Source organism: Mytilus californianus, unplaced genomic scaffold (genome assembly GCF_021869535.1).
Source record: "Mytilus californianus isolate M0D057914Y unplaced genomic scaffold, xbMytCali1.0.p SCAF_2, whole genome shotgun sequence".
NCBI lineage: Eukaryota > Metazoa > Mollusca > Bivalvia > Mytilida > Mytilidae > Mytilus > Mytilus californianus.
Genome location: NW_026262668.1, coordinates 10,841,906 through 10,902,853, shown reverse-complemented (window position 1 = coordinate 10,902,853; position 60,948 = coordinate 10,841,906). Strand labels below are relative to the sequence as shown.

Genomic DNA, 60,948 nt, shown 5'->3' with positions numbered 1-60,948 from the left:
CTCTTGAATTTTGAGAAGTCAAAATAGGATGAACGGATCTATAAAACCCGAAGGCAAATATAATACAAGCCCAAACGAAAAAATATAAACAAGTCTAAATTGAAAACAACGTTCAAACCTATGATTGCGTTGGATAAAAACCGCAATTTTTATACGTGTGCATGCAAAACAAATTTCTTATTAGAGGGGTCTAAATACAGCACGAACAACATTTTCCAAAAGACCAAAAAAGTGAAAAAGTATATTTTAACAAAACGCATTTGACTAACAGGTCGAACAACAAATGTTCTTAAACCCTGCTGACTGCCATTGGCGATTGCCAAATAAGCGGATCACCGATGTAATAAATGGATCTTAATTATAAATTAAAAATCAAATACTAGACAGAAAACAATAAACTTGCGGAAAAGATGGTATACCGCAAACAAAAGGTGCAAAGGTTTTTGTACACCATATCCGGATTTCGACAATTAATGTCTCTTCAGTGATGTTAGGAATCGAAACGGTATTTGGAAAGCCATACAATTTACCTCAATTTGGGATAGACTCTTGAATTTTGAGAAGTCAAAATAGGATGAACGGATCTATAAAACCCGAAGGCAAATATAATACAAGCCCAAACGAAAAAATATAAACAAGTCTAAATTGAAAACAACGTTCAAACCTATGATTGCGTTGGATAAAAACCGCAATTTTTATACGTGTGCATGCAAAACAAATTTCTTATTAGAGGGGTCTAAATACAGCACGAACAACATTTTCCAAAAGACCAAAAAAGTGAAAAAGTATATTTTAACAAAACGCATTTGACTAACAGGTCGAACAACAAATGTTCTTAAACCCTGCTGACTGCCATTGGCGATTGCCAAATAAACGGATCACCGATGTAATAAATGGATTTAATTATAAATTAAAAATCAAATACTAGACAGAAAACAATAAACTTGCGGAAAAGATGGTATACCGCAAACAAAAGGTGCAAAGGTTTTTGTACACCATATCCGGATTTCGACAATTAATGTCTCTTCAGTGATGTTAGGAATCGAAACGGTATTTAGAAAGCCATACAATTTACCTCAATTTGGGATAGACTCTTGAATTTTGAGGAGTCAAAATAGGATGAACGGATCATATATATATCTGTAACAATTACATCTTCATGCCTTATATATCATGTACTGTATTACGACGCTAGATTAAAACTGACGAGGAAAGGTAACACCCGGCCACCGAAAGCTTTATTATTGTGAAGCCTAGGTGGTCGTGTGGTCTAGCGCGTCGGATACAGTGCAGGCGATTTGGTGTCACGATATCTCAGTAGCATGAGTTCGAATACCGGCGAGGGAAGAACAAAAAATTTGCGAAAGCAAATTTACGGATCTAACATTGTTGGGCTGATGTTTAGACGAGTTGTATATGCAGAATGTACACAGCCATGTATCACCATCACTGCTGGTGATCCGATGGATAAATCCGTTGTAGAGTTGTCACTGGTTCAGACGTACTTATAAATATAATTATTTCTGTGACTGTATCTTGCATTAATTTGTAGGATCCTTTACAATAGATATTTCAGCTGATCTGTAACAATTACATCTTCATGCTTTATATGTCATGTACTGTATTACGACGCTAGATTAAAACTGACGAGGAAAGGTAACACTCAGCCATCGAAAGCTTTATTATTGTGAAGCCTAGGTGGTCGTGTGGTCTAGCGCGTCGGATACAGTGCAGGCGATTTGGTTTCACGATATCTCAGTAGCATGAGTTCGAATTCCGGCGAGGGAAGAACAAAAAATTTGCGAAAGCAAATTTACAGATCTAACATTGTTGGGCTGATGTTTAGACGAGTTGTATATATATATAAAAAGTCTAAATTGAAAACAACGTTCAAACCTATGATTGCGTTGGATAAAAACCGCAATTTTTATACGTGTGCATGCAAAACAAATTTCTTGGTAGAGGGGTCTAAATACAGCACAAACAACAATTTCCAAAAGAAAAAAAAAAGTGAAAAAGTCTATTTTAACAAAACGCATTTGACTAACAGGTCGAACAACTGATGTTCTTAAACCCTGCTGACTGCCATTGGCGATTGCAAAATAAATTGATCACCAGATCTAACAAAATGGATCTTAATATTAATTAAATACCAAACAGAAAACAATAAACTTGTGGAAAAGATGGTATACCACAAACATGAGGTGCAAAAATTTGTACACCATATCCGGATTTCGACAATAAATGTCTCTTCAGTGATGTTAGGAATCGAAACGGTATTTGGAAGGCCATATGATTTACCTCAATTTAGGATAGACTCTTGAATTTTAAAGAGTCGAAATAGGATGAATGGATTATATAAACCCGAAGGAAAATATAATACAAGCCCAAACGAAAAAATATAAAAAGTCTAAATTGAAAACAACGTTCAAACCTATGATTGCGTTGGATAAAAACCGCAATTTTTATACGTGTGCATGCAAAACAAATTTCTTGGTAGAGGGGTCTAAATACAGCACAAACAACAATTTCCAAAAGACAAAAAAAAAAAGTGAAAAAATCTTTTTTAACAAAACGCATTTGACTAACAGGTCGAACAACTGATGTTCTTAAACCCTGCTTACTGCCATTGGCGATTGCAATAACATAAGAACATCAGATCTAACATTGTTGGTGCTGTATTTAGACCCCTATACCAAGAAATTTGTTTTGCATGCACACGTATAAAAATTGCGGTTTTTATTCAACGCAATCATAGGTTTGAACGTTGTTTTCAATTTAGACTTTTTATATTTCTTCGTTTGGGCTTGTATTATATTTTCCTTCGGGTTTATATGATCCGTTCATCCTATTTCGACTCTTTAAAATTCAAGAATCTATCCTAAATTGAGGTAAATCATATGGCCTTCCAAATACCGTTTCGATTCCTAACATCACTGAAGAGACATTTATTGTCGAAATCCGGATATGGTGTACAAATTTTTGCACCTCATGTTTGTGGTATACCATCTTTTCCACAAGTTTATTGTTTTCTGTTTGGTATTTAATTAATAATAAGATCCATTTTGTTAGATCTGGTGATCAATTTATTTTGCAATCGCCAATGGCAGTCACCAGGGTTTAAGAACATCAGTTGTTCGACCTGTTTGTCAAATGCGTTTTGTTAAAATAGACTTTTTCACTTTTTTTTGGTCTTTTGGAAATTATATATATATATATATATTTATGAATATCTCTTTTCTAAACTGTTTGAATAAGGTATCAGTGGCAAGGTTTTCCATGTATACATATGTTAGGTATTCAGTTAAACTAGATTCTGGACTAACTGATCCCATACTCTCAAATGTTGGTGTAAAACAAGAGTGTATACTGAGTCCCCTTTTTTCAATTTAATTATGAATGACTTTCCAGGATACCTTGATGAGAAATGTGAGCCAGTAAATATAGAGAATACAGCTTTAAATTGTTTAATGTATGCAGATGACATGTTATTAATGTCTCAAACCAAAGAAGGGCTACAAAACTGTTTATCCTCCTTGGAACTTTATTGTAAAAAATGATGTAATATTGATATTTTCCCTCCGTATTGTGTCAAAGGCTTTTCTAAAGTCAACAAAACAACAATATAAATATGTTTTTGCCCTTAACATCTTATCCACAATAGATTTTAACGTATACACATGATCAATTATTCTGTTAGCTTTTCTAAAGCCTATTTGATTTTTACATAGTATGTTGTTCTCAGTTACAAATAAATCTAATCTGTTGCATAAGATCTTTACAACCAACTTACTTAGACAACTAGAGATTGCTATACTTCTGTAGTTACTTGGATCTCTAACGTCTCCTGTTTTAAAAAGAGGTTTAATCATACTTTCTGTCCAACGACTAGGAAATAAAGTTGATTTCAAAATGACATTGAAAAGTTTGCAAATACAATTCAACATATTCACACTAGAATGTTTAAGCATCTCATTACTTATCAAAACCTACAGTTGTGTTATTCTTTAAACTTTTTATAGCTTTAAACACTTCTTGCATATTTATATCATAATCAAGTGAAGCATTATTCCTAGTAAAGTCACAACTTGAAGGAAAATCATCCTGTTCATGACTACAATCTACATTCAAAACTTTATCAAAATAATTATACCATTCATCAGAGGGAATATTAGAACTCTGATCACTGGTGTCCTTGTCAGAATATTTAAATTTATTAGTAATATCCCAATAAGCCTTAGGATTTTTGTCTTCTAATTCCAGTGGGGAGTCAAGCATCTTTGCTTTATACTGTCGTGTTTTTTTGGTACTAGTTTTTTAACTGCTTTTTTAGTCTATAGTAATTATTAAACATTTCTTCAAACGAGAAGACTGGATTAAAGTGCGATACATTGACTCGTACTCACTGTCAAACCCTAAACTTTATTTCTTTCGTTTACGTTTTTTAGCTTTAAACCTGTTCCCCTTGGGAAGATTTAAATGACTTCTTATCTAATTGAGAATGTTATGAAAAATATCTGTTAAATCATCAGTGGCTTCATCAATCCCATTTCTTTGTAATAGTATGTCTTTACCTAAGAGTAGTTGTACATTAGATTAAACTTCCTTTGATAACATTATGTCTGCATAACATTTTTGAGGTATTGGTCTCCCAACTTTTTGTTGTACTTGGGAATAACGTAAAGATAAACATACATCTATAGGACAGTGATCAGTGTGGACAGTTAAATCCTTAACAGTAAAAAAACATACATTTTTTAGCATATTATTACTAACAATACAATAATCAACAACAGCACTACCATTATATTGATGGGAAGTGGGTTTACTAATGTATCACCTAAAGTTCGTCCATTTAGAATTTTGCTTCTAGATGATATGGAAATCTTTAATAGGCGTTTTCCGTATTCACCAGTCTTAGTATTCTTTTTAGTAGAGTATCTCCTATAATGTATAATATCTGCCATATATGAATTAGGAAGTATATCTTATAACCTTTTAACATGATCTGATGAAAAAAAATCCAAATTATTTTCATTAACATGGGCATTAAGGTCCTCCATAATGATAGTCTCCCCTAAATTTGTAAATTTACTCATTTCTCGTTCTATCTTCTCTAGTGTGGATGAATCACTTTTTAGAGATTTAGAGTAGCTAGACTGTATTGGTGAATTGTAAGCAAAACAAACAAATATATCTGATGAATATGAAAAAAATGTTATTACTTAGTTTTGCCCACCAAAATTCAGAGCAATCATTTTTTATAAATGTAATTCCTATACTTACATTTGGTCTGGCATATAGAGCAATTCCTCCATAAATAGCTTTACCTTTCCTGGGGCGAGTGACCTTTTTCAATAAGGTATAACCTTTCAAATATACATTATCTTCCTTATCAACCTTTGTTTCTATTAGTCAACTAATATCAGAATTTATATTTTCGCAAAAATCAGGATAATTAAGTTTGCAATATCTATTCCCATCTTTCCTGTAAAACAAACCATGAACATTCCAAGAACTAATTGTTAATTTGTTTTGTTAACATTCTTTGAATTATAAGGGATTCAACAGAAACCTTCAGAGTTGAAAACAAAATTTTCGAAAAATTATAGAATTATAACTTGACCATGTTGAAAAGTTATTTAAATGTTGGATTTTTTTTTAATCTTTTTTAATGTAACTTTTCAAATTTTGAGAAAAGATATGACTAGCAAAATTTAAATCAATTGACTAAATAATAATGAAAACAAAACAGAAAGATAAAAATAAAATATAGCTTAGATAAGATAAACAATAACAGTAGAGTCATTAAGTATGTCTGGTATATTTAAATATGGTGAGACTAGTTAATTCTTGAACATTTGAAGGGCTGCAACAGTGTTTACAACCCTTTCAATCATTTTCATATCCTTGTTATCTACAAATCTGTGGTTAACATTGTAATTTCTCATATTGTGCTTGTTCATTTGATCTTTTGCTTAGCCATCATAGAAACCATGGTTTTGGTAGTTTTTGCCACCGTTGATATTATTTGTTGGTACTTTGTTGTTCTTTTTGTATGAAGGCCACTTTCCATTTAGCACATAACTTAGGGTCTTTTTCAAATTTCCTGCCAAGACTCTCGTTCCCTCATTAATGTTAATGTGAAGACCATCTTTGTCATATAGATTTAACTTGACATTATATGATGTGTCATCAAGAAAAAAATTTAGGGTTGTCATATCATTTAACATTTTTGTTGTCTCTTAATTTTGAGTACAATGTTTCATTGAACTGGCAAATATTCCTAGTAAGCCTAGTTATCCTACATGGTAAAAGTGATGAGATAATTATTCTTGCGTCGAGTCTTTCGAGATTTTCAATGATTTCAACATATTTATCCACAGCGGAATACACAACATCAGGTGACTGTCGTAGATCATTTGTTCCTTCATTACAAATTACAACATGGTCAGTCAGATCTTCATACTGTTGAATATACCCTTCAAGGTCTGCTAATGTGGTGGTTCTTTTAGCCAGACCCTCCAACTGAAAAGATGATGTCAACCGCTTGATATGAATGAACTTTGGGACTGAACTGTGATGAAAGATAACCCGTTTTTTTTACTGGGTTTTGCTTAAGGATGGAACATTGAGCAAATGACAATTCTTTCTCCTTAATCATTATATCCTTTCATGTTGAACTCTTTGTATTGAGATGCAAATTTGACTGGTGTTAAAAACAGAAGTATTTGAACACGACTCATTTTTGGACTGTTCTCCCTTCACCGCTGACCATTGACCTCCTTATATATCTTCTTTCACTGTTAGAAGCCTATCATGTAATTTCTCAATGGTGGCATCTTTTTCCTGGAGTTTAGCATGATTTTCATGCAGAAGAATTTCTAGTTCAGTTTGTTTTTCAGTGAGAACTATAATCTCATTCTGTAGCTGTTCCTCCGCTGCATGAAACACATGTTTTGCTTGAATACTATTCCTCTCCAATTCTTTTGCTTTACTCAGGAGTTGACATTTTTCTATTTCAAAGTTTTTAATTATCTTCTTTTTATCAATATCAGATTCATGCATCTTTTCACGTTGCATCTTTAGTTCTCTTGTATGAATTTGTTTAAGTGTTTTTATGGACTCGGGGAGATGTTTCAACTTTATTCATTAATTTCATTACGTCTTCCACGATATCACATCTTAACCCTTGGAGATTCTTACTGAGTAATATTTCAAAGTTTTTTTTATAGATGAATGTGCATTAATATTTCAGATGACATACTAATCGTGCTGTCTTCTAAGATTGACAACCTTTGCTGAATTTAAGGGGATTCTGAACTTGAGTGTGATTCATCTGACACACTATTGTTTGTTTCTGTATTGATTGTGGTATTTTCATTCTTTGACTGCACTGATGTGATTGGTAAATTTTCCTGAGTTTTAGGTTTGATCTTATCTTGTTGTTGTAGGATTTCTGAGTTTGTAGATAGGATTTGATTGAATTCATTGACATGTGCACTTTTTGGAATAGTATGTTGATTTGTGCAAGACTTATTATCTACTCCGTTTTCAAATTCAAGACTTTTTGGGGTGGTCATTTCAGCACTTGATGACAAGTTTCCAACTGTTTGTAAAGTTTACTGATATTCGTTTGAGCACCACTGCTTTAAGGATTTCCCTTGAATCATTATTTTACCTGTGGTGGTCAGATTCACAATAACTTTGTACATTAATGTATCCCCTTCATAATCCCCAACGCTTTCGGAAGAATGTACTTCAAACTCTGTTCTCTCAATTGTACCTTGTGTGGTAGAGTCATGCCATTCAACTCTCACCGAGGGGTTATTCTTGTTACCCATTATGAGCACCTGTCCTAAGGCGTGAAGCCAGAAATGCATTCTTTCACGAGATGTGATAAATACGGTACAGTATGCGGCTTCTCGATATATAGTTAAGTCTATGTTTTCAAATGGTATTAATATTTTATTGTTTGTCTTTTGCTCCTTCTTATAAGGTGCTGATGGTAAGGTATATAGATTTTTTTAATTCAGATAACAGTTACCGGTTTTCATAATTCACCGCCATTTTCTTTGTTTACACTGTGGAATATATAGCTATTTAAAGATAGCTTGTTATCTACTGATTAATCTCATCAATGATGTTCGACTCTTGTAAGTTGTAATATTTTCGATTAAATTGCATGAAGTTTGTTTCTGTTGATTATCCCTTGTAATGTTTGCTTAATGAAGCACTATTATATGTAAAGTTTCTGTTTATAAAAATAACGTGCTGCCGATGTGCTCACCTGAAGTCATCCTCCGGATGTATAAGGTGATATGTATAAGATGACCAGAGGTAACCAAAATCCATTTCGCTACTTTATTATTTTTCTTTCCTGTTTGACACTGTCATTACAATGTCTATTAACATAGTTTAATCATTAACATTAAGGGAAACTCATATTCATATAGTAGATGCCAACAATAATAAGGAGTTTTATCCTGTAAGAACTGATCTTAGCTTACTTTCACTTTCAACCGGAAATAATGCATTATTTTTTGTCGCGTAGAGACTTGTTTTTAACCGTTTCTGTTAGTGTTTCCTTTCAGCGTAACTATTATCCTTGTGCCAGTATCACTTCCGTTGTTAAATTGATACAGAAATTGTTGTCAGTTCTCAGTAATTTCACCATGACGAACTGGAAAGAAAAGATCATAGTAATCACAGGTATGTGTTATCTAATATCAATAGTACAGTCAGTGCAAAACAATAGAACCAAACTCAAAAACTAAACAAAACACACATAAACAAAATAAATCAACCCTCCCATCTCATCGGAAAAAAAAACCGAAAAAAAACTTTTTCAAGATAAAAATAGGGATGTTGTTTTAATTGATGATTGATTGTTGGTGTTTAACGCCACTTTCATTACTATAATGGTTCGAACTCGCAACCTCATAGTTGACAGGCTATTGATACATTAGATGGACTACTTTTTCTCTTGATAAAATTTTATTAAAATGTGTACAATATGAATTCACCAGACAGTACCTGATGTCACAAACAAATAGTTACATGTAGTCAATTAAAACAGTATCAAAAGCAATTGAATCAATTCAACAAAATTTTAAAGAGGTAGGGCCATTTTCCCGTGAGTTTTTTTCATTGGATTAGCTAGGTAAATCATGATTTTAAATAACCCGATAAATTCTTATTATAGTATATTAAAACACGTCACATCATCTATTTTCATACCTTGAACAGGTAATCCTACAATAATCAAGGCCAAGACTATTGTTTTTGTTTTGTTATCAAAAACGTTATTTTGTTTGTAAATGCCCCTGAGGAGCATTAAAATATGAATTATCAACTAATAGATATTCAAAATTAGTTTTGTATTTAAAAAAACATGGTGCTTCAGTTAGCGTGTTAATGTTGGTAGGTGATTTGTAGCGTACATGTATTTCACAACTTTTTTTAACTTAAAACTAACAAAATATTAAACAAGAATGTATCCGTAGTACACGGATGCCCCACTCGTACTATCATTTTCTATGTTAAGTGAACTATGAAATTGGGATAAAAACTGTAATTTAGCATTGAAACGAGAAGGATCATATCATAGGGATCATGTGTACTAAGTTTCAAGTTGGTTGGACTTCGAATTCATCAAAAATTACCTTGACCAAACTCTTTAACCTGAAACGGGACAGACGGACGAACGAAGGGACGGATGGAAGGACGGACAAACGAACGAACGGACGGACGCACATACCGAAAAACTAAATACCCCTGAGTTACACCTAAAAAGGGGGTTAAATATAAATACAAGAAACATTTAATAATTTAATTATCTGATATAAATCTGCTAATCTAATTCAAGATCGGTCTCTGTTTTAATGCCAAGAAGCCAAAAAATATCGGACGCATTTAACTGGGATGTTGTTTTCCTCAATATGGATGTATCCATATCTATACACTGTTCCAGGTTTTAAGGTTTACCGTCTATTTAAACCGGATAACAGCTTACACCAGTTGGTACTAGAACGGCTTGCGTAACAAACACATGTAATCTGGTATTTTCTGCATGTCATTGTACCAAATGGATCGACCCTTTGTTGTGATACAGATTCAACACTTTCTTGATGTTATACCTACAGTCACGATTGGTAGTGTAATTGATTTTTTCTGTGATGTTGTTTCATTTCCTGATGACTTAGGTTCCGGTGTAGGGACGGTGGTACAATGTAACAATACCAGTACTAGTATCTACACAGTTGGTGGATTGGCGATAAAATAACTGTCTGCATTTGTTAAATATCATACCATTTTCTAAAACGTTCAAGATTTAGAAAAAAATATTTTTGTTGTTTTAAAATTTTTCTGCTTAGGCCTTTTTTTTGTTATGTGTATAACACACACAACATTTGGGCTTCATTGCTATATAATCAATTCTCGTGTTATTGGTTATGTACAAGCACCTACTTCAGTGTGACTCTTTGAATTAAAGAAACATCCGAAAAAATGTGATAGAAACATAACATTTTAATATTTCAAACATAAAAAATGAGAAAAATTAGCGTGAGATTTGAACCCCATCTTAAAAACAATCCATTACTTACAGTTTTAAGCGCTACCGACGGAGACACGGCGACTCTTGCCAACAAAGTCGATATTAAGCACCTATATAGGTAAAATTTAGTGATGTTCAACTTTTCATTAAAAAAGTTGTTTTTTAGGTATTAAGGACACACTAAACCAATTTCATTTTTGAGGGGAAAAGTTGTATAAATTACAACAACAACAAAAAACATAACTTTGTTTTGGTTTGAAATGTCCTGCAAGGGGGATTCCCTGTTTTTCCAACCAAAAAACACGGTAAATTCTGCATATTTGACTTTTATCCCTATTTGGAGGTTAAATTAACTATTTTCCAGACATAAGATAATACATAAAAATCGAGATATTGACCAAAAAACATTTTTATTTCATGTTTTTATCGTAAATTTTATTCTTTCAGCACTTTTTGAAATTGGCCTTTCTGTGAAAAAAATTCAGCGGAAATTGGCCCTACCTCTTTGTTAATTCTATTACATATCAACTAGTATAGTCTTAAACTATTGCCATATTTATGCATGGTTATCTATTACTTTAATAACAGGATTGTCTGATATAAAATATTTTTCTAATAAAAAAATCTCTGATGAACTACTTAGACCACTGTGCCACTGTGGGTCCCTTTTAAAAAGAGGCGAAAGATACCAGAGGGATATTCAAACTCATAAGTCGAAAAACAAACTGAAAATGCCAAGGAAAATAACAAAACACATGTGTTTAAATGATGTTTTAAACGGAAGCAGTTACGGAGCATAGTTGGCACATATGTCTTGGGCATCACTTGAAACAGCAAGTAACTGTGAGCAGTTGAAGGCGACAATTATTGAACAAATCTTGATTCAGTTACTTAAAAATAGGGAGATTTGATATGATTGTCAATGCGACAGTTATCCACCAAAGACCAAACGTGCAGTTTGTAGTTAGTACCGCCAAAGTACCAGCCGCGCTACTTTTGAAGACATCATCGCCATTTTTTGTCATCTAATGAGTATCATTTTAAGAAATCACGACGAAAACCTCTACAAAGATCCCTAATTTTCGGTGGTTGAGTTGTATATACCTAGCGGCATAGATGCCACCACATTCTCGTTAAATACAGTTTTCACTTTCGTCTCTGTAATTTCTTTTTCAGTCTGCACGAAAACGGCCAGATTAATGTATGAAGGTCCATTATAAAATTGGTGATTTTATTCCGATTAGACGAAAATCGTTGTGAATATAGTTAATTGTTGGGTCTGACCTTTCACGGTCAACTTTTATATAGTCTTCTTCTCTGAAATAACTAGGCCAAATCTTTAAATCGTCAAAGCACTAGGATTTCTTTTGTTGTGCTGATCGATTAGACTTTATGATGACTGTATTACTGCATAGGTCTCCATCGATTCTTAACAGAAATGACATTTTCACTTGCTTTTCTGAGACTAACCATTTTTGAACAAACTCTGTTCAACTGATGTTTATAGTTTGTTCTGATGTCTTGCTGTTGTGCCACTGTCCAAGGTTGGGGGTGTTTTTGGGCGCCCGCCACTGCATGTAACACCGCCACAATCTGTGTGTGTCTGTTCCAAGTCAGTTGGCTGTAATTTAGTGGTTTTCTTTTGTTGCTGTATATATTTGTTTTTCGTTTATTGCTTTCTACAAATTTCAGGCCGTTAGTTTTCTTTTATAGCTTGCTATGCGGTATAGGGTTTTGCTCATTGTTGTAGGCCGTACGGTGACCTATATTTGATAACTGCTGCGTCAATTATTTAATCTCTGATGGAAAGTTGTCTCATTTGCAAGCATACCATAACTTTTTTATTTTTCTATTGAATAATGAAATTTTAGAAGCTCCTTCATAAAATGTCTTTATTTTAAGTTGTCGTTCATATCGGTTGAAAACATGTCTGCAAGAGGAAACCTGTGGCGGAACCAGAGGAGAATCCCTTCTATTTTTCTTCTAAAAATTTCGAACTTGGACTGAAGCCCACCACAACTCCCTTCCCCAGGTTGTACCCTATATAACCCTATTTTTAAATGGTAGCAGGATATCTTCCATCAAGATGTAGTGAAAATAAGATATGTGTAATTTTTTTTCTTTAGCAAATTTCAAAGGTATGGTTAATCTTTTACATCTAAATATACGGAGATAATGGTTTACCTCAATAAGACCAACAACCCAATGGCATAAAGAACAAAATGCGTCTATAAGTTGTAAATGAATAAAAATAAATTTGTGGTCTACGTGAATAAATTCAGCAAAGTCTATCTGGATGTTTTATCAAATAAGAAGATTCTTTTTTGGTGTATGCCGAATATGGCCAGTAGTACCAATTAGGTAATAATACGAAATCAAAGCCTTGAATAGCCCAAACAATCCTTAGTCTTTCCGTACATTGTACCTTTATCCTTCCTGGTAAAAGTCAATATATTTTTTTTTCAAGTAACTTGAAAGGTGGATTAAATGATAGTGAAAACAAATGCAAGAATTGTAATGTCATCCTGGTCTTGAGATTTCCGGAATGTACTTACTTTCGTTAAGATGTCTGTCCCTGGCCGCTACTTCACTTAACAATACCAATTTTGTAATGCTATCAGCAATTAGCATTAACCTTTTCCACAGATTTGTTGAATCGTATCTTTATGCATGCTTAACATCACCATTCTTAATCTGCAGCTTTATATTTTCGACTGGCATAGCGCTGTAGTAACCTTATTCATTAACTTATAGTGTCAGAAAACAAAAATGGTTCTATGCATTGCAAACAACAAATACGGTACAGTATGCGGCTTCTCGATATATAGTTAAGTCTATGTTTTCAAATGGTATTAATATTTTATTGTTTGTCTTTTGCTCCTTCTTATAAGGTGCTGATGGTAAGGTATATAGATTTTTTTAATTCAGATAACAGTTACCGGTTTTCATAATTCACCGCCATTTTCTTTGTTTACACTGTGGAATATATAGCTATTTAAAGATAGCTTGTTATCTACTGATTAATCTCATCAATGATGTTCGACTCTTGTAAGTTGTAATATTTTCGATTAAATTGCATGAAGTTTGTTTCTGTTGATTATCCCTTGTAATGTTTGCTTAATGAAGCACTATTATATGTAAAGTTTCTGTTTATAAAAATAACGTGCTGCCGATGTGCTCACCTGAAGTCATCCTCCGGATGTATAAGGTGATATGTATAAGATGACCAGAGGTAACCAAAATCCATTTCGCTACTTTATTATTTTTCTTTCCTTTTTGACACTGTCATTACAATGTCTATTAACATAGTTTAATCATTAACATTAAGGGAAACTCATATTCATATAGTAGATGCCAACAATAATAAGGAGTTTTATCCTGTAAGAACTGATCTTAGCTTACTTTCACTTTCAACCGGAAATAATGCATTATTTTTTGTCGCGTAAAGACTTGTTTTTAACCGTTTCTGTTAGTGTTTCCTTTCAGCGTAACTATTATCCTTGTGCCAGTATCACTTCCGTTGTTAAATTGATACAGAACTTGTTGTCAGTTCTCAGTAATTTCACCATGACGAACTGGAAAGAAAAGATCATAGTAATCACAGGTATGTGTTATCTAATATCAATAGTACAGTCAGTGCAAAACAATAGAACCAAACTCAAAAACTAAACAAAACACACATAAACAAAATAAATCAACCCTCCCATCTCATCGGAAAAAAAAACCGAAAAAAAACTTTTTCAAGATAAAAATAGGGATGTTGTTTTAATTGATGATTGATTGTTGGTGTTTAACGCCACTTTCATTACTATAATGGTTCGAACTCGCAACCTCATAGTTGACAGGCTATTGATACATTAGATGGACTACTTTTTCTCTTGATAAAATTTTATTAAAATGTGTACAATATGAATTCACCAGACAGTACCTGATGTCACAAACAAATAGTTACATGTAGTCAATTAAAACAGTATCAAAAGCAATTGAATCAATTCAACAAAATTTTAAAGAGGTAGGGCCATTTTCCCGTGAGTTTTTTTCATTGGATTAGCTAGGTAAATCATGATTTTAAATAACCCGATAAATTCTTATTATAGTATATTAAAACACGTCACATCATCTATTTTCATACCTTGAACAGGTAATCCTACAATAATCAAGGCCAAGACTATTGTTTTTGTTTTGTTATCAAAAACGTTATTTTGTTTGTAAATGCCCCTGAGGAGCATTAAAATATGAATTATCAACTAATAGATATTCAAAATTAGTTTTGTATTTAAAAAAACATGGTGCTTCAGTTAGCGTGTTAATGTTGGTAGGTGATTTGTAGCGTACATGTATTTCACAACTTTTTTTAACTTAAAACTAACAAAATATTAAACAAGAATGTATCCGTAGTACACGGATGCCCCACTCGTACTATCATTTTCTATGTTAAGTGAACTATGAAATTGGGATAAAAACTGTAATTTAGCATTGAAACGAGAAGGATCATATCATAGGGATCATGTGTACTAAGTTTCAAGTTGGTTGGACTTCGAATTCATCAAAAATTACCTTGACCAAACTCTTTAACCTGAAACGGGACAGACGGACGAACGAAGGGACGGATGGAAGGACGGACAAACGAACGAACGGACGGACGCACATACCGAAAAACTAAATACCCCTGAGTTACACCTAAAAAGGGGGTTAAATATAAATACAAGAAACATTTAATAATTTAATTATCTGATATAAATCTGCTAATCTAATTCAAGATCGGTCTCTGTTTTAATGCCAAGAAGCCAAAAAATATCGGACGCATTTAACTGGGATGTTGTTTTCCTCAATATGGATGTATCCATATCTATACACTGTTCCAGGTTTTAAGGTTTACCGTCTATTTAAACCGGATAACAGCTTACACCAGTTGGTACTAGAACGGCTTGCGTAACAAACACATGTAATCTGGTATTTTCTGCATGTCATTGTACCAAATGGATCGACCCTTTGTTGTGATACAGATTCAACACTTTCTTGATGTTTTACCTACAGTCACGATTGGTAGTGTAATTGATTTTTTCTGTGATGTTGTTTCATTTCCTGATGACTTAGGTTCCGGTGTAGGGACGGTGGTACAATGTAACAATACCAGTACTAGTATCTACACAGTTGGTGGATTGGCGATAAAATAACTGTCTGCATTTGTTAAATATCATACCATTTTCTAAAACGTTCAAGATTTAGAAAAAAATATTTTTGTTGTTTTAAAATTTTTCTGCTTAGGCCTTTTTTTTTGTTATGTGTATAACACACACAACATTTGGGCTTCATTGCTATATAATCAATTCTCGTGTTATTGGTTATGTACAAGCACCTACTTCAGTGTGACTCTTTGAATTAAAGAAACATCCGAAAAATGTGATAGAAACATAACATTTTAATATTTCAAACATAAAAAATGAGAAAAATTAGCGTGAGATTTGAACCCCATCTTAAAAACAATCCATTACTTACAGTTTTAAGCGCTACCGACGGAGACACGGCGACTCTTGCCAACAAAGTCGATATTAAGCACCTATATAGGTAAAATTTAGTGATGTTCAACTTTTCATTAAAAAAGTTGTTTTTTAGGTATTAAGGACACACTAAACCAATTTCATTTTTGAGGGGAAAAGTTGTATAAATTACAACAACAACAAAAAACATAACTTTGTTTTGGTTTGAAATGTCCTGCAAGGGGGATTCCCTGTTTTTCCAACCAAAAAAACACGGTAAATTCTGCATATTTGACTTTTATCCCTATTTGGAGGTTAAATTAACTATTTTCCAGACATAAGATAATACATAAAAATCGAGATATTGACCAAAAAACATTTTTATTTCATGTTTTTATCGTAAATTTTATTCTTTCAGCACTTTTTGAAATTGGCCTTTCTGTGAAAAAAATTCAGCGGAAATTGGCCCTACCTCTTTGTTAATTCTATTACATATCAACTAGTATAGTCTTAAACTATTGCCATATTTATGCATGGTTATCTATTACTTTAATAACAGGATTGTCTGATATAAAATATTTTTCTAATAAAAAAATCTCTGATGAACTACTTAGACCACTGTGCCACTGTGGGTCCCTTTTAAAAAGAGGCGAAAGATACCAGAGGGATATTCAAACTCATAAGTCGAAAACAAACTGAAAATGCCAAGGAAAATAACAAAACACATGTGTTTAAATGATGTTTTAAACGGAAGCAGTTACGGAGCATAGTTGGCACATATGTCTTGGGCATCACTTGAAACAGCAAGTAACTGTGAGCAGTTGAAGGCGACAATTATTGAACAAATCTTGATTCAGTTACTTAAAAATAGGGAGATTTGATATGATTGTCAATGCGACAGTTATCCACCAAAGACCAAACGTGCAGTTTGTAGTTAGTACCGCCAAAGTACCAGCCGCGCTACTTTTGAAGACATCATCGCCATTTTTTGTCATCTAATGAGTATCATTTTAAGAAATCACGACGAAAACCTCTACAAAGATCCCTAATTTTCGGTGGTTGAGTTGTATATACCTAGCGGCATAGATGCCACCACATTCTCGTTAAATACAGTTTTCACTTTCGTCTCTGTAATTTCTTTTTCAGTCTGCACGAAAACGGCCAGATTAATGTATGAAGGTCCATTATAAAATTGGTGATTTTATTCCGATTAGACGAAAATCGTTGTGAATATAGTTAATTGTTGGGTCTGACCTTTCACGGTCAACTTTTATATAGTCTTCTTCTCTGAAATAACTAGGCCAAATCTTTAAATCGTCAAAGCACTAGGATTTCTTTTGTTGTGCTGATCGATTAGACTTTATGATGACTTTATTACTGCATAGGTCTCCATCGATTCTTAACAGAAATGACATTTTCACTTGCTTTTCTGAGACTAACCATTTTTGAACAAACTCTGTTCAACTGATGTTTATAGTTTGTTCTGATGTCTTGCTGTTGTGCCACTGTCCAAGGTTGGGGGTGTTTTTGGGCGCCCGCCACTGCATGTAACTCCGCCACAATCTGTGTGTGTCTGTTCCAAGTCAGTTGGCTGTAATTTAGTGGTTTTCTTTTGTTGCTGTATATATTTGTTTTTCGTTTATTGCTTTCTACAAATTTCAGGCCGTTAGTTTTCTTTTATAGCTTGCTATGCGGTATAGGGTTTTGCTCATTGTTGTAGGCCGTACGGTGACCTATATTTGATAACTGCTGCGTCAATTATTTAATCTCTGGTGGAAAGTTGTCTCATTTGCAAGCATACCATAACTTTTTTATTTTTCTATTGAATAATGAAATTTTAGAAGCTCCTTCATAAAATGTCTTTATTTTAAGTTGTCGTTCATATCGGTTGAAAACATGTCTGCAAGAGGAAACCTGTGGCGGAACCAGAGGAGAATCCCTTCTATTTTTCTTCTAAAAATTTCGAACTTGGACTGAAGCCCACCACAACTCCCTTCCCCAGGTTGTACCCTATATAACCCTATTTTTAAATGGTAGCAGGATATCTTCCGTCAAGATGTAGTGAAAATAAGATATGTGTAATTTTTTTTCTTTAGCAAATTTCAAAGGTATGGTTAATCTTTTACATCTAAATATACGGAGATAATGGTTTACCTCAATAAGACCAACAACCCAATGGCATAAAGAACAAAATGCGTCTATAAGTTGTAAATGAATAAAAATAAATTTGTGGTCTACGTGAATAAATTCAGCAAAGTCTATCTGGATGTTTTATCAAATAAGAAGATTCTTTTTTGGTGTATGCAGAATATGGCCAGTAGTACCAATTAGGTAATAATACGAAATCAAAGCCTTGAATAGCCCAAACAATCCTTAGTCTTTCCGTACATTGTACCTTTATCCTTCCTGGTAAAAGTCAATATATTTTTTTTTCAAGTAACTTGAAAGGTGGATTAAATGGTAGTGAAAACAAATGCAAGAATTGTAATGTCATCCTGGTCTTGAGATTTCCGGAATGTACTTACTTTCGTTAAGATGTCTGTCCCTGGCCGCTACTTCACTTAACAATACCAATTTTGTAATGCTATCAGCAATTAGCATTAACCTTTTCCACAGATTTGTTGAATCGTATCTTTATGCATGCTTAACATCACCATTCTTAATCTGCAGCTTTATATTTTCGACTGGCATAGCGCTGTAGTAACCTTATTCATTAACTTATAGTGTCAGAAAACAAAAATGGTTCTATGCATTGCAAACAACAAAGTCCATTTGAATACTAGGGAAACTACTGTACATTTACTCTAGACCATAGTATATTTTTTATATTTTCTAGATGCAAAAGTTTTATATATGTATATTTAAGTTTTATACGTGTATTTTCTTGTAGGTGCTAGTTCAGGCATTGGTGAAGGAACAGCACTGCACTTCGCCAAATTAGGGGCTAAACTGTTTATTACTGGCAGAAATGGAGATAATTTACAAAAGACAAAAGACCAATGTGTGCAGTTAGGGTTACCTAGTGATAATGTAAGTTTTGAACACATAAAAGTCAGACCACAAAAAAAAAAAGCTTTTGGCATCTCATTCACCGACATCGATTTTTGGCAAATACAGCCCGGTTGTAAGGGTTATAGTATGGTGATGTCGAGCGGTCGGGGTTAAGTGGGTTTCTAAATTTTTGAATCAATTCCTCCTACAGCCCAGATCCATATAACTTCACAGAAACATTGCACACTTGGTGAAGATGTGCCCCTGCTATTAAAGAATTGGTTATGGGAATTTATCCCATTTCTTTTGGAACTCTTCAATATTTGGCAAGTTCTCCAAAAGGACGCTATTGGTTATAAGTAGGCAAGAATGCATCCTATGTAAATAATAAAAAAAAATATGTAAAAACACTATCATGTAATGTTATATTTTTCCTTGAAATATAGCTATAGAACGACGTGATCAGCTGGCTTTTAAATGTTGTTATGCGAATGAATTCATCCAGTTCCAACCTATATTTGTTCTCAAATTGCATTTATTATTATCTATTCGCAAGTCAAAATTAAAAGCTAATCGGAAGAGGATTTGATAAGATATGTAATACATAATGAACCGACTTTAGCGGTCAAACAGGGAAGACCGAAAAAGCGTATATTTGTGTATCTCGTAATGTAAAGGCGTACGTCTCGTCTCGTTTACGGACATATCCTATTTAATCCTTTAGGTGTAAATTTAGACATTTTTTATCACTAAATTTAAAGTTATAACTCACGTCGGATGGATGAAACGGACAAAGTAAATATAGTTTATAATAGAAAAAAGCAAAGGATATGGGGTATCCATCCATGACACAACATCAGTACATGCACTGCAAAAAACACACAAAAAGCAAAGGAACAGCGCTTTAATGTTATGTCTTTCAATGGATATGTTGCAGTTTATGACCACTTTCAATATATATAGTGCAGTTAAATATCCATTCCATCAGAAGTTGGTAAAGACAAAGCCATCTGATTTTCAAAATGTAGAAGTTATATTTTAAATATATAGTTTCACAACTGTTTAGTAAATATTTCAGTAAAAAGACATAAAAATGAATAAAAGCATGCTGTGTAATTCAGATTTTTCTCAGATAATTTTGATTATTTTCAGATTGGGTCGGTTGTAGGAGATATTACCGATAAAGCTGACCAGTCAAGAATATTATCTGGTGCTATAGAGAAATACGGAAAGATAGATGTACTCGTAAGTTCACTTTTTATATCAATTACATTTAACAAATATACATGTAATTAGTCACTTTGCTAACGATTCATAATTTGGTAATCACAAGTATATTTGAACACTGTTAATTACTCTTCGCAACCAGTCACATGAAGAGACATCTATAATTTGGCGAAAGGGTGGATATGTCTTCTTTCAATACATTTTGTATAAAGGTCAACCTCTATCCATTCGTACGTTTGTCTGTCCCATGACATTGTCGTCGCAGTTTCCTCGTTAACTACAAATCAGAGAGTCCTGACATTTAGTATTAAGTGTCATTTGAGCACGATATGATGCGTTCACTCCTCCAACTTCCTGTTTACTGAATACTTATGGCGGAGATTTCATTAGTGTGCAATAGCTCACAGTAGATCTGGTACGCCATTGTAATGCAACAAGACACTTATAATTCCGATTCCAACTTTGGAACTTTTGTATCACAGTTACAATGGAAAATATCAATATGACCCTCGCAATTCAATTGAAGATAAAACATAAAGATTTGCATTGCTTAAATTTGTATCTAAATACTATTCACAACTGTCAAATCTATGAACAAGGTAGAATGTAAAATAACTCTTCGTTACATAACAAACAGAAGAAATTTTGATGAGCCAAATTTCCTTTAATAGAAAGAAAGTTTTGGGATGTATTTTGTTTATAAACCTTGGGATTTAAAAAAAAAGTCGTAAAGGTTAGATAGTCTTATTTTATCCAAGTCTAAAAAAAATGCCTGCATTACATCCTGTTATTCCATCTTTGCCGATTCACTAATACTTTTTCTATGGTGTGATTCCCGAAATGTTAACATTGTACGTACGAAGCTAGTTGATTTGCACTAGCTATAAAAATAACATTTGTATCTGAAAATTCATGAAGGACGAGGCTCGAGGACGATGACTTTGATAATATGATTAAACCGCCCCTTTTACAATGTGTATATTTTGTGATCTATTGTTGTCAGTCTTGTTCCATGATATCATATATTATGCCAGAATGGTGTCATTAACATGTCAACATTTAAACATTTAATTTAGGTAAAATTGAATACGAGCAACAGCCTTCCCAATCAAATATTTTACTCGCTTCTTTTACAGTAGTCGATGCTTCGCATGTGACATAATTTATAACATGTATACATTTTTAGAATTACTATATTGAGAAATTATTAGAAACTTAAAGAGAGGCGGAAGATACTCAGAAGAAACTCAGAAGTCGAAATCGAACTGACAATGCCATGGTTCCAACTCGTGTAGACGTTTTTTTTTTGTTATTCTTTTAGTTCCTTTTGGTCAAATAGCTCATCAAATATTTTAACACCCCAGGCTTTATTTATTATGTTTTCGATTTGAGCGTTCCTCGTTAAATTCAATTCAAATTTCGTATTCTAAAGAGCCTGTGTCGCTCATCTAAATCGATGTGCATCTGCGACAATGACAACTCTCCAACATTATAGACTAGGATATAATTCATTACCAAACAATCTTTTTTGTGGATCTTTTATTGCTGATAATGTTTGTTCTGGATAACTTTATATTAAATTTGGTTTCAGATTTTTGTAGAAATTATAAGATAGGGCTTTTTATTCGAATTGGTTTATCATCTGTATTTAAATAAAAGCAGAATAAGACATTACTCATGTCAACCCTCTGTGTCGACAGAAGTCATAAATTCTTGAATCTGCCCTTAACATTTGACCCTGGATTTTATTAAGATTGGAGCTTTTGTTCTATTTCCTCCCTAAGTCATCACTTTGTTTGGCCTTTTTAACTTTTTTTATTTGAGCGTCACTGATGAGTCTCGCGCGTCTGGCGTACAAAATTTCAATCCTGGTATCTATGATGAGTTTTTTCACCACCTAGGATGTAGCTGTTTGTCCACTTGACCACATGCATTAACATATAGTGATGATAGTTCCGAATAATTCCATTGTCTAGTAAGTATGCAAAGGAACGGTTAAAAATGTCGGTTCTAATATCCTTAGAGAGGTTTTACTTAGGAATATAACGGGTATATTATTAGTTTTGTCAATTTGCTTCCTAGTTTTGTAATTTTTATTTTAAAGTAGAAGTAGTTACATACTATTACTTTCTATGAAAGACCATAAGATACAGACCATTCATATTTTGTGTGGCATGATAAATTGTTTGGGTCTAGATTTTTTGAAATAATAATTTCAAATAAACATTGATTACAAAAATCTTGTTTCTGTATGTTATAAAAAAAAGTTTTGATTTTAAAGTTGAAAAAAGCTTGTCCCCCTACAAAAAAAACCCTCGCCCACCACAAAAGAGGAATGGTTGCTGTCTTATTATAGTCAGTCATAAACCTTGTTGAGAAGTGAAATTTAATGTTATTTCTGTGTGATTTGTAGGTTAATAATGCAGGAATGGTGCACTTCTTGAAAATCGAAGATACATCAGATAAAGAGTATGATGAAATGTTTGACACCAATGTTAAGGCACAATTCATGCTAACAAAAGCCGCTATGGAATATCTAAAACAAACAAAAGGTAGTAACTTTTAATAGGGTTAGTGTCGTGATAACCATGGTTGCATGGGAGAATACCTAAAATATATCCTAACGAGGTGAAAATCATTTTGACGTATTTAGATAGTAAAGCCTCAACATGATATATGTAAAAGAAAATAGCTTACAAATCGTAAGCCTGGTATCTTCGGTGAGTGTGCACAACCAGTGGGTCGATATCACTGTTGGTGGACGTTGTATACCTAAGGTATGACCAGTTTGTTTTATACCATATTAACAAATGAGACAAATATCACAGCAATCTTAATATCCTTTATACACAATTTAGATGCATATTTCAAATTCATCGAATGGTAAAGGCTTCTATATAAGCGTCTGTTAGAATTGATAACTGTGTAAATATTAGCAGTGTAAGCAGTCAGGACAGTTAGTGGATTACATCTTTAAAAGAAAAAATAGACGGAGGGCTTAATTCTTTTCGAGCGTCACTGATGAGTCTTTTGTAGACAAAATGCGCGTCTGGCGTATTTTTTTTAAAGCCTGGTATTTATAATGAGTTTATTTATAAGTTATTGTGAAATGATGTGGATTCTACAACATACAAGCATATACACTTTTATAAATTTTTACATTGTTCTTGTATGTGAATGTTATTTAAGAATGGAATAGTTCTTTTTGTAGTTATATGTTGACCGAAGCACATTTTTCATGCCCCTCATTTACAACTCTATAAAACTCCTAAAAATACAAGATCGCAGGTACAATGCAATTTTTGTCGAATGAGCAGAGCGAGTCTCAACTCTCTACAGTAAAAGGCTGAAGTTATCTGTGAACGTTTTGTAGAATGTACTAAAAATGATAAACTGCCCAAAGCTCATGCATTGCATTCATCACATTCATTGACTACACCTCTTGGGCCTCTGTTTTATTGATAGTCAGAAAACACAATCCTATATAATCATTAATCAAAATTTTCGAATTTAAATACAAGAATGAACGAATATTTGATAGATAATGGATCTTTTAATGACAAAAATGTTTTGAACTTCTTGTTCTCACACACAATTAAGATGCTAAGTCATAGTTTATTCTTGCCATTCTAATTTAGGAATTTGCATACAACAGTTACCATAGTATATATTGATATGACCCTCATAGTTGAAGTAAAGGTCAAAAACAGATTTGTACTCTTTGAATTTGTCTCTATAGACAGTACATAACGGTCTATTCTATGTACAAGGTAAAATATGAAATAAATCTTTGTGTTCTAAACATAACATTTATAAATTGATTGTAAATGTTCGATTTTCTCATTTTATCCAAGTTTAAAAGCATAACGCCTACATCTTTTTGTACATTGAATCCTGTTATTCCATCTGGAGGTGGCTCACCAATGCGAGTTCCCGGATGTAATTTGCGATATTTGGACATCACATGTCTGTAAGCTGGTTGGTTTTCTCTAGCTATACCAATTATATTTGTATCGGAAAATTTATCCAATAATTTGTGAAGTTCGATAATATCGTTATTTAACTTTATGTCACAGTCTAGCAGAATGATTTTGTGTACTGTATCTGGCATTAGTTTGTGCATGACAATAGATAAAATGAAAAAGGAGTCTTGATAATTCGCCAAATCTGAATTTATGAAGTAAGGCTTGATGTCTTTGATGATATAATAAGATCTCTTTGCCAAGTCTTCATCATCTAACTTTATAACCTGAAATATAATTTATCATAATTATTGTTAATGTAGATGTGCATTCCTTCTAAGCTAGAGGCCTCAAGAAATGGGCAATAATTTTTAGATTTGTAATTACAAACTATTTTGGTTTAGGATTTGAGAATAGATGTTTAAAAGTTATCTTTTAGAAAGTTTACCACAAATTTTACATACAAGTTTTACTGTATTATTTCGTTTTTCAGTTAAAGCCCAACGTGTTCAAATTGCAGGCAAACTTTTACATACCTATGTGACATAGTCCATTTACTGTTCTCTGACCATAACGGTTTGTAAAATAGCTTATATAGTGACTTCATTGCCTATAGGTTTTATCTAAGTATTTCATGTATTACCTGACCTCCGACAAAATAACAAAATATTTACGCAAATTACCCACATTCTTTACTAGTAATATATATTAGCTGCGTCGGATAGAAACGAGCATATGCAAATGATAATCAATACATCTGTTAACCAATTTCGGGTTGAAAAAATCTCTATTAAAAATTTGTACCTGTTTGAAAATTAAGTTGATATATGAAACCCTGCAAAATAGACCAGGAATCATCTTTTATTTCATATTTGAATGTTCCGAAATCAATCAAAGTCTGATTCATGTACATGTAAAAGTGCACATACATAAGATCGATTTCTATCTGACGCAGCTCATATGTTATAATTCCGTGAATTATAGTCATATCCTACGTAGAGCTTAATTAAATACTTACAACAACATTCTCTTTTCTGTAAGGATGTAGTTTGAGCTATCAGCAATGATGTAAATATTCAGGGGAACACTTAATCATTGAGAAAACAGAGGTTTCAAATTTTGATTCCATATTCATTCTGGAATACAGTTTAGCGTTTTTTAATATATTTCCTATGTTGATGTCAATAAAGTCTGTTGTATAAGCCATTTGATTCGCCACACTGGTTTCGTCTCTAATCGTATGTTGTAAACACTTCTTGGCTTATGTAGATGATATATGATAAATAAAATTTGACCAATGAGTAAAAATAACTCGTCTTGATTTCATTTCTGTTGCATGTCTCAGATCAAACGATTTCTGAAATATAATAGAAAGGAAATACAATAATACATATACGTAAAACAACTCACCGAAGTTAACAGCGACTCATTTCATAAAAAATCTTACGATAAAAACATCTCGTAAGTCATGAACATTTCAGTATAACTTATAATATAATCTTACAATATACATTTTTAACAAAACATCAAAATTTTACACCGTCACTTATTTCAAATCTATTTTGATTTTATGTACATTTATGAAACATGCACATTAATCGTTAAATATAGTAACAACGGAAAAAAGACATGTGTCGCATGTATTCGCATTTTATTAAGGACATTCAAATAAATTGGTCATGACACGTATTTTTTTATAAGAATCTGAATACAACAGTAGAATGTTGCACTTTAACTAAAGATAGAAAAAATAATGTATTAATCTCTTTTATTTTATTGAATATATTCTTTCAAAATCAATGTTCATTTGTATAGAAAGCATTAGAATCGGCGAAAAAAACGATCTTCAAACTGTCTTTAAATCATGCTATCTTCAAAACCATTCCACGAATTTGTCATAAATTTGATAAATTTTTGCTACAGCATAAATTCGATAACTTTTCCAAACTTTTACGTGCATTTTATACAAATGTTTACTTATTTAAAGGATTTCCTTTCGATGATATTTTAGTAAATTTAGCAGTTTTATAATGCTTTTATCTTTATTCAGTTAGAGCTCAATGTGTCTAAGCAATATGTTACACACATCTGTGACATATTCCATTTACTGTTCCTTGAACTTAACAAAAATAAGTGCATTTCTATTTCACATGAGTAAGTCAATTATCTCTATGAAAAATGTTTCATTCCGGCTAAAAGAAATAATAATTATTTCTATCCACCACTAATCGAAATTAAACCAATACAACATTATATTTCCAGCAAGAAATAGGTCAATTTTCCTAATTAGTCATTGGACAATTAGAATAACGTTACATTTATTATGGCACGCCTGAACCACTTTTATAGATAATCCTAGATTATTTCAGATAAACTAGGATTATCTCAGATAAACTAGGATTATCTCACTGTTTTGCATTAAGCTCAGATAAAGATAAGATACCTTCATAAGTATTGTTTTTTTATACATTAAGATGTTTTATTTTGTATTTATAACTTTGAATTCTCATTTTTATGCCCATTATATTTATAAAGCTTACATACCTGTATGCTATAGGGCCACGGTATTTGGTGTATGGTGTACATGTCTGTCTGCATGTTTCAAATATGACGTCAATTGTATTTGATATATTGAATGATAGTAAGATGTCTGTGTCTGACTGTCGGTCAGGGTTCATATACTTTCGACCTCATGTTCCGAATTAATTGGCCAAACATAACTTTTACATTTGTCAGTTTCTAAGGTACTGTAAGCATCGGAACACCTATATTTGGTGTACGGGATTTTTGTAGAGATCTGTATATCATGGTTCATCTGACCTTGACCTTTTTTAATGAATCATTGACAATTTTAAGAGTATGTGACACTTCTAGTAAAAGCCTTAATATTACAGAAGTTCAACAAATATACTATCATAAGTAAAGCAGACGAGACATTTCAGCATTTGCGCTCTGGTATTCTTTATTATGTAATATAATAGTTATCTCATTGGAAATCAATCCACATCTGCTACGTTGTATACAAAGATACATATAACAAAATGTTGGTTATCGTTCAATCTCAAATATTTCATGAAAGATGCTGTTTTTGCTTTAAGGTTTTTGGTTGATGGTTAACTTTTTGGTTTAAACGTTGCATACCCATATTATTGGCTAAATAATGGCGGTCTGCCTGATTTGTACTAGTCCGATTCTCAGAGCTGAATTTTTCACACTGATTTAGACACGTTTTAAGTTAAATTTTTTTAACTTTAGAGATAAAGTGTTGAATTTAGAAAACAAATGATAGCTTTCATGTTCGTTCTTATCAAAAAAGTTACAGGCTTCAACCAGTTGCAGGTATATCAAATGTTAAAAGAAATATTGATTTCTGATTATTAAGTCTGGTCACGCATTATCTTTCACTATCAAAATAATGCGTTGCCTGATCTATCACGATCAAGATTGATGAAAAAATCAACAAAATTCAAGGTTTTCATAAACAAATGAACGATTTTAAGGGAAGATCATACTTTTATTTTACTGTACTTTCGGACACAACAAAGATTAAATTTCAAATATATCATGATATATTGAAGTATGACCATTATAGGTACAAAAAACGTGTTTTTTTAATTAATCCCATAGACATGCATTGTGCCTTTTGTGTTTTTTTCATAAAGTACTGCATATTTTCTTTATCTTATTGCACAGTAATGTTGAGGAAGTTGAATCATTTTGACAGACACATATTTTTTTGTTCGGATTTCTTCCGCATTTTGAAAATTCAGCGATTTTTTCACACATTCTGAAGTAGAATTTAATAACAATCACGATCCGGTACCAGAGCTTTCACGATCGTCTCGCAATACTTGACCACCGTTAGATATTCTTTCACTATCATTTCTCTCGATAAACCGAACGACACCCGTGGCTAAGAAACAGGAGAAAACCTCTTCGTTCTGTTTCTAAATCTTGAACCAAAACGTTTTACTCTTACAGGTAAATGTAATTACAGGTGACAAGATTGTCAAAGCTTTACCTGTTATAGTGCTAATAAATAACATCTGCCCCCAATAAATGTTCACATAACAGCAAAAAAGTAATAAAAGTTTGTTTAAGACTGTTTATATCTACTACCACTCTGTATATCTACCACCACTCTGCATATCTCTCACCACGTTATATATCTCCACTCTGTATATCTATCACCACTCTGTATATCTATCACTACTCTGTATATCTATCACCCCTCTGTATATCTACCCCCACTCTGCATATCTATCACAACTTTATATATCTATCACCACTCTGTATATCTATCACCACTCTGTATATCTACCACTACTCTGCATATCTATCACCACTCTGTATATCTATCATTACTCTGTATATATATCACCACTCTGTATATCTTTCAACACTCTGTATATCTACCACCACTCTGCATATCTATCACCAATTTATATATCTATCACCATTTTGTATATCTATCACCACTCTGTATATCTATCACCACTCTGTATATCTACCACCACTCTTTATATCTATCAACACTCTGTATATCTACTACCACTCTGTATATCTATCACCGTTCTGTATATCTATCACCACTTCGTTTATATATCACCATTCTGTACATCTACCACCACTCTGCATATCTATCACCACTCTGTATGATCTATCAAAGTTTACTGACTTTGAACATGTGGAACTAGGTTATAAAATGCTAGTACTATCAGATCGTTCTTTTGTGTCCTATTTATTGGTATATTCTTTTTGTCTGTATTGTGTTGATCTGGCCACCGTTTCACAAAGCCTTCTTAACTTACGATCACCGTATCATTTTACGATCCGTTTACGTGTGGTTCTACGTTCCCGTTACGTGTGTTTCACAAAGGCATCGTAAAGGACTACTAAGTTGATCGCAAGTTACGCACTGTGTATCGTAAAACGGAACTCTAGCTGTAAACAGGAGGTGTGAATCGTAGTTTATTTACATCGGAATATGGCACACTCTTCTTTCACAGATCGATGAGTCGAGCATGCCGATGAGAGCGGACGTGAAAATGTTTGCAGAGAGAATCCTTCAACATCATTGAAATTGTTTTGCCAAATTTGTTTCATGGATAAATATTGTTATCCTTACATCTTATATTTTATGTTTTGGATTATATTTTTTGTTGAGGAAAGTTTCTGCAGATATTTTCAGGTTTGTTTGAGACATGTGGTCAGATGGAATCCATTAGTAGTTTCCATGTGGGAAACTATTAGACCAATCTATTTGATGTCTGGGGGTTTTAGCTGTTGTTCCCCTAATGGATCGGTTGTTTCTTTCCGAGATGCTTTATTGTAGGATTTTCGGTTTTCCTCTACCAGGAATACAGCCGGGCATTTAGCGGTATCGGTTTGGAATCCAAGTATGTCATTTTCGGTTTCTCGTTCGTTGCCTTGACATTTGTGCGGCATCCGGGGTGACCTTATCCTTTATTTTGTATATAATTGTTTTTATATTTTGAATTTTTATATTTGTGAGGACGAGCGAATCAGGTGAGTGGGTGTGTTCGTATGTTTTTCATTTGTAGACGAAACACAAGCCATGTATCTTTGATGGGTTTCTTCCTATGATATTCAATAATACTTTTTTTCTTTGTATCCGAAATTTGAAATAATAGGAGAGTGACGAGACGTGTTTATATCTGATCAAAGAATTAAACGAATTTTTTAACAATTATTGGATAATGTCTAAAGTTATTATAGTGCTGCAAATTTAGAGGAGATATGATTGATTGATTGCTGTTTTCTGAACGTACAGTGGCAAATATTTCATGCAGATTTATGAGCAAGAGAAGAATTTTCAAACAAGAAATAAGAAGTTGCATGCGTTGTCGTTGAAAAAGAATTAAAAGAAAGTCCAATAAAAATAAACAAAACTAGTGTATATAATGTGCGAATCCTAAAATACCATTTTCACTGTACCCGTTATGAATTTCTAAGGTAGAATGATAAATAAACAGACGACAAATTCATGATTTTTGAATAGAATAAGAAATAAGATATAATGTGTACCGTTCATGATATAGGTATGAGATGCGGACGGGTTTTCATGGCGCCTACAGCCATCCAGGTGTAAAATTGATACACAAATAGATAAATATTAAGAATAGTTCACGAACAGAGCGTGCAAGAGATTTAAAAGCAGCAGTTAAGTTTCATTTGCCGAAAAATGTACCTTTTAACATAATTATTAATGGTGTATAACTTAAAACAGGTTTTGTTATTCAGCTTGTTGATTTTGAATTAAATTCCACTATGCTGTTTTCGTTATGCGATTCATGTTTACTGTCGAATAATTATACTAGACTTTAATTTTCACTGTAGGGGCGATTCATTTCTATTGTACATGCGATGCATTTTCACGGAAGGAAATTAATTAATTTTCATCATATAACGTCTTAATTCAGCCGACTCTAACAAAATTTATGAAGTCAGAAGGATTGATTATATGTGACCCGCCACGACATTTCCAGGCTTATGGAGGTAGAACATCATTGTGAGAAAAACGCTGTTAACTATATGTGACTAGCCACTTCCAGGCTAATGAGGGTACATTGTCTAAACTTTGCTTTTTGTATATTTATCTAGAACATTCTGAAGCAAAAAAAACTCTGTCATGTTGTTATGACCTATTTTTTGTAATAACAATGAAACGAGTCATTTCGAATACCGACATGATAATGAGACTGTTCGATGACGAATTTTTCATTATCGAAGACACTAATTTATAAAATACAAAATTATTGTATTCTATTGGCGCTTAGTAATCTTCAACATCGTATTTGAATAAAAATTACAACATTACAAACAGTTCTTAGCTCTATTTTAGAAAATGTAATTTAAACTTGTTAAAATGAAGTTAGTATAAAATTTATCAAAGAAAGCTTTTAGAATTCCTTTTTTTTTAATTTGTCTTTTAACTTAGATTTATGATGCATGTCTCTATACGTAGATGCGACGCGTAGCAGTTTATAAGTAGTTGTTCTCATATATGCATTTGATACAGTGCATTTATTATGGATATATTTTAGACTCCATTTATGAAAATCTATAGATCAGAGAATTTTGATTTTTTGTATCAATTTAAAATGTAGATTCAAATATTTATATGTCGTTGATACAGACAAAAAGATCTTATCATGTCAAAATCATGATACAACAGGAAATTTTCATGTGCACGGTCTGAACACAAGAATTTACAGAATAAGCATATTTCTTACTGAATAGAGAAAAATGGCCAAAAGAATTACAGAATACAGAAATGTAAAACCCACCCACCCCCCTTTCCCCCCCCCTAAGATATTTTAGTGAGCGTTGAGGGTATGCGTCCGATAAACTATTTATTTTTTTATCTTAATATTTTTGTTTGAATAAAATTAATTGAATATTTCAGAAGTTATTGAAGTGTTTATTAACACGCGCCGTTATTTGGAATATGTCATGCATGATCGATGATCATATTCGATTGTTGATTAGGTCTATACAAATACTTAATTAGGTCGTCTGATCTTTAGTAATTAGTGAAGGTAATCAACACATACTAGTTAACCAAGCAAGAAAGGTTTTCTTAGAACAAAAATAAAGATAAAAGTTGCAAAAAATGTTAAATAAACGTTTCGTTTTGTTTGTTATAATATTAAAGCCATTTGAGAATTTTAAGAAATCCATTCAGTTTATTTAATTTGAAAACGTTAACAAATATAGATCTAATTCATTGCAAAGTGTGGCTTCCTTCAGGGATCAAAACCCCGTTTTAACAGCGTTTGTTTAAAGGTTAATTATGCATTGGCCACGTGTCGTTAAAAAACAAACTGATTAACAATATAATAGAGTTACGATACTGTTGTCAGGTCATTAAAGATTGCATATTTTGGCGTTGATATTGATTCACTTATAGGGTCTTTGCATCTGCACTAAACACATTTATTTAAAAACCAGTTGTTGGCATGACACGGGTTATGTTCTTCTCATATATGTTATGATGGTATGATACTAAACCCCTAACGGGAAGGATTGTGCCTGATATTCATATGATGAAGACATAATCTTTCAATCAGTTTAATTGAAGTCTGGAGCTGGCATGTCAGTTAACTGCTAGTAGTCTGTTGTTATTTATGTATTATTGTCATTTTGTTTATTTTCTTTGGTTACATCTTCTGACATCAGACTCGGACTTCTCTTGAACTGAATTTTAATGTGCGTATTGTTATGCGTTTACTTTTCTACATTGGCTAGAGGTATAGGGGGAGGGTTGAGATCTCATAAACATGTTTAACCCCGCCGCATTTTTGCGCCTGTCCCAAGTCAGGAGCCTCTAGCCTTTGTTAGTCTTGTATTATTTTTAATTTTAGTTTCTTGTGTACAATTTGGAGTTTAGTATGGCGTTCATTATCACTGAACTAGTATATATATTTGTTTAGGGGCCAGCTGAAGGACGCCTCCGGGTGCGGGAATTTCTCGCTGCATTGAAGACCTGTTGGTGGCCTTCTGCTGTTGTCTGTTCTGTGGTCGGGTTGTTGTCTCTTTGACACATTCCCCATTTCCATTCTCAATTTTATTGTAAGGTAATAAATATTTCAGGTATTGGGCATTTGTCATTATCATGATTAGATTATCTAATTGACAACAAACACTTTATACAACTAACCAAGTAAGTACTAAAATGTAACACTTTGCAATAAATGGATGATAAATTCCTGCACCATATTTTACTCTTTTAATAGGGAAAATTAAGGAAAGAAAAACGGCGCGTGATATTTGTTTTTTTAAGGATTATAACTTTCTAAAAGAAAACTCATTAGAACTTCGAAATGGTGTATTTCAACTTTGCTTAACTTATTTCAACATTTTAGTTATTTGTCCTAGTTAATTGTGCGGATGCCAGATTTATGTAACATATTTCACTATCTTCACAAAGACAAATACGGATATAACATTCAAATTCTCTTAAAAAAAACCCTCTCAAGACAAACTTCTAAATTCTAGATCCCTCTGATCTTCATTATTATCGATACACTTGTCATACATGTACATCCTGAATAAATCAATTGTTATTTTTATCAAATTTGGGAATTTAAAACTTCTAAAATGTTTCCCATAAGAGCGTAATCTTTCATTCTTCTCTATCTGTATAGATGCACCATTGTATCTATATCTTATCCCTTATGACCATGAAATTTTCCTCCAATGTGTCGTGGCTTTCTATTGGCTACTTTTTTTCAGTTAATCGATTTTCTCAAAATTCTCAGATAATCCCGGATTATTTCAGAATTTTCAGATAATCCAGGATTTTCTCCAGTTAATTATTTATCTAATTTTGTGAGGAATATAATGAATTATCTCAAATATGCATTAAGCTGAGAAAATCCCGGTTTATCTTTATGCATGTTAATATTTATCTTTTTTTTAATGTCCGAAGGAGTGTATTAATGTTTCCTTCATTTAAAAGCACGTTACTATTAACATTTTGGAATCTTTTTGGTTATTCCATATTGATAGAACTTTAGTAGGTTTTTCAATATGAATTGGATTTGGAATAAAACAGAATATTAACTTGCGGGAAAAGTATATTCAGCGCGAAAAAATTCGCGTGCTTTTACGTGCATAATTATGGTAAAATCGTTTGGTGTACAATTGGTTTTGGTAAATTATTGTCATTACATACATTCTCTCTCTCGGAATACGGAATAAAACAATTACTGTCTTTTGTTTCGGTAAATATAGGGTTTGATTGACTTTTGAAAGCATTAAGTTTATCATGTGTCAAGGAAAAATATTATGATTTTGAATATTCATCGAAGCATGCCTCAGAAGCCTGTAATGCAGTGGTTGTCGTTGGTTGTTGTCCGCATACTAATTTGTTATATATAAATCAGGTCGTTAGTTTTCTCATTTGAATTGTTTCACATTTATCAGGGCCTTTCATATCTGATTTTACGGTAAGAGTTTTGCTCATTGTTGAATGCCATACGATGACTTATAGTTGCTTACATCCACGTCATTTGGACTCGTGTAGAGAGTTGTCTCATTGGAAATCACATCACATTTCATTATTATTTTTATATTAAATGATTGCTTTTGAGTAAATTTTGTCGAAATTGAAATAAGTTAATCATTTCAGACACCTGATTACCTGAGATAAAATGTAAAATCATTATAGCAATTAATATGATTTTTATCCATGAATCACTGCTTTTTCATCCAATCCCAACGCCTTTCCCATCCACCTTTTTACTTGAATAAATCCACAAGGCAATTGTTTTCACTTAAAAATAAGAAGACATGTGTCAAAGCAGTTTACATTTTAATATTAAGAGATAGAAAGATAAAAATAACCTTTCTTTTCACTAAAAATGCGTTTTTCTTTTTTAAAATTTTTTTAAAGGGCTATTTGCCTTGAATTTTAGATAACTTGCTTGTATTTTCTTTTTTTACCATTCATTATTATTTCTTTTTTTTTCTACAGGAAATATTGTATTTGTTTCAAGTATTTGTGGCAGTAGACCGGTAAGTTCAACTCCTTTTTTTATGTCGAAAGTATATGTGGTGTAAATAAAGGCAACAATAGTATACCGCTGTTCGAAACTCATAAATCGATAGAGATAAAAACAAATCCGGGTTACAAACTAAAACTGAGGGAAACACATCAAATATAAGAGGAGAACAACGACACAACAAAAACACAACATTAAAAATGTAACACACACAGAAACGAACTATAATATAACAATGGCCATTTTCCTGACTTGGTACAGGACATTTTAAGAAAAAAATGGTGGGTTGAATCTGGTTTTGTGGCATGCCAAACCTCCCGCTTTAATGGCAACGTCAAACACAACACCAAAACGACAACATCACATGACAGGACCACAATACAAATAAATGGGAGAACATATAGGACAAATAAACACACGAATAATAGCTAACAAAAGGTACTAGGCTTAAAATTCAATACGCCAGACGTGCGTCTCGTCCACACAAGACCATCCAGTGACGCTCATGTGAAAAAAGCTTGAAAGCCAAAACAAGTACAAAGCCGAAGAGCACCGAGGACCAAAACTTCAAAAAAGTTGCGCCTAACACGGCCAGGGCTTTCTGCCTGGGACAAGAACATCCTTATTATTTAGAATAATTTATAGTTTTGCAAACATTAAATTTTATAAAATGACTATATAATAGATATACATGATAAAACCGAAGTAGGGACTAACTACAGAATAAAAACGGATACATTACATAAAACAACTTAATCCAACATATAAAAATACACAGCCGAGTTAACCAAAGCATCAACGCACAAAGTGACGTCACATTTGAAATTCTAAAAAAACACACAAAGTGACGTCTCATTTGAATTTGTAAAAATATTTCCCAAAAAAAAGATAGGATTAGGATTGATTCAAGATTAGATTTGTTATACTGACATTACATTTATTAATAACAATGACAATTACAATACTTATTAATATCAAATTGTGGTAGTAATTAGATAATTAGTTGTATTATCTAGCTATGTCGGTGTTTCTTCTGAATCAAACTGTAATCCATATATATCGTATAAATTTCGTTTGGATCCAAACTTAAATCTAATAAATGAAGGGGGTGATTAATTATCTTTACCATAACACACGAATTAAGACTGGTTAGGTTCAATCATCATTTCTAGACATTTACCTCGAATTTGACAACAGCGGTCATCTCAGTACCAGAATCTATAACAAACGAGACGATTTCAATTGTCATCACCTTAGCAGTAATATACCAACTTCACCGCGTATGGAGTGCACATTTCTCAACTCATACGATATTCAAGAGCTTGCAGCTGTTACTCAGACTTTGTAAAACGTCATCGGTGTCTGAGCAAAAAAATTAATAAGCCAGCGTTTGTCAAAGAACGTCTTGTCCCTTTTCACAAAAAGTACATCGGAAAGTTCTAAGACCTAGTAGATAAATATTCAGTGTCTACTTCACGAATAATACAAGAATGTCTTGATTTATAGCTTATAGTTGCTGATGATGTGTATCTTTTTATTTTACATTAGTTTCCCCGTCAATTGTCTTCGTGCTACTAGTATTATGTTTCTTTTGGTTGTATAACTTTTGATGTAAATCGGTATTCATGCATCCCGCCGTCATGTTTTTGACTTTTAACTTTGGGCATTCCTGGTGCAATTGGGTCATGAGGTGTGATTAGGACACACACGGTTTTTACAGTGTTGTTTCCATTTTGTTTAGCCTTGTATTTAAAATATTTTTTTATTTTTATATTATCAAAAAACTTTTTTGTTGACGTTATTGTCAAATTTATTATCTCCTACACCTTTTTTGTTGGTGTCTTTGTTATATTAATTTGTATGTTTGTTTGAATTTTTAAGTCAGTCTGTGATGTATGTTTACACAGTTATTTCTGCTGTATCCCAGTTATTGTCACATTTACCTATTATGTAAGTTTGGGTTGCTTACCTAGTTTTGTCAATATAACGGAAATATACAACTGTCATACAAGTGGGAGGTTTTGCCAGCTGTAACCAGGTTTAATCAACCATTTTCTTTGGAAAATGCCTGTACCAAGTCGGAGATTTGGCAGTTGTTTTTCGCTTGTTGTTGATTTTATCAGTTTTTATGGACTTCCCCTTTTTGAATTTGCCTTGGTGTTCGATATTTTTGTTATATTTTTTTTCTATATGTCTGTGAATTTGACAAATATTTTTGATCAAATGAGTTTAATTTATGGAGATAATTAATTAAAACTGTGTGTCACATTTTACACTATTTTCTGGAATAGCCAGAAAACTAAAACATATACCCCCATTTTGTCTTTTATTAGTAGGAGACAATAAATCTGAATAGTGCCACCCTTGTGTAGATAAAGTGTCTGTTATATTTACAAAACAGTGAACAAAAAATGAAAAGCTTTGAACGCGATATTTCTCGAAAATAAGTACGATGAAATGGATGTATATTTTAGCAAAACATAAGGAAAATCTATTAAATTATGTTACGGATGTCAAGTTGGTTAAATATTTGTATACACTTTTTAGTGTCTGTCCACTTATAGAGTATAGAAATAAAGCATGAGTTGATGGTCTCAATGAGTACCTATACATTGTTTTTACAGATGGGAGAGCTGCCTGTATATTGTATGAGTAAAGCGGCTATTGATATGTTTACACAATGTCTTGCTTTAGGTCAGTATATATTGTATGGCTTTAATGTCCCTTTAGGTATGTAAATAGCTACACCCACTTCATCTGATCTCTGGTGGATTGTTGTCTCATTGGCGATCATACCAAATCTCCTTATTTTTATATAGTAAGGTACCTAGAAAGTCGCAGAGATAACGATATTTAAGAAGGTATAATACAGGGAACATCATCCCTTGTGTTGGGATGGTGGGTTGTTGATGGAGTCGTAGTTTTCATACGGCCAGAGTTTTAGTATATTTTCCATAGAACTGCGACATTGAAGTCAACTGATTTTCATATTTTCAAATGTAACTGAAAGGAATAAAATTGGAGAAGGTGGGGGTGTTCTTGGTTTGATGTAAAACTGCCTTTTTATTTATTAATGTCATCTCGTTCTGTAAAACAGCAGGAAATTTTAAATTGCCATTAATGCACTAACAAACAAGAATGTGTCCATAGTACACGGATGCCCCACTCGCACCATCATTTTCTATGTTAAATGGACCGTAAAATTTGGTTCAAAACTCTAATTTGGCATTACAATTAGAAAGATCATATCATAGGGAACATGTGTACTAAGTTTCAAATTGATTGGACTTCATCTTCATAAAAAAATACCTCGTCCAAAAACTTTAACATGAAGCGGGACAGACGGACGGACGTACAGACGAACGAACGGACGCACAGACCGAAAAACATAATGCCCTTCTACTATCGTAGGTGGGGCATAAGAAGGCTTTTGGACATAAGTAGATTATCATTCTCCTTTGCATCCACACCCCTGATTAATCTCCTCTTCTCATGATTAGAGTTGATGGTCATAGAAGGTTGAGATTTTGGCAACAACTGTACATGTTAATGTTGCTGTGATATTCTATATACTTTATTCAATCCGAACTTTCCATTTTTATGTAACTCCATTTAAACTTGATCTGTATATTAGGTATATATAGACATAATCTACAAATTTTATCAGTTTATATAATGCCTTTAAATTGACGCCTTATTCATTTACGTGTGTTTCATATCAGGATTTCCTGGCTTATAAGGAAACTGCTGAACTAAGAGTTTCTTAATGGTAACGTTGAAAGTCATCTCTTCGAAACTGTTACGGACGCCACCTTTCTTGATAGATCGTTTTTGAATATCCTTGTCAAAGATGGCCATGGATGTTCTATTAATGTTTGAAACATAAATAAGTTGACTTTCATGGTTTATTTCAGAATTGGCTCCATTTGGTGTAAGAGTAAACACCGTTAGGTAAGTTATTTATTTGGTTGGTATCTATTAGGAACATGGCAGTTAGACTTTAAGTAAAATACATTTAATTTACAATAAAATCTATTGAAAAGCACCACACAACCAGGTTATTTCTGGAAACCACTGTCTTAAATGGCATAATAGTAGTATTTTTTCATTATGGTATATTGGCAATCATGTAGTATCTGGTTTTCAGATTTCTGCCACCATAGTTTTACCCCTGCAAACCAAATTTGAGGTATATAGGAACCACCTTGTTCGTCTAACCTTCTGTGTGTTTGTCCGTCTGTCTCAATTCGTGTTAGGGGCATAACTGTTGTACAGTAGCACTTAGATTGACTAAACTTGGTATACAGATGCAGTATTTAAAACTAACATTTTTGACAGTCTTCAGGGTTTTGCAATAATAAATACAAGCATTAATTTGTGAATATACAGTTAAAAAAACTCATCCTTTTGTTCCTGTGCCAGATTGACTTACCGGTAACCCGGTGTCAACCTCACACAGAGGCAATGGTTATATAAAATAAACATATTGAAAGCCAGATATAGTTAGTATTTTATTGGACCATAAATTCAATAAAGTAATTTTATCATGGTAACCTTTCGAAACGGTTCACTGATACTTTTGTTATGATTAATGATAATATATCAACAACATCCTCCGTCTGCAAATGTATTCCCTGTTCAGCTCATACATATATTTATTATTGACTCAAATATACAGATTGACAATGAAGGATGTTTGAGAAATAAATTTTTCAACAAGAGAGAAGATTTCAATTTTCCCATTCTGACGTTTCATTTCTGTGTTTCAACATTCCAGTACCGCTAGCATATTTATTTTCAAGTTGGAACGATATTCCAGGGCTTGCATTTCCTATCATGATTTCTTTGAAAGAGTGTTTATGCTTAAAAGTAAGTTATTGCATCAAGGGTTCCAAATTGAAACTTGGAGTAATCCCTTTTACGGACTCCATCATGATTTAGTTGACCGTTATGCGATATCTGCGTCACAGATGACCACGGATATGTTCAACTTGTCGTGACCACAATCTCGTCGTATCTTCCTCGATTGTGACATTACTAAATGCCTATCAAGGTATTATTTTGTACTTGCAATGTGTAACACGACGGGTGTCACAAGTGAAGCAGGAACTGTCGGCCCTCCCGATACCCATAAGTTCATCCCGGTTTTTGGTGCGGTTTGTATTGCTAATTCTTTATTCTTTAGTTTTCTGTGTAGTGTTTTTGTATTGTTGTTTGTCTTTAAATCGTTTTTCTTTTTGGCCATGGTGTTGTGTGTTTTTATTGAACTAAGGATTTTTATTGTCCCCTAGGTATCCTCTCTCTCTGTCTTAAAAAAATTATACAAATGTTATATACATTATATGTTGATCAGCGCTGAAGCACCATCTGCGTTTGTTATATTTTTTGTAGACTTTCCAAATTAAATATTAGCGTTGACCGCTTTGTTAACAGTATGTTTCCTATTTAGTCCAGGTGCAATAGTTTCAAAGATAACTAGACGTGTAGAAAGCGGATATCAGTCTGATGAAGACTATCAAAAGGTACCTTTATCGTTACTGTGGATTTTCATTGTGACAAAACTTTTGTAAAAGTAATCTTTTTCATTCGAAAATATAAAATCTCCATAGACATTTATTATATGAGTGACACATGCATGCATTCTTCAAATGTGTACCAAAGGTTCAACTTGTGATTGTATATGGGATAAACGCTAAGTCAGACCAAACTAACTATAAATGGCATTTTAAACTGAACACTAAAATATCAGAGCAAAATATATCCACCGTCATCCAAAACTAATTTATACCATTTGAGACGTTTTGTTATTTCTAGGTATCAATTGTTTTTGTTAAACTGTTTCATTGACATGTATTTTCAATAATACTCAACATGAAATGGTCAAATTTGAGTATAACTATCAGTTTCAGAAAGTACTGTCCGCTAAGTAGCCTGTGCTTTGTTACTTGTAAGACTTAAATTATACATTTCAACATTGAATATCCATCACATAAATTGTTTTGATTGTTCAAAAAGATGAAATGATTCTCTCCCTTAAAAAGCTGTCTTTGAACGATTTAACTGTTCTATTTGTGGCCTTTTCACCCAAAAGTTTAATATGTTTGGCTATCCAAATTTTTGGTCTATATCGTAACTGTTGAAAAAATTATTCAATTACACTTTTTTTCGTTGTATTGGGTCTATTTAAAAAATGAAAAATATTTTAATGAGATACTAACGTATATTTTAAATGCAACTCTCACTCATTTAACGTGAAAGTTATGTTGTAAAATTGAATGGAATTTCAGCTTATTACCTAAAAATGGACATTTTAATTTAAGCAATGTTTACGCGATTTATTTTACAAAACGAATTCGTTCTTTTTAATTTTCACTGTATTTGAAAAATTATTCCATTTTATCTGGTTTTACGAATATTTGCCCATGTTATCTTAGTAAGAACCATAGCTGAAAACAGTCCAAAATATCCACCTCATTCATTTATGTGTTCTTTTGTATATTATTAGTGGTTTGAATAAGTGAACATTGTAATGTAAATTATTTTTTTTTTGGCATTTCGAAGCAGCCTTGAACAGAAACATTATTGTGTGGGATAATACTATATCTACATGAATTATATGTACGTCTAACATATTATAATTATCTGGAAGTTTATCCTTGACTATATGTGTTTCATAGATTAAAGTACACTGTAGTTAGAATGTATAGTTTGGTTAATATTATATACAGTATGCAAACAAATCAGCTTCAACCTATTGTCGTTTCAGTTTTTAGTTGCAGAAGCAGCAAGACACCCACTTGGAAGAGTAGGCGTGCCACAGGATGTGGCATCATCAATTTCTTTCTTAGCTTCCGACGAAGCTTCATTTATTTCTGGTCAGATTTTATATGTCGATGGTGCACGACATTGCGTAACCGGTGGAATAACAACAAGTGTTAAATGATACATGTAATTGTGTATTTTATGGAATAATTTATACCATTAAACCTGAAGCAAATTATAAATATTAAAGAGCAAAAGTATTGATTTTGTTTGTCAAAGAAATGGGTACATACGAAATTAATCTTCTCTTAAAGAAAATAATATAAAACACATTATGTGATACCCGGCACACTACAGACAATAAATGAACAACAAAATAAAATAGACAGCAACAAACGACAACCACTGAATTACAGGCTCCTGGCCTAGGACACGCACATACATAATAATTTAGTTATGTCGGGCCATTTTATAGCTTGCTTTACGGTTTGGGTTTTTCTCATAATGGAAGGCCGTAAGGCGATCTATATTTTCTTAAATCTACGTCATTTGTTCTGTGGTCGATAGTTGACTCATTGGAAAAAATACCACATCTCCTTATTTTTTATTTTGAGAGCTGAACCCTTCCCTACATAAAACAATGGTGTAACAGCATAACATTAGAACAAATATTTGAATAAATTTTGTTGGGAAAGAGTTGACTCGTCATATCAGCATTAAGCATACCAAAAACACAAAAAAAACAAACAAAAAAGAGTGCGCGCAGTTAATGAAATTTTTTTTTTAAATGCTTATACTGTGCACATTTCGTCTATATAAATTGCCTTTCCATACCATCATTGGCATGTAAATTGTTTGGTCGAATATTGTAAAAATAATTGTATAATGTTCGAGATTGCATGTTAGTTACGTAAGCGCATCACTGTTTTTGATATCCTATGGTGTTTTTTCTTTGATAGAATATGTTCGTTGTTGTTCTGTGGTTTGCATGTTGTGTCGACTATTATATTATTTGTTTGTGCGTTTCTCTGTTATGAATGTTCTTGCGTGTGTTTGTGCTGTATTTCTGTCACGTAGTGTTTTAGCGATATTTTTTAAACATTGTCATAAAGCGGGAGGTTTGGCATGCCATGAATCCAGTTTCAACCCACTATTTTTTCTTAAAATGTCCTGTACCAAGTCAGGAATATTGCAGTTGTTATCAAATAGTTCGTTTCTATGTGTGTTGGTGTTTGTTTTTAGTTGCACTTCGGTGTTCCTGTTGTTTATTTGTTTTCTTCTTATTGTTGATGTTTTCCCTCGGTTTTAGTTTGTAACCCGGACTTGTTTTCTCCCAATCGCTTTATAATTTTTGAACACCGGTATACTACTGTTGCCTTTATTTAGTCTTGCCAGTTGCGCTCGAATCAAACCAATTGGAAGACCAAATCAAATACTAAGCTGAAGAGCATAAAAAACGAAAATCCCGAAATTTTTTGCCAAATACAGTTAAGATAATTTATGTCTGGGAGAAGACAAACTTAGTGTTTCGAATAATTCGACATTTGATAACAGTAAATTTATAGATAATGAAATTATCAATGATATTTCATGTCGACGCCAATGAGCTGAAAACTAGGCTGATACACACTGGGACGAGTCGTCCACCAGAACATGCAGAAGTGGCATCGATCCTGTGGTTGTTAACAATTAATTAAAAAAATACCACGCTTTTAATTTAATATGTCAGGCGCGCGTTTCGTCTGCATAAGACTAATCATTAGCTCTCGAATCAAAACAGTTGGAAGACCTAGTCAAATACGAAGTTGAAGTGCATTGAAAATATAGTATGGCCATTGGACCTAACAAATTCATTTAAAAATCAGTAAAAAGTTCTCTCCGAAGATAATAATGTGACATTTGGTATATCAGTTTATTATTAAAAGGATCATATCTTATATGAGATGGATATGGCATACATGCTTTTTCCCTAATAAAAGCTGCGGGACTAACTCAATGTCACAACAATGATAGTTCTCTGTTTATTTTGCAGCAATCATATGGGATATTAGCTGATATTTGGTTTTTATTGGTGAATTCGGTACTTACATAAGCATTTTGTTCCGGTTGTATTTTTTTTCTACTAAATTACTTTCCTTTTACTTACTAGGCTGAACGAAAATAACAATGTTCTGCTACGTGATGAACCTTTATAGCAGAACCTGAACTTATTCTTTGGATATAATATATAATGACAAGTTTCAGATCTTTCATGACCGTCAGAATGGTTAAGCTGGTATTGACCTTGTCACAGATCAGACTGGACCATCTATTGTAAAAGGCTTTGTGAATATATTTGGATCAAACAGTTGCAAATGACTTTATCGGCTGAATACATTCAACCAACCGGGTTAGGCTACGAAACCACTTCTAAATCTTTTTTATAAAAAAAGGTTCAAAAGGGTTTTCTCACATGTGGGTTATTTTTTTATTTTAAAATCTCTTTTAGCTTCCAAATCAGCCTTCTCTGTTTAAGATCTGAGGAACAAACAATACACTAGTCGATATCATGTATAGATATTATATTAGAATAAAGGCTAATTGTAGTGTCCATCTGAAGCATTTATCTTACCTCTACAAAATCTGTTATAGACTCTTTTTGTGCTGCTGTTCTATCTATAGAACGAAACGTATCGCAGTCCGGTTTCAGTTTAGGATCAGTCGATGATCTCATAACGACCCCTGGTTTTAAATTTCATAGTCCGAAAGGTGCATCGGGTCTGTGCCAACGTAAATCCAAACTCCAACTTATATCGGTTGTAACATTTGGAAAGCTGAATGAGAAGACACTTTAAATTCAAAACAGAAGTGTAGTTGGTCCGCAGTATGTCCATCAATAAGTAGCCGTTTTCATAAGGAAAAACTTTGAAATCGACAACATATAAGTTTTACGGTATTGGTTGACTCATAAAATGTGCGCGGTTTAAGATCTTTAGATACCAGGAACGTCGTCTGATCTGTAATTCTACTGATTATGTCCTGTTTCCGATTGTGATATCTTGACTAAGTATGGATTAGCAAGGCGGTTGATGCAAACATAGAAGGAGATGCTTACCCTGTCAACGAACCGATATCACTCCTTTTGGAGTTCATGTGATTCCCTCAGTTTTGTCCGTTACCTTTCAATCGATTTACGATATTTAACATCTAAAAACTACTTGTGCCTTGATTTACTACAGATGAAGGAATCGCGACCAGTCTTTAACGTCCTATACATTTTTGTCATTCTATGATTTTTTTTTAGCTTTCCTTAAGATATTTATCTAGAAAACGTTTCACATCAGTTAATCTGTATTTGTTTTCCATTCTCAGCATTTTGTTATTTTCATCAGTACTATATTCAGAAAAATATATATATTCATTAAGTAAAGTTAAACTATTTGGCAAAGACACATGGGTGATCTGGAGTGCAATTTTTCAAAAGAAATCTGTGGGAGTATTTTTAAACGTTTTTGTAACTGACTACTTATTTCTCTACACATAAAACAGATGTTTATTTTATTATGATGTAAATTGTTTCATATATCTAGTGTACTTCAGTGTATTGTTTGAAGATATATTCTTATAACCAAAAAAAGTGGGAATGTTGTTTTTCATTACAGTTCTTTATGGTTGCAAAAATTTTCTTAAATGGGCATTAGCTACGATTTAGACAAACATTTAAAATACGAATCATTTTGTTTCAAGTATTAATAAAAGCGGAATTTTTAAATAATATATCGTTATAAGCAGTTAGTTTGGCCCAAATTTGTCAAAATAAGCTCAAAAACATCGCTGGTGTATTATTGACTTGCAAGTGAATAATTCGACCTCACGTGAATCCGTATTCGTGTGATCTTAAATTTAATCCAGAAGCTGGAGATAGGTAACGCATGTCCTAGGCGTGTTCAGCTATTAAAAGGAAAAGAATGTCAACATTGAAAGTGACACAAGGGTGAACCATTTCGTTGACTGCTTCGATCCACAAAAAATCATTCTTATACAGGTAAAAACAATGATTAACTATTTTTTTTTAACTTTTAATATGAAATAAAACAGACTTAGACAAATAATTATATTATGTTTCTATCGGGTTATATGTTCTTCGACAGTCTACGGATGTCATCTCGATGGTTAATTAGTTGGCGTCTAAACTAAAATACACACGTAATGCTGATATATATTATTGAGTCCACGCATTGTTAATTGTTTATTTTAGGCTTATTGTAATTTTGATATACGTTTTAATATGTTATAATCAAAATATTAAAATTTGAGTCAAATCGATGACAGCTAATGCCCCTTTAAACATATATTCTGAATTGAAGGCATATTAAATTCTATTCATCTGTTTTGTATTTCAATGTCCTACAGCAGTTGGAAGGAATCAAATATACGAAGTACACATGGAAACATATATATATAAAACAAAGGTAATTAGGCTCTGATATTCAGGCCAATTTTTTAATGGTTTAAACCATAGTAACTATTTACCTCCATACCGTCATAAAATTGATTAGTATCCATCTAAGGTCAACTTTGCCTGAGAGAGTGAAACCATAGTTTCTTAATCAAAACACTTTGCCCGTATAAAATATAAATTACAAAGATTTACTGACACTTGATCATCAAAAGAAAATTGGTATCGAAAATTAGGTTTCATTTATAATTCCGAATCATATTGAAGTTTCCCGTATGTATTTATTGCCTCAAACTCGAATGGCATGGTCAATTCCTTGGGAATTGCACGCTTGTGTCACCAAATCATTTCAATTTTAATACGTTGCATTCCACAAATCATTATTAAAATAATTTATATTTTGCAATAAATATTCATGTATAATCAGTCTACCATTTTTCGCCACAGGAATTCAGGAAAAAATGTTTAGTAATTTGGTGAAACTCGGATAAGTTTCAAATTGAATGATGTTGTGTAAATTGTTATAATTTGTGGTTATAACGTTGGCTTCACCACTTTCTTTGGAGTTCAGTTCCGCTACATCTGGTACTTGATGTCCATCAGTGGAGGCAGGAGTCCTACCGTTGGAGTTAAAAAGCACTATCAGTGCAGCCGAAAACCAACACACATTGCTCAAAGCCCGGAGTCAATAATGTAAAACCTGTAGCCATACGATAAATGTAAGATGGAGCCCAGAGCCCGACTGATATGTCCAATTATATATATATATATATAAGTGTAAATTGAAAACAACATTCAAACCTATGATTGCGTTGGATAAAAGCCGCAATTTTTATACGTGGGCATGCAAAACCAATTTCTTGGTTTTAGGTTCTAAATACAGCACAAACAACATTTTCCAAAAGACCAAAAAAGTGAAAAAGTATATTTTAACAAAAATCATTTGACCAGCAGGTCGAACAACGGATGTTCATTGTTTTTCTTTGATAAAGTGGATACATGCTGTTTGTTTTGATAAAATTTCGAAGTTACGTAAAAAATGGCGACCAAATAATTTTCAACCGTAGACGATGTTCGACACTAATTTTACCCATGTATATAATTCTATTTGATTTCACTGTTGATATTACAATTAAGTATGACACGTTATTGTCACTTTAATAATACCCAAGGACATAGCTAGATTAAGGAGATATTAAGTCATCAACGTGATCAAAGAAAACAAACATTGCACCTTATCACGATGTAAGATTTGACAAGACCTGTGTACATGTAGATTAATATTGTGTGATTCTTAATGAAATTATTTTATGCTATTATTTTATATCAATAAACGAAACCCTCGAACGGATGGTAACCGAGGTGAAATATCTATATTTTTCAATTATTTTTTTCAATCTAATCATTACACGGGTAACCAATAAATTTGACATAATTCTTATTAAACCAGTAACATGCAGAGCTATCGAACGTAACCATGACTGGAATAATTGCATATGATAAATAATATAATAGTACATTACATCGATATCATCGACATTTTATCTTTACGAATTTAAAATGTAGACAATTTAAAAGGGAAACAGGCGATCGTTTAAGTTATAACTTCAAGATGCATGGGATGAACATAACGTAAACAATCAGCTGTTTGTTTATATTTTCATTCTAAGTTTGACCACTTAAACTATTTGACCGGTCGAGACGACGAAGTTGATGTGAATTTACATCGGCTTTCTTACTGTTGTTATCTAAATAAAATGAAAGGATTTTAAAGTTAAGAGAATAGCTGAGTATAGTTTTGATTAGTACGTTTCAATACACAAAAAAATACAGAATAAAATGGAAAAAAAGATGAATAGCCTAAAACGTTTTGTACAGTTATGAGCCAAGGTAATTTTGGGACATAATATATTGTATACTAGTCCCAGGGTAACTATTAGTTTGATTAACATAAACATGTCAGATCCAAAAGGTATTTGGCACTTATTCTTGTGTGCAGCTACTAAGCAATGCAATATGCTCATTGTCATGCAAGTCTTGGACACTTTCACAACACATCCTTATCTTTATAGAGACAATCAGCCGCAGCGATTCAGTATCAAAGTGTAAAACTGGTGTTATTGATGAGGCAGTTGCACCATCAAGATTCTATTAGCTGAGTCTAGAGATGATAATTTTATTACAAAAGGAATTGAATTAATAACCTAATATGTATATATATATATTGTTTTCTGTTTGGTAATAAATTAATAATAAGATCTTTTTTGTTACATCTTGTGATCAGTTTATTTGGCAATCGCCAATGGCAGTCAGCAGGGTTTAAGAACATCAGTTGTTCGACCTGCTAGTCAAATGCGTTTTGTTAAAATATACTTTTTCACTCATTTGGTCTTTTGGAAAATGTTGTTTGCGCTGTATTTAGACCCCTCTACCATGAAATGTGTTAAGAGGGGTCTAAATACAGCACAAACAACATTTTCCAAAAGACCAAAAAAGTATATATATATATGTATATATATATATATCCTCTCGATCTACGTTGTCATATTCCTTTCATATTCATATAAATAAATGCCGTATATACAACAATAATACAACAACCATAAGCCAAAGATAATTGAAAGACATCTAGGTCAATCATGATACATGATATGAAGTCTCAAACAATAGACAAACTAAAAAGGTACAGTCAATTGTTGAAAAGTATTATTACATGTATTTGCAAGATTTAAAATAGTATATCTTTCACATTTTTTTTTAGTATAAGCCTAATACTCAAAACATTTTGTTAAGTCTGCCTCATATCTTGACTTACATCTACAAATTGACAATGAGGGTCGGTTGAAAACAAAACTTTACGACAAAAGAGATGATTTCAGCTTCCCAATTGTCAACTTTCCATTTCTATGTAGCAACATTCCAGCAGGGACTGCATACGGAGTATATATCTCCCAATTGATACGATATTCCCGGGATTGTGTTTCCTATCATGATTTCTTTGATAGAGGATTGCTGCTCACAAGGAAGCTATTAAACCAAGAGTTCCAAATGGGGAAGTTGAAATCATCCCTTCGTAAATTTTACGCACACCATCACGAGTTGGTTGACCGTTATAGAATAACCGTTTCACAGATGATATCGGATATGTTCCTTATGTCGTAACTACAATACCCTTCCCTTTTCACGAATGTGACTTACCGAATTAGACTATTTACCGGATTTGTAATAACATAAGCAACACGACGGGTGCCACATGTGGAGCAGGATCTGCTTACCCTTCCGGAGCACCTGAGATCACCCCCAGTTTTTGGCGGGGTTCGTGTTGCTTAGTCTTTAGTTTTCTATGTTGTGTCATCTGTACTATTATTTGTCTGTTTGTTTTTTTATTTTTGGCCATGGCGTTGTCAGTTTGTTTTCGATCTATGAGTTTCACTGTCCTTCTGGTATCTTTCGTCCCTCTTTTGTGAAAGATGTATAATAATTTTTTGAGTATTAGGCAGTGTTCTCCCCAGGATTTTTAGATAGCACCAGGGTAATCAAGACCACAAATTAGATATATGCGTCAAACATAATTTGCATCGCGTCGGAACACTTTTTTGAAGTTTCCTCTATCCTCTTTATGGTAAGTTCCCATAGAGTTCTTTCTTTTCTTTTGTACTGTGTTGTAGGGTCATGCAGTTACTTAATAGCAAGAAGGGATGAATCCTTCAATGTGTATGTAACCAGCACTTGAACCTTCCATAACATTGTTCTAATCATTTTCATAAAATGTATTTACTCTCCTTTCAGTTAGGCATGTTGACTACTTTTGTTTTTGATTTTTTGTCAGCTATTCGGAATCCTCTAGTTATATCCATCTAATGCCAATAAAAATTTAGTCCGCTAACCCGTACTTTTATCTTCATAATTTTATAACATATAGTTTAAAACTCCATTTTTGAAAATCTTATGAAATCCTTGTTACTTTTATATTGTTTTTGAAAGAAAAAAGGTGCCAATGTTAAATGTATGAAAAATCAAGAGGGATTCATTTCCTGCCAAATTTTCAATTGAATATATCTTAAAAACAAGGACACGGACCTATCATTATTTTCTAATTTTTAAGTTCCCTTATTTATATTTCTTTCAATTTATAACAGTCTTTTAAAAAACTTGTTATTTTGAAATAGAGGAGCAAACATTCTTAACGGCATGAAGAGTATTTATAATATTTTTAGTACAATAATTTATAATGTCTGAAATACAATGTCTAATGTCTATATAATACTGGTTTGATTTCATTTGGAGTATCGGAGATATTACCAATAATTTACAATGTATTATTTATGTATGTATACAGAATCTTAATGTTTAATAAATGACATTCCATTTTAATAGTTAGCAATTTAGTTTTAAATATACATATTCCTATGAGTGTTTTTGATGTTTAAAAAATACTCATCATACCTTCGGGTGAAATGACAGAACCTTTTCAAAAGTACCCAGATTGTGAAAAATAATTAGGTTCAACCTACCGTACCTGTAACTGTAATTGTAATATATAACTTCTGCCATGTAGGCACACCTCAATCTCCGGCGCAGAGATCATATCCGTTCCGTTCAATACTACGTAACACTACACTCAATATGACCTCGAGGTCATATTAAGTGTAGTATTGCGGAGCATGTACGGAACGGATATGAACTCTGCGCCGGAGATTGGGCACACCTCTACCATTTTATAAAACTGTGATTTCATTGCCGCCAGTCTGTAAAAAGGACGTCAATTAGAGAAGGTAATACTATTGGGACATTAATTTGACGTCTATTAGAGGGGTATATAATTAGTTGTAGATTTGGAATCTTATCTTATTATGACGTCAGATTTGGATGTCGATTTGAGGAATGGAGGTCGATTGGAGACCGAACGTCAATCTGGGTCTTACATATGTATATATATTGATTCAGTTGTGACGGTAGATAGACACTGATAAGTCTGATAACATTTTATAGTTTTGAATGTTTGTTCACCTCTTTACTATGATTAGGTGGAAGTATGTTCTTATAAAAAAAAGAGGGGCACTCAGTATATATTAAGTTGTGCATGAAGCGAAAACTACTTGCTAGGTACCGAATAATTTTACCACAACTTTGTACAAGTTTTAACCGGGTCACGTACATATGATATAAAAAAATTCTTTTTCAGGGCTTTTGATCCATGTAGTTTGGCATGTTTGTTAGATCCTAGATGTGGTAATGAAAGGCGGATGTTCATGAAGGGCCTGTATTACAAAGTATATCACTGAATCGAGCTGTTTGTCTAAGTGTATTATTAAAGTGATTTGCTTTGAGCTCAGTTCATTTTTATGCAAATGCATTTTTTGTGATAAAGATTTGACAGACAACTCACATCTGCAAATGAACTGTAAGGTAAGATGATTAAAACTGTCAGCACAAGGAATTGTTGAAGAAGCATCCATTCAATGTACAATGTAAGTAGTTTAGGGGAGATTAAAGCATTTTATTTACATTAGAACTGAACATTTTTTTGTCAAGAAGCCAAATATAAAAAAAGCACAAGTTTAGCAATTAATGCCACTCGTGCTACTACCAATATGATGCTAGGTGGTTTTGTTACACTTTTTTTAACATCTGTACTGCCTACTGACGAGTCCTGAGTGTAAATGGTCATTAACTTAGACATATGTAAAAAAAAAAAAAGGACGAATTCATAAGCCAAGGCCTATGTGGCCTATTCGATTTCTAAAATTATCTTTCAATGTTCAACATTTATCATTCATTCGTTAATTTCTTAATTTGCGTAAATGTTATTTGCAACACTGTTCACTTTTATATCACAATAAAACTGCATCTTACTGTATTGGTATCACTTATAGTTTTATCCGTATAACAAAATTATTGAAACAAGAATAATTTTGCAATACCTTTCTAATTTCAAATACTAAATTATCATAGCTCATATTTCTTCAAGTCTATACTATTTGTCATAAATCATTTGTAGAAACTAAGAATCATAAACAAATTAATTGGATTTATCATTCAAGTTATTATACCCAACACAACAACGTAACATAAATAGAACCATCCAAAGAGTAAATGCATGTAGGTTCTCAGATACCATCTTGCATATTAAAATAATATCATGCAGACATGCACCTAATGTGTTCCTCTCCTATTTTTAAGTTTTTGCTGCTATCCAAAATCGAAGTTGTGGAACTTATTTTATCAGAATTATTTGGTATTCCATAATGTCTCCACCATGATAGTCTTCAATAGTAAAAACTAAATATTGAATAAATGACACTGCTAATTTTTGGGAAAAGACGGCTTCAAGCCGTCAATTCCCTATAGGGTTGGCCAGACGTGTTCTACTTTCCAAGCCTCTCACGTCAACCATTATGTATTTTATAGTTCGAAACACCTCAAAATTTCATAATGATCTGATGAGGAGGAGATAAACAAATGAATAGATTGACTTTAAACACTGTGTTTCACAATTCCCTTCTGTTTCTCGTGAAATAAGCGTATCTCGAGCTCTCCCTTTCACTATTTACGTTTCTTTTACAATCCGAAAAAATAAGTGTTACTAAATATTCCAAATATATCCAGCCCAGTAACGTCATGGTGGGAATTCCACACTTCGTAGAAGCAGGGATATCCTGTACTCATTAGTATTAAAATTATTCGCAGAAATCGTGTACGATGATAAAACGGTATATGTTTATTGAACAAACTTATAAATGAAGGTTCTTCATGAAACGAAGAACTACATGTATCTTCGTGTGGTACTTGTACTTAAACAAAGCAAAAAAGCTAACGGACTGTTATTGTGACAAAGGTGGCGTTGTTTTCTTGTCATGATATAATGGATTATAGCCGTTTCGTACCCTTACCATTTCGTACCTTATTGAATATTTATATGTATGCAACTTCGTTTCTCGTGTAATATTTATATTTATTAAATGATATGAGCAAATCAGTCCTAATACGTATAAATCAGCATGTGTAATACTGTTGACGTTGCTCTGTTGACATAAATCATGAGTAAATATTGCTTTTCGGCCCAGTCCGATACGGAAAAAAGGCCGAAAAGCAGTACATGATTTTCACTTCCGGTGGCAAATTTTTGCTTCCAAATTATGTTTGACGTATCTTAACCTGGAATAGACGTATCTTGAAGAAATTGGAAGACACATTTTTCAATTTTAATGACAAGAACATTTAATTATGATCCGTTTTTAGGCAGTTAAGCTGCCTTATACGAGCACCCTATATTTGTGTTCTACCCAATAAATGCTGGAATTGGTGTCATTGTTATTATCTAGCTGGCTATTATGTTATTTATAACTAATTGAACACTTTTTTCATACTTTTAATTCTGGAATACAAAAAATATGACCAGAAAAACCTTAAATGATCGTCGAACCACCCAAAAGTTTTGAAGTTGCACATAGGAAGTAGTGCTCAATAAATATCCTTATGTAGTTTATTATCCCCTGTGCTTTTGGCTAAGATGTCAAAGAACAATTGTATCAATTATTTCATCGCCGAAAATCTTTAATTACAAGGCGTATATAATTGCCAAATGACAAAAAGCGCAGGAATATTGTATAATGGCTGTGACTAATATGACACGGAGTTGAAGTCTCAGTTGGCGGTAATTTTAACTTCGTCGACAAAACGTAAATCAAGGACGTTTTAAATTTGGTGGATTCTGATAATATTCAAAGGTAATTATTATTAATCATTTTATTTGTTTTGTTTGAGATGATTGTGATTATTCAAATCATCTTAATTAAATGTATGCTCATTTGTATTCTTGTTAATATCATTCCGTTGATCTCGTAACCGACCTTCGATCAATTCATGCTTGTCAAATCAAGTTGTTGTTATTTATGCAAATAAAACTAGATTTCTGATTGGTCGATGTCAAGGTCATTTCAAGATGGTTTCCTTTGTGTTTTTAGTTCAGGCTTTGCCTTTGGTGTTACAGACTGCTACATGTGCTTTCATTTAGCTAAAGGTGCTTCAAACAATATTAAGATTAATTCTTTATCAATAATTTGCTAAAGGACGGCATAATTTAACTTCCATCGCATATTTTTGTAAAATATTATAATTAAGGACGAATTTGTGACGCGTCTCACACCGTAATTGTTTTTGATTTACAAGGACTTTTCAATTTCCGGTTATGAAATAAACAACTCTTTCGATGTTTCATTTTGTGATTTTTTAATATTTTAACACTCGTGAAGTGTTCTAGAATCATTTCTATGCGTTTCCTTCAGCAACTTGATGCTGGTAAACGACTTTTCCATGAAAATTCTGCAAAAAAAAAATACGAAAAGAGGTAATGTTGTACTTTATAGTTTTTACGTTTTCAACAAGTTACAGTTTTTTTTCTTAATTCCTATAACAATTTTTTAAAGCACAAATATATGTTTTTTATTATGATATTAGCAATGGAAGACATAGTCCGAGATTACTCTGACGTCAAACGGCTATTTTGCCAGACAAGCTTGGGCCGTGTCTGGCAAAACAGCCGTTGGACGTCAGAGTAACCTCGGACTATGGAAGACGGTGAAACCGTAATCAAGATATTTTAAATCACTAATAATTTCAAATAAAATTGAGAATGGAAATGGGAAATGTGTCAAAGAGACAATTACCCGACCAAAGAGCAGACAACAGCCGAAGGCCACCAATGGGTTCTCAAATTCAATGAAGCGAGAAACTCCCACACCCGGAGGGGTGCTTCAGCTGGCCCCTAAACAAAAATTGTATACTAGTTCAGTGATAATGGACGTCATACTAAACTCAGAAATATACGCAAGAAACTAAAATTAAAAATCATACAAGACTAACAAAATCAAAGGCCAGAGGCTCCTGACTTGGGACAGGCGCAAAAATGCGGCGGGGTTAAACATGTTTTTTTGAGATCTCAACCCTCCCCCTACATGTATACCTCTAGCCAATGTAGAAAAAACAAACACACAACAATACGCAGAGTAAAACTCATTTCAAAAGAAGTCCGAGTCCGATGTCAGAATAGGTAACAAACGAAACTAAACAAAATGACAATGATACATAAATTAACAAAGGACTACTAGCAGTTAACTGACATGCCAGCTCCAGACCTTAATTGAACGGATTGAAAGATTATGTCTTTATCATACTTTTGTTGGAAATTATGTGCAAACCTTTAATTCATTCAGACCTAGCTGCACAACCGTAGCTCTTATTGTCCTATTATGGTTTAATTTTGACAAATTGTGACTTGGAAGGAGAGTTATCTCATTGGCACTCGTACCACATCTTCTTATTATATTTCTTTACAATTTGCATAAACAGGTAGACATGACTTGTTATTCTGAACAAAAGCCTGGCAAGGCAAGGACATAACACCTTAGCAGTTGTCATTCAAAAAAGCTTTGAAAAAAAACAGACATTGAAGTATATATGCTTGGAAAATTTGATTCTTAAAACCTGCTGTGTCATTCGGTCTCTTGTGATGAGTTGTCTCAATCATTGGCAATCACACCACATCTTTTTTTTTTTATAACAGAGAATATAAGCATGAGTTATCACAGCATCAATGAACATGGACAAAACTAATACATAAAGATTTTAGACATGAAGCTTTTTTGCTACAATGTATTTGTCAAAATAAGCAAATTTTTGTATTTGTTTTTATTTCAGCTTGATTCCAATCTTTGGGAATGGCTAATACTAGAAGAGGCAAGGCATACATGTACATGTACAATACATGATTCTCTGTAGCAACTGGATTGTCTATTCACCACAATAATTCCATAACAGCAATGAAACTCTAGACTACTATGATGTTATGAAGATATTTACATGTATATCTAGACTACATATATGATCAATTTTGAGGATTGTTTATGCCAAGGATCATCATGTCGACTAGTCCGACAAGTTTTGGTTCAGCTTTCTGACAGGAATTATTATAAACTTGCCAGCAGTTACAACACATGAATATTATTTTTTATTAAGTGTGCCTATCGGTCTAGCAATTTTTAGAGACTGTTTAACGATACTTTCAGAACTATGATCATGATATGTGATCATATGTCAGAATCTGTGTAACTGTTGCTACAAAAGGAGATATATTATTGTGCACTAAGAAGTATGCCTAGTTATCAGAAACTTTTTGCATGAAGTTATATATAAAGAAAGTTGGAATTCATGATATTGATGCATTGTGCAGAAACATGAAATATTTTAGTTTGTATTCTTAACAATCCAAGAGTAAGGTTAAATTGTACCAAGGAGAATTACTTATTACCATAATTACGCAGCAGTATTTTGATTGTGGATTCTTTTCAATTTTATTATTTACTGAATGCATATTTGTCACTTGTTTAATGCCTTATTTAATGCCTTGTTCACACGTACGTTTAATTTGAATTGAATGCGAACCGAGTTCCCTCAATCTTTTTTTTTAATTTCGAATTGAATTCAAATCTAATGCGAATCGAATTCACTAATCGCATTCACACATTCTTCTTTTTTTAATTCGAATCTAATTCAAATTGGCTAATTTGCATTATCCAATTTTCATTAGAAATACGTTTTTTGTTTATACAAATAAGTTAATTTGATTAATTTGATTAAACTTTGGTGTGGACACTTTCTAAATTGTAATTCAAATTAATCTATAATAAATTAATTGATAATTTGAATTAAAAGTTAACGTCATTCAGACAGAAAAGCGATTTTGACGCGTATTGCAATTCGAAGTAGAATTTACTTTCGGACATTAAACATGTTAAATGTTTCGAATGCGTATTAAACTAATTCAAATCAGTTAATGCGAATCGAATTCGAATATGTGTGAACGCAGCATTGATATATCTAAGAAATGAAGAATATAAAAATATTAAAAAAAGATGGACAAAATATTTGTATTTAATTTGTTGCAATTTTTGTCTTGCCTTGACAGAGCCAAAAAGAGATATATATATGTATCTATAAAGGCATGCTGTTTTGGCGTCATCAACAATGTATTAGTTTGTGATTTTGTGATAAGGTCTAGTTTATGGTAGGTCAATGATATTTGGTAAGCAGTTGTGTTAGCATAGGCACGTCTCATTACCATGGAGAATATTTGGCCCCACCCCCTTAGTCATGGTCAATTGACTTTGAAACTTTGCATTGTTTTACTTATATGTATAAGTTTGTGATTAGGTCAGTTTAGGGGGAACCACTAGTGGTAGGTCAATGATATTTGGTTTGCAGTTGTATAAACTTTGTCATTTTTAATTTCCATTGAGATTATTTGGCCCCGCCCCCTCAATCATGCTCTTTTTACTTGGAAACTTATGTTACTTTGAAATTTCATTTATTAGCCTTTGATTAGGTTAGTATTAGGGAAACCAATAGTGGTAGGTCAATGATAATTGGCATCCAGGTGTAGAAGCATTAATACGTCTCATTTCCATAGAGGATATTTGGTCCTTACCCCTCAGTCATATGCATGATCTATTGACTTTGAAACTTTACTTAGTTTACATGAATTAGTTTGTGATTATTATGATGTCATTAATTTCCAGTAATCTTAAGTTGAAGCTATTTGGTATGCAAAGGTATTGGTATTTAAAAGTTTCATTTTCATGGATATTATATAACCCCACCCCCTCATTATCATGATTATGGTTCATTGACTTAGAAACTGAATTTGTGTTAAGGTTTGTTTAAAGGGAAAGACTTTTGAAAAGTTAATGGTATTTGGTAAGCAGTTGTATAAGCATTGGCACATCTCATTTCCATGGAGATTGATCAGCCCTGTACCATCAGTCATGGTTTATTGTCTTTGAATATCACTTACATGTTTAAGTATTTCTATTTTGATTGTAACATTTGCATTATCAAAAAAAAACAAATAGGCAAAACATGCCTCTGTGTTAACAGCTCATTATAGATTAGACATGTACAATTATCATAAAAATAAGAAGATGTGGTATGATTGCCAATGAGACAACTATCCATCAAAATTCAAATGAAGTGGATGTAAGCAATTATAGGCAACCGTACAGCCTTCAAAAATATATGTTGCATCGTTGCTAGGCCATTATAACAACATCAGCATTTATTGTAATATAATATACAAGAAAATTACACCACTTCAGATAGTTTCAGGTATGATTTGATAATTGTGGATAGTGGCACCAGCTGATCCATCCAAAACCGCTAATATGGCATATTCATACTCTAGTACACCACTATAGTACACCACTGTTGGACACCATTATTGAAATTATTATTCTGATAAGAAATTTAGAATATTCCTCCATGCAGTCCGCAACAATTAGCAAAACCTATACTGCATAGTAAGCTATAAATTTCATGACAATAACTTGTGTGTAAGTGTATGGATCTTTCTGAAATTGAACAAGGTTTCATATCACAAAGGGAAAGCTGGAATTGAGTTTGGGGGTAATTGCACGAAACGTTTAGGAATAAGGGGCCAAAAAGGGGCCAAAAATAAGCATTTTTCTAGTTTCCAGACAATAACTTGTGTTCAATTGTATTGATCTCTCTGAAATTGTACTGCAAGGTACCATACCACAAAGGGAAGGCTGGGATTGATTTTGGGGGTAATTGCCTCAAAATTTTAGGAATTAAGGGCCAAAAAGGGGCAAAAACAAGCATTTTTCTAGTTTCAGGACAATAACTTGTGTTCAATTGTATGGATCTCTCTGAAATTGTACTACAAGGTTCCATATTACAAAGGGAAAGCTGGAATTGAGTTTGGGGGTAATTGCCCAAAACGTTTAGGAATTTGGGGCCAAAAAGGGTCCAAAAATAAGCATTTTTCTAGTTTCCAGACAATAACTTGTATTCAATTGTATGGAACTCTCTGAAATTGTACTGCAAGGTACCATACCACAAAGGAAAGGCTGGGATTGATTTTGGGGGTAATTGCCTCAAAATTTTAGGAACTAGGGGCCAAAAAGGGGCAAAAAACAAGCATTTTTCTAGTTTCACAACAATAACTTGTGTGTAAGTGTATGAATCTTTCTGAAATTGTACTCCAAGGTTCCATATCACTAAGGGATAGCTGGGTTTGAGTTTGGGGGTAATTGCCTTAAACGTTTAGGAATTTGGGGCCAAAAAGGGGCCAAAAAACAAGCATTATTCTAGTTTCCAGACAATAACTTGTGTTCAAGTGTATGGATCTCTCTGAAATTGTACTGCAAGGTACCGTACCACAAAGGGAAGGCTGGGATTGAGTTTGGGGGTGATGAATCATAAGGGGTTCAAAAAATTGGGGGGGGGGGGGGTTATTTTTTCCTTTTTTTCTTTAAAATTTTCCATTTTATATTGGTTATTTCTGATTTATATATAAAAGCAAATAATAATGATATGGTTTGAATAGGTGAATTAAAATTTTTAAAGTTCTTGGACCACATTCATTCTGTGTCAGAAACCTGTGCTGTGTCAAATATTTAATCACAATCCAAATTCAGTGCTGTATCAAGGTTGAATGTTGTGTCCATACTTGCCCCAACTGTTCAGGGTTCGACCTCTGCGGTCGTATCAAGCTGCACCCAGCGGAGCATTTCATTAATTAACTGCCTATAGCGCCGTTGGTGCTTTGATTGTTACGATTTGCGGAAACATTCCACATCCTTTCCGAGTTGAATTTTCAATTTATTATCATTCCGTCGACAAAAAAAAAACAACAAAAAACATAATGTCTGAATATTCGTCCCAAGTACTTTATGTTTGCTAGATAAATAGAACTGGATTAGTATAGATTAAGTTCCTGGACTAGAAAGTTATAAATCTCAACAATATAATTGACAAAACAATTCGTCGTGACTTAGAAGAGGCAAGTACAAATGACTGAAATGTGATTTCCTGTACCTACAATGTATTTAACAGTAAATTTCTTGCTTTTGTTTTAATCGAAGAATGTGTATCATATAATAAAAGGTTTATAAACTGGCTGTTTCTGAATCGGCCCTTTATAGATTCATGATCATATGTATTGGCCCTCAACCCTTTGAGTCTTGGGGCCAATAAGCTAATATAACCTTGAATCTATAACGGGGTTAATACACAAACAGGCAGTATTGAAGTATTGAGAAATTTATAGGGAGCCTGAAGAGGTGTTGAAATATTCATGGCTTTTGGAAGGGGGTCTTGAATCAATTTTCTTTGAAGGTGTGGAACTTGAAAAAAAATAAGAAAATTCCAATTTTTCCTTACAGGCCAAGCCCCCCCCCCCCCCCCTCCCCAATGAAATAAAATGATCATTCACTTAGATCATAAGTATATTAATCAATATTTAGTAAACCCTGACCTTTTTTTCTCTCATGTGCAGTCTTCGCTTAACCACAGGCCCACCAGCCCAGGCTTGTAAAACTTCTGTCGGGCCTGTAAAAATCATCTCCACAGGCCAATAAAATCCAACTAAAATTTTGTTAAACTTCAGCTTCGGGTCCTTAGTTTCAAAAGTCTATTGTGAAGACTGCATGTGTCGAAAGTCGCAGAATGCAAGACAAAGGGATTACAATCCAACGGCAGCGACGGCATAAACTATTTGTATATAAAGCTTTATATTTCAGAAAGTAGAAGACCTGAATGCTTCATAACTTGTATGCAAATGCCATATATTCTTATATTAAATTACGAAGTTTCCTGTCTGTCATATACCTATTGCCATTTTCATGGTTAAGCAACTGCTTAGATATTTTTAGTCACCTATCGACGAAGTTCAGGTTTGCACTCCGTCCGTCTGTCTGTCTGTCTATCCTTCAGTCCGGCAAATCAGTTTTCCACACTTTTCCCTTCGTGATTGAAGACATTGATTTGATATTTGGTGTATCGTTTTATCATGACCAGTTACAGATCAAATTTTATTTTTGTTCTTGTCTGATGATTTTGTGCAGATATAAGTTCCTTGGATTTAGAAAATTCGGACAAGTAATCAGTTTTCCGCATTTTTTTTCAATTAAAATATTGATTTGGT

General features: G+C 33.0%; 1 protein-coding gene across 3 annotated transcripts; it reads left to right on the top strand.

Annotated features, from left to right (window-relative positions):
• The first annotated feature begins 8,137 nt into the window (after positions 1-8,137).
• LOC127727877 (uncharacterized oxidoreductase TM_0325-like) lies at positions 8,138-41,771 on the top strand. 3 transcript variants are annotated; one of them, XM_052235029.1, is made up of 10 exons: positions 8,138-8,156; positions 8,595-8,712; positions 18,929-19,068; positions 20,182-20,274; positions 22,670-22,808; positions 34,720-34,760; positions 37,372-37,441; positions 38,662-38,698; positions 40,197-40,269; positions 41,514-41,771. In XM_052235029.1, exons 2-10 carry the CDS (start codon positions 8,676-8,678, stop codon positions 41,688-41,690), a joined length of 807 nt encoding a protein of 268 aa, XP_052090989.1. In that variant the 5' UTR covers positions 8,138-8,156; positions 8,595-8,675; the 3' UTR covers positions 41,691-41,771. The 3 variants fall into 3 exon arrangements, with proteins under 3 accessions (XP_052090989.1, XP_052090987.1, XP_052090988.1); XM_052235027.1 differs by lacking the exon at positions 8,138-8,156 and having other exon boundaries at positions 8,523-8,712; XM_052235028.1 differs by lacking the exons at positions 8,138-8,156; positions 8,595-8,712 and adding an exon at positions 13,513-14,162.
• Positions 41,772-60,948: the final 19,177 nt, after the last annotated feature.

Bases quoted from the DNA above. Each gene is read 5' to 3' on its own strand.
- LOC127727877 (XM_052235027.1), top strand. From the start codon at position 8,532: ATGCATTATTTTTTGTCGCGTAGAGACTTGTTTTTAACCGTTTCTGTT. The intron at 8,713-18,928 runs GTATGTGTTATC...ATTTTCTTGTAG, and splicing joins AAAGATCATAGTAATCACAG to GTGCTAGTTCAGGCATTGGT. The intron at 22,809-34,719 runs GTAGTAACTTTT...TTTTTTCTACAG, and splicing joins ATATCTAAAACAAACAAAAG to GAAATATTGTATTTGTTTCA.